This window comes from Choloepus didactylus, chromosome 10 (assembly GCF_015220235.1).
Source record: "Choloepus didactylus isolate mChoDid1 chromosome 10, mChoDid1.pri, whole genome shotgun sequence".
Classification (NCBI taxonomy): domain Eukaryota; kingdom Metazoa; phylum Chordata; class Mammalia; order Pilosa; family Megalonychidae; genus Choloepus; species Choloepus didactylus.
Window position 1 is genome coordinate 61,227,632 of NC_051316.1, and position 72,089 is coordinate 61,299,720.

Consider the following 72,089-nt stretch of genomic DNA (forward strand, 5'->3'; position numbering starts at 1 on the left):
GAGTCCACACTGTGAAAGTTAGAATGAATAATTTAGAATTGGGGCTGGAAGCAAAGGAGCAGGTTCTTAAGTTGATGAAAAGCATTTTTACAAAAACTAGTCAGGAACAGCATTATGTAAAGTAGATCAGAAAGGAAAACATCAAACAAGAAAAATCAGTTTAGATCCAATATGATAATGTAAACATTAGGTGACAAATCTGAACTACAACAGTATTACCAAAATAGAAAACTTTTTCTATTAAATAACAGAGTGGGGGTTGATGGGTAACTGAATGTAAGGTAAAAGAGACAGAGACATAATAAATGTTCCAAAACTTCTAAATGTAGAGAGATGCTGAGCTCACAAATTATGAATTAAAACAAGGAAGTATGGAAAATAATTGGTTTGAGAAAAATGATAATTTTGATTTTGGACATGATTTTATGTCATAGTGGGCAACTCAAATGAGGGATATACTATAGATTTTAGAAATAAAGGGATAGAAAAAGTGAAAATTTGGTAGAAAGGGCCCCATATTAGAGGTAAAATAAGCAAAACCACTAGCCATGTGCAAAGCATGGAGAAGGTACTTGAAATGTTTAATTATTTCTCTTCATTAAATCACTTAACATCTCTGTTAATTCCTGTCCTAATTACCACATTGCATATATAAGTAAAATGGTGATTATTCAAGTTCTTGGAAATTATCAAATCTTATATCAGTTCTATATCAGAAGCAGAGATGTCAATTTTTGCCTGATCCATATAAAAGTGGTTTATCCACTCTTTCTGTGATCTACAGAGGAATGTTATTCTCCCATAGCCACTTTCAAAAGGATGGAAGATAGCAAAACTGTACAGAACACAGAATTTATTTTCTATAAAAGAAATCCTAAGATCAGCTGGACTAACATTTATCAACCAAGTGCCTCTTTTTTCCTAACTATAAAATAAGAACAAGAGCATCTTCTGCCCATTTAACCGATCTTCTCTACAAACTTCAGCAAACACAAGGAGAGGATGGCTGATTAGGTAGGAAAAGGAGAAAGTGGTGTTGGGTGGCAAGAATATATGGCTCTCCTACTTAAGGGTGCTGGAGCATACCCAAAGTGACAATAGCAGATCTATAAAGAGCTAGAACCAAGCAGATAAAAGGGACCTGATCATGGGGATTTTTATTTAGAAAGGCAAGAAAGCATTCAATAATGATTAAGTGAATGGACTCTGAAATCAGACAGAGGGGAGTTTATTTTGAGATTAAATACAGCTCCTAGCTGTGTAGCCATGGGAAACTTAATTTTCTAATTGTAACATGGAAACAATAAGAAGACCAACCTCCTAGGGTTACCATGAAGATACAATGAGACACAGAGTAAGTACTCAATAACTGCTAGCTAACATCGTTAAAAGGTAACAGGTTAACTCGCCTTCAACCAGTGTGAGGACTCCAGTCATTTCTAACTGTACTCCTTTAAATATAGTAACAAAAAAGAGATAAAAGCAAAACAGAAAGAGATGGGGAAGAGGGAGGGAGGGTGGGAGGGACAGAGAGAAAGAAAGAGAAAGGAAGGAAGGAGGAAGTATGAAAGGGAGGGAAGAGGGAGGGAGGGAGGAAGGAAGAAAGGGAAAGAAAGACAACAGCATGGAGGGGTAAATAAAGGAGAAATGGAACAGAATTGGGGGAGGATGAGGGGGAAAGTTGACAAGAAGAAGTTGAAAGGAGCAATAGTAAAAGGGAACGAAAGGTTTCCTAAAGTTAATACATCTAGTTTAAAATTTTCATATATTGTTCCTTCCATCCAAGTAGAAGCAGAACAAAATGAAATATAATTCTGAATTACATAGGAAACAAATTTTAATGGAAAACTCATTAGAAAGTTCAGTTGGAAAGCAGAAGGGAAAGGGAAGAAAAGGCCTTGGTGTTGGACATATGGAAATTGAATGAAAGGCACAGTGAAATGTGAATTCCTTTCTATGTCTTCTTTTTCATATCATTAAAGCTATATAAAAATGTTTTTTAAAAATAATGTGCAATACCAGCCTTCTTAGGCAAATATGGTTTGGGCTTTATACACTATTTTAAACAAAGAATACATATAATTAGGAACGGTGCTATAATAGAAAGCAAAAATATTATATTACGCCAGGAAACTTAAGTTCTATAAAACAGAGGCTACATTCCAGCAAACTAGAAAATCTTTTTTTTTTTTAACCCTTATTCATACACAGTTCAGAATGATGTAATGCCAGGTTATATATCAACTAAACATTTCTTTTAATGAATCTCTGACCAAAATGCCTTAGGAATCCATCTGGAATTGGTAGCATGTTGAAGAAATGAATATATTCTGTGGCCTGGTTATCTACTGTATATTAATAAAGTTCCCAAACAAGAACCACAGATAATTCAAGACACTCATATTATATTTAGAAAATGAATATTAATAAACAATGCAAGCTCATTGAGTGAAGATGATGCAATTTTCTTTGAGTTAAGAAATCATTTATATAGACTGAGGTTTACAGATTTCATGATCAAGAAACTTTTGCAGACTTTTACCATGAACAACCTGTACATTCAGGATTGGCCACAAACAAAATTATGTAGCACCTGCAGTTATCTTTCATGGCCCATCCCCACTTAACTTCCACTCCCACCCATACAATCAAACACAGTTATACACAGATGCATTTAACTCCCTTTATGCAGGGCTACCAAACAACTTCCTAACACTGATTTTGGTTTTGACCCTTTCACGTAACACTGTTTTGCATCTCAATTTGCTACTCAACATGGAATATGACCAAAATAGGTTAAAGCATTCCTGAATGTTCACAGATCAATGGATTGGATTACTTTCTACTACCAGAACCCCACTGAAATAACCTGTAAGTCCATTCTATAAGCCAAACTAGCATAAATCCAGAGAAGCAGACCAAGGAACCAAGGTTAGTACTTTCACTGAAGAGATCTTTTCCAGAACCCTCATTACCCCTTTGAGTAGGAATTCAGGCTCAGGAAAGCAAGAAAAAGCAAATAAATGACTCTATTACAAATAATGAAGGCAGAGAGATTTGGCAGGGATTGTAACTAGGGGATAAGGGAGACTTAGATGCTGGTGACCTACTTTTAGTATTAGCTACTAAATCTCTCAGGAAAGTGTTTAGCTCTGATTTAAATATTAAATAGACTTTGGTCAAAGTACTATTTAAAGGGCATGTGCTCCTCAGGAAGAGAAATGTTGATAGGTAGGTAGACAGATGGATAAATAGATAGATAGATAGATAGATAGATGATAGATCGATAGGGCACACAAGTCGCTCAAGTTGATAATAAACTAGATTTTACCTTGTAAAGCACACCCAACTCAGCTATAAAATTACAGGTGAGTTAGATGATTCTATAAACAGGTGGGGTAAAACCTTGGTTGCTTTAGCAAATATAGAATGGCACCATATATGGATAGGCTCAACATTTAGCTTTGTTTTGACATCACCTTTGTTGATCACATGATCAGCTGAACAAAAATATGTATAGGAACAGCAGCTCTAGACATTTAAAATGAAGATTTAAATAACCTGATACCCATTAAATGGTTACTTCCTAAAATTCGTAAGTGTAATTTGAGGCTACTGTCTGCTTGCTATTGTTCTGCACTGCGGGGAGAGGAGTCTCAGGTTAGCCACTCTGCTCTATTCCTTGAACTCTGTGCCAGCAGGAGTTGGGAATGCTGCAGACTTTCAGTCAGTGCCAGAGAGAGGTGGAAGGCCTTTCTTCTTTTAACCACAATTCCAGCAGCAGACTAAGGAGTGGCATTACCCACATCACACAAAGTCTTTTATTGTAAGTACTGTATCTCATACCAGGAAGTGTTTTAAGTGTGGATTGTGTAAAGCCTGCATCACATCAGACTGTTTTTGTGACTGAAAAATTCTTTTAAAAGCTGTCATCTGAATCCAACAATGCTCCTATTTAACTAGCCACTAGGTGTTTCAATGATAAATAGATTCCCTTTTTTTTTTTCTCTGTGAACACAAACCAAGCGGAGAAGAAACTCAGTCTTTAAAGTTTTTCACAGTTTGACACCCTTTCTTAGATTCCTTATGCATCCTAATTAGAAAAGAAGACAAATCTAGCTCATACATAAGGCATTCACAAAAGTAAGCATATAATAATCTGGGTCTAAAAATTATACCACAGAAACAAACAATATAATAACTCTTTATAATTTTACTTTTCTGTATATTAGCCTTGGTGGAACACCACAAATTTTGGTTGTTACTGGCAGATGCTATTAATCAAAGAAACTAGAGGTGGTTGGAGACCAAAAGTAAGGACAGAGAGGGAATGCTGTTAAGACTGAGCAGCTCAGCTAAGAGTGAGGGGCTCAGAAAAATATAAAAAAGTGCCCTAAAGAGTTTTTTCCTCTTTCTTTCTCAGGTCTCCCTGGGTAACCTTTCCTACTTGTTGCTGACCTCACTCCTACCCTAAGACCCCATCTTTTTTTTTTTTTTGACAGCTTTTCCAGGTCTATTTTTTTTTTTTATTGAGATATATTCACATACCATGCAGTCATACAAAACAAATCGTACATTCGATTGTTCACAGTACCATTACATAGTTGTACATTCATCACCTAAATCAATCCCTGACACCTTCATTAGCACACACACAAAAATAACAAGAATAATAATTAAAGTGAAAAAGAGCAATTAAAGTAAAAAAGAACACTGGGTACCTTTGTCTGTTTGTTTCCTTCCCCTATTTTTCTACTCATCCATCCATAAACTAGACAAAGTGGAGTGTGGTCCTTATGGCTTTCCCAATCCCCTTGTCACCCCTCATAAGCTACATTTTTATACAACTGTCTTCGAGATTCATGGGTTCTGGGTTGTAGTTTAATAGTTTCAGGTATCCACCACCAGCTACCCCAATTCTTTAGAACCTAAAAAAGGTTGTCTAAAGTGTGCGTAAGAGTGCCCACCAGAGTGACCTCTCGGCTCGTTTTGGAATCTCTCTGCCACTGAAGCTTATTTCATTTCCTTTCACATCCCCCTTTTGGTCAAGAAGATGTTCTCCGTCCCACGATGCCGGGTCTACATTCCTCCCCGGGAGTCATATTCCACGTTGCCAGGGAGATTCACTCCCCTGGGTGTCTGATCCCACGTAGGGGGGAGGGCAGTGATTTCACCTTTCTGGCTTAGCCAGAGAGAGAGGGCCACATCTGAGCAACAAAGAGGCATTCGGGAGGAGGCTCTTAGGCACAACCATAGGGAGGCCTAGCCTCTCCTTTGCAGCAACCGTCTTCCCAAGGGTAAAACCTATGGTAGAGGGCTCAACCCATCAAACCACCAGTCCCCTATGCCTAAGACCCCATCTTAAACATATTACTGCAAGGTCTTGTCAATTAATTCTCAAAATCACAGCATGTAATTAACATATAAGGCTAACATTTAGCATTTTTTTTAAAAACTTCTAATACATTCTCTAAATCACAGAAGAATCTTGAAACCAAACAAAAATATATTCTCGATACCCAAAGTTGAAAGACTTATTGTTGATCATTTTGGGGAAGGATAAAGCTGTACTTGAAGGGTGAATACAATCTATTATAGATCAAACAAAAGTTTTGTGATTCTAATATTTTTTTAATTAGCTAAACTGGCATTCAAAATGTCTCTATTTTAAACTAAAATGTCATAAAGCATTAAATTGAGAAAATTTTAAAGGCATATCATAATTAAACTTTTCTGAAAAGTTTAAATTTGTTTTATATGGTACTTAAGAAAAGTAATACTTTACATGTAGGTCACAGTTTTTACTATCAGAGGATTTTTTTTTTTCTGTACACTTAGTTAAGCAGTGAAAAAAGCCTTTTTAGATTCAGAATTCTTATCATCAGCATCAAATACTAATTTTACTGTGTCTCACAATATAAGAGGGTGTTCCATTTTTGTACATTTATGTTAAGGATAATTTGACAATAAAATTGTTTTATTGACCATGTTCAAGCTATATAGCATATTTGTAAGCTGCACTTCTCAGCTATCTCTATGCTGAATGTTGTAAGGTTTTTATACTTAAAAACAAACAAAAAAACTTTTCTTAACTGAGAGGCAAGTCTGGCATAATTACATGTCACCATGCAATCCTCATCCAATAAGCTTGTGGTTTCCCAAATTTAGGGCTAAGCATGTAGTTTAGCAGTGAGCTGACATTTAGTCTTGTTCTTCTTTGAGCCCATAAATGGTGACTCCATCTTTGATGTGTGCCACTTAATTTACAACTATTTTCTTCAATTTTTTTAAAAGTTAGAAATAACATACACATTTTTGGTACGTTGACAAAGAATATCAGCAACTCTCCTCCTGACATGAAATATTTAATTCACGATATCCAGATGAGGATATGATTAAAACAAGCCCTGGGCTGTATCTGCCTAAGTGCTTACAAGTGTCAAACCTGAGTGATGTCTCTGACAATGGAGTCTAGGAAGGATCAAGAACACAAATATGTATTTGTCCCAGAAATAGAGTGGTCCATACTTTGATACAGTCCAGTGGGAACCAACATGTATAGTTTACTGGATTGAAAATAGCATCCTCCATCTCATTCAGTGGTAATGCAAATCTATGATCCATGTGGCTCATAGCCTCATAGCTGTTTTTGGGTTTTTTGTTTTTTGTTTTTTGTTTTGGTAGAAGGATATCAGGCCAATAGATTGCCTACTTTGGGTTTCTTCTAAATAGTTGAAAAACTATAGATAAATCATCAAAGAAGAAAACTTTTTCACTTATTATGCTCAATCTTTTTTCTTCCATAATTAAAGCAAAAGTATCTCAGCTACTGTCCCCTTTTGAAATGCCATTGTTATCTGAGTAGTCTGGTAAGCTCATCTGGCTACTTAATTCTTCACTGTGCTTTGCTATGACATCTTACAACATTTGCTAGGACAATTAATTTTGATTGTACATTTTCGTTGAACTTTTGGTGAAATCGTTTCCCTCTTTTTATAGCATAATTTTTTTTTTCTTTCTTTTTTTTTTTTTAAGAAAAAGCTTCTAAAGCTAGATTCTTTCCTTTCAGGAGCATAGGGGATGGGAAATGACAACAAATTTAAAACCGTTCTCCTGCATCTAATTTTTTTTTTAATTGTTTAAAAGTTTGTAACTACCAGGTGATTTCGCCCGGGAAAATGGAAAATCTAATACGCTTCTTAGGAAGTCTATGCCCAAGCAGGACGCTTAAACTCTGCTAACCCCAAGGTTGGGAAAATTCTTGTTGCTCTTCTTGCCGATGATATACGGTAGAAGGGTTGGCCCTCTTTGGTCCACCTGCCAGCAGAGTTTAAAGTTTCTGAGGCTCCGAGGAACACAACGCCTTGGATTAAAAAGCCTAAAAGGGAGGAAAGGCAGTTCTGCTGCATCAAGGAAGACGTTAAACTCCGGCTGAGCTAAATATCTTTCTTTTCCTGCTTCCATGCACACGACCGGCCTCTTCTTTCACTGACCAAAGATTGTTTCTGACAATCCAGGATATACAGAAAGCTTAGAGTCATATGGCTGGAAAATGAAACGAGCCAGGAGTGTGGCCACAGCATTATTTTGTAGTCGCGTGGTACCAGAAGGGCAGTCAGTGAACGGCGCACGGATGTGAACGGACAATTTTATAATGTGAATTTTTCCCCCACAAAGCTAGAACAGATTTCATGTACCTGCCTTTTCTTTTGGTCTTTTTTACTTGCCGTTTCTCTTTCTCTGCCATATCAATTAATTCAACTTTGCAGTGGGGTGGCCAAAAAGGAAGAGAAAGGCGATCTCGATAGTCTTGGCCAGTGTCCGAGGAGTCACGGCGCTCAGGGAGCTGCGGCTGCGACTCGCTGCTTCCAGTGCGGATTTCAGGGCTAGTATCGCGCAGGCTGTTATGGAGCGGACGGTGCCCTCCACCCGCCGAGGCTAGTGACCTGGGCGTCGGGAGCGGTCTGCTGATTTCGCTGCAGCCTTCAAGGCCGCTGCTGCCTCTCCTCTGCAGCGGTTTATCACCATTATCATCGTTCCAGAAAAGTCATGGAAGACGGCCCGCTGCCAGACCTCAGAGACATCGAGCTGAAGCTGGGGCGCAGAGTGCCGGAGAGCCTAGTGCGCTCGCTCCGTGGGGAGGAGCCGGTTCTCCGCGAAAGGGACAGGGACCCCTGCGGGGGGAGCTGCGGCGGCGGCAGCGGCGGCGGCTGCAGTAGTAGCAGCAGCTGCTGCAGTTTCCCTCCCTCATTGTCATCCTCCTCTTCTTCCTCCTCAGCCTCTGGTTCTCCACGACGAAGCCACTCCAGCACCCTGGAGAGGCTGGAAACCAAGCTTCACCTCCTCAGGCAAGAGATGGTGAGTGTGGGGCACCAGCCCCGGGAGAGGGATTCGGGATGAAAGATGTGGAGATCGGAGGATGGGGCTCAGGGGAGAGGGTGGCATGGGCTGCAGAACCGAGAGAGAAGTGCTGGATGCGTGGGAAATGCTGGATAGAGGAGCGCGCGGAGGGCGCACGTCAGGAGGCAGCTGCTGCGAGGCTTGTTTACCCCGGACTTTGCTCGGTCACGGTTTGCTATGACAGCAGAGCCTGTTCTGCTCTGAGTACTTTCTGATAGCATGGTCAGGCTGCGTCCGGCTCTGACCACTCAGGGGCCAGCCCTCAGCCACTCGGTCACTAGCCCGCCGACGGTTTGCAGTCACTGCACCCATATGGGGCCTGCTGCGCGCCGGTCACCCTTCCGATAGGTTCAAAAGGTGGCCCAGTTCATTGCACTAACAGCAAAGATACTTCCTGGTTTGCCGGGAGGTGGCGCGGCGGGGGCCCGGCAGCCCTACTTCCTCACTCCTCTTCCAGCAGACCCTCCCCTTCCCCGCCCCTTTAGTGCAGCAGCCACAGCTTTCCGAGGCCACTCTTGGACTGATTCTCCACATCTGGTTCTGAAAACAATGATCCACTCGTCCCTGATGTCGTTATGAATAGTTTGTTTCACTGTTTTGATCCAGGCGAACAGGTGATCCCGAGATGCAGGGATTCGTTAATGACCACCCTCTATCATTCCCCCTCAGTCCTCAGTCTGCAATTGTTTTCTCTGCTGTTTGAAAACGTTAGCTTAAACGTTAGCTTAAGACAATGGGACACTTACAGGATCTGAGAATCCTTGTTATTCCGGATGTACTTAGACTGAGATATTTATTTACTTGCCATGAGCTCTTAGGCAAACCACCTTACCCCTGTGGACCTCAGTTTATTTGTACAATGAGCTGATTGGAGGAAATGATCTCTTCCTAAATACTTTTAAGAAAATGACCACAAAACAACAGCATTTCTTACCAGCTGAGAGATTTAAGAAAGTTGAAACAGTTGACATAAGTCACCTAGAGGATGGTGAGGATTTTCTACATAAATGAACAGATGTACTGAGTATTTGCATTAAAACAAAATAACCAGAGGTGTTTACCTTGCTCCCCTCTTTTTGCTGTTGGAAGAGAGAATACGTTTCATTGCATAATGTGATCTTGGAAAATATATTAGGGCAAAATGTCAGTCAGAGGCCAAATTCCTGTGTGTGGAATTTTCACCCTACTCTACACAAAGACTCAAGGATGTCACTGTAAAAACTTCTAACAAGATTGTAAAGGTTGTTCTTCATAAGGAATTTAGTTTTTACCTTTCAAAATATCCATTTTCCTCCTGCATGGCATGTTACAGATGTTGAGAGCAAGAATTTATATGTACACAAACATACCATGTGTTATGCAAGTGATTTTATTATTGTATTCATTCTTCACTCTCTAAATACACACACATACACAGGTTATACATTTTAGTCATTCGACAAGTGTTTATTAAGCATTTTCTATATCCTGGTAATGAACTGGCTGCTCAAAATATAAAATGAAGACATAAAGGGGCCTGTTCATTAAGGTCTCTGAAATCCCTTATACCCGTTTGCCAGTTATTATTTGTAGTATCTAAAGCTAAGTGTGTTGGAGAACTCCATAGGATGGAGAAAAATATCCGGTATTTCCAACTAAGATACTTTCCAGGCTTATCTGTTATTCTTAATTAAAATTTCATGTAATTGACAAAAATCTGTTCCCCCAAACCAGATGTAGCTATGTTATAATGATCAGGGCATAATTAATTAAAGAAAACAAAAACAAAAAGCAGAAATACTCAGCAACATCTGCAGCAGCAAATTGTTAAACTGACTATTCATTATATTTTCTATCAATCAGAATCCATAAATTTGGGATAATTTTTGCCAAGGCAGATATTTACATGTTAAACTTTGCACTCTCCACTGGGCAAATGATAACATTGGCTATGGAACTTTAGAGGGAGGGGATTTAAAAACAGGTATATTCCCTTGCCAATGAGACTGTTTCCCCTACTTTACAGAATTCTTGTGGAAGCTAAAAACCCCCATTTCAGCACAAATGCAAAGCAACAGATTTGTTTTTATATAGACTTGGCAGTTTTGTTAAAAACATTGAACAGATGCAGTTCTGAAGTTCTTTCTGTCTCCTCCGAGCATCCCCATGTATAAAAGTTTGAGACTGGAGCTGAACTATGACCTATTAATCGTGATTTTCATGATCTCTTCTGCCCTATGCTAAGGATAATGTGATAACCACCTTGATATTATGCATAATCCATATTTCATGCTCATTATTTTGAGTTGTTTGCAGGTTTTCTTCTTACATGGCCTGGAATTATCAGGCTTTGGGTCTGCCCTCAGAAGTCCTTCCTAATAACCTCCTTAGCCATGTGCAGCCTTTATAGAGACCTCTAGGAATTAAGCCTCCCTTATTTTCCTTTTAGGATGGGTGTATGCACCCTTGACACAGAACTGCAGCATAGACTTGCAGGGAGATAATCTCAACATTTAAAGTTCATTACATACAAATTATTTCGTCATTGTTTCTTTCTTCTCCTTGTATACTTTTATGGATATAATTTCCTTCAGTCTTACCAGTGATTGTTGTAATCACTGATTTTACAGATCCTTGGGACCCAGCTGTAATGGAGACAAGTTGAAAAAATATTGAAGGGGAGGAAAATTCTATGACCAAATCTCTAAATGCAAAAACCCTTATTAAAAGCATAAATAGCACCATACCCAATAAAGAGTGTGGGTTTAAGGGAAAATATTGGGTAAGGAAATTTGCCCACATGAATTTGGTTCATTAAGCCAATTCAAGGTAACCATCAGGATATTTTGATGGAGAAAGGAGCAAATTTTCTGAATGGGAAGTGTTTTTATTTTGACTTTAAAGATGAGCAAATTTGATAATGAAATAAGCAAATGCAGAGATTCACACAAGAAATTTATGATGAAATTGGAAATAGGTATCAGTTTTTGCACAAATTCTGTGCAATAATATCTGTTCTCTACTTTTCCATTCAGAGTGTTTTAATATCTGTCTTATCATTTGAGCCTAAGATCAAATTGGGAAAGAGGAAGTATTTTCATCTACATTTTGCCAATGAGCTCATTGACAGTTGAGAAAGCAGGCAAAGTTTGCACAGTTAATTAGTGAACAGAATCACAACTTGAACTCACATCACCTTTGTCCTCATTCTAGTCTGTATCTTCAAAATATAGCACAGTTCTTATAAATCTGTGATACTCAGCTCCCCCTAAAGTGCTAAGGGACCACAAAAAAAGGCCCTCAGGGTATATGTTAGGGGTTGTTTCAGACACAGGTTCATTCAATAATCAACAAATGTTTATTGAGTTCCTACTATGGGCCAGACCCACTTCTAGATTTGGGATTATAGACAATAATATAAATAGATATTCACTGCTTTAAAAAGTCAATCTTCAGAGGTCATGTCCTAATGTGGAATTTTCACCCTGTAGTCTAAAAAAAAAGCTCTTTGCTAAAAATTTCTTGAGAATGGTACTTTAATTATTGGTTATCAAATGATATCCAACTCATTTTTCTAATAAATATAAGTAATCTGTTCAAACCCATATTTGACAGCCATTAATAAACTTTATATTGTACTTTTCTATTGTTAACTATTCAAAAAGTGTGTGCTGTCTCAGTATGTCCACATCATACTTCTCATTTGAAAGAGAAAATTATTTTCTTCAATTTACTCTGGAAGAAGTTTGAACTACATAAGATTATGAAGGCAATCATTGAAAAATATGAATTTGGAGTTAGAAGGGGCCTACTGCAACCTCTCAAGTTTGCTTTCTAGATAATTACTGTTCAGAAATTCAAAGTATACTTTGGAATGGACTATATACTGCCTGTTGAAAACACATTCTGGATTCTAGTTGATTCTATGCTATACAGGGATGGTTTACCAAACAGATTTGAAAATACTGTGTCCTGATTTCTACATTTCTGTTAATACTTGGCATAGCAGCTATGTAATAGTGAAACATAAATACCCTCAAGCCAATTCCTTATCCTTTCTTACTACTAAAACATTCAGATACATCACCTGATTCCTCGACCCTTGCTTTAATGAAATTTTTAGGGCAGTACCCAGGCCTAGACACAAACACACATATACACATACAAATATAGAAATAATAATCGAAGTGTATACCTCAAAATATTAAAAGTCTTTAGGTTGGTAGGTTTAATCTTGTTTTTTATTGATACTTTCTCTTATTGATCTTTTCCATGCTTTTCTCCTGTGGTAAATGATTTGCTTACTTTTGTTATAAAAACAAAATAAAAATTATTTTAAATTTACTCAAAAAAGATAATAATTCATGAAATTAACTTCATGATTTGCAATACTTTGAAATAGACTAGCAGATTTCTCCGGCGTTCCATCACATTTATTTTCCCTAAATTGGACAAGAATTAAGAAAAACGAAAACCCTTAGGTATATAATTGAGAAGATGTAAAGTGGAAGGCACCATCCTTGTTGAGTTCACAAGACAGCTGGAAGATAAGATGTGAATATCATTTGGCCAGAGGAAAATTACAGACTAGCATATAAGTGGGTGTGTAATGCTGTAGCAGAGATCATAAGTGTTGAGACTAATAGATAAAACTGAGGAGATTTCTGAAACGAAGTTTGTCTTGTAGAAGGAATTAAGAGTGCTGATTACTATGCAAATTAAGAGCTTAATATTAAGGATGAAGACGTCAAGGAAAAGAGTAGCTCTGATTCCTACCAGTGGCTTCTTCTGTCATTTTACCTATGAAATGCTACCATATTTACTTAATCTAATAAGAAAATCTTGTTCAAACATGTTTCCTTAAACCTGGTTCACCAACTGACAGCCAATACAGACCAAGGAAATAATGTTACTTTCTGAGAAAAAGATAGATACAATTTAGAGGATTTATAAATAACTTGAAATCAGAGACATTTCCAAATAATGATAAGCCCAGACTCCTCCTATGAATGTACGTTGGGATGACTGACACATAGGTAAGGAGCACTTTCTTACCTCAGACAACTTCCTTCTATACTATTCAGGTTTCACAGCCATACTGCCCCGATCTTGAGATACTACAAATTTATATTAAGGTATTAGTTTTTGAAGACATTATTTCTGAAACTGGGGATCATGGCTGGAGAATCAAAGTCCATGAGAATTTGTTCCTTTTCTTTGTTTTTGTTTTTTTTCTTTTAAATTTTATTTTGAAATAAATTCAGACTTACAGGAACAGTTGCAAAAACAATACAAACCACATACACAGAACTCCAGCATACCCCAATCCCCCTCCCCCGATACCCTGATCCACCAACTTTAACATCCTGTCACACCACCATTTCTTTCTTTTCCTCCCTCCCTCCCTCCTTCCCTCCCTATCTATCATCCATCATCTATGGCTCTGTCTTCTGAACATATGAAAACAGGCTGCACACATCCTTGAACAAACAATATAATTCACATATACATTTCCCATGAACAAGAACATTCTTTTATGCAATCCCATTAAGCACAGCTAAGAAGTTCAAGAAATTCAACACTGATACAAAGCTTACATTCTATATTTCCTTTTTTTTTTTCTTATGTCCCAACTGTGTCCCTTGGAGCCTCCTCTCCTCCATCCTCAGATCCCATCCAGGATCATCCTTGGCATTTAATTGTCATTGCCTATTTAGACTTTTTTTTTTTTTTTTCACTTGTGGAAACATATATACAGCCTAAATCTTCCCATTCCAACCCCTCCCTAGCCTTCCATTAGTGGGATTAATCACATTCAGAATGTTGCAATGCTATCATCTTCCCACCATCCATTGCTAGAAATTTCTGTTCATCCCAAACAGAAACCCTACACTCATTTCTTAACTCTCCATTGCCCCTTCCCCCACTTCTCATAACCCATACTCCACTTTTCATCTCTATGGTCATATTCTCTGATACTTTCTTTGTGTTTACCGTGGAGCTTAAATTTAACCTCTTAAGTCTATAACAATCTTGTTTTTCTTTGATACCAACTTAACTTCAATAGGACACATAAACTATGTTCCTATACTCCTCCATTCCTCCACCTTTATGTAGTTCTTGTCAAAAATTACATATTTTACATTGAGTCCAAACCACCGATTTATCATTACAGTTTATGTATTTTAGATCCTGTAGGAAGTAAATAGTGGAGTTACAAATCAAAAATACAGTGGCATTGGTATCTATATTTACCATGTAATCTTTACTAGAAATCTTTACTTCTTCATGTGGTTTCAGTCAATTGTTTAATGCCCCTTTCTTTCAGCCTGCTTAATTTCCTTTAGCATTTCTTATAGGATTGATCTACTGGTGATGAAGTCCCTCAGCTTTTGATTATACAGGAATGTTTTCATCTCCCCCTCATTTTTACCCTCCAAGTGTTTGTGAGTTTTCTGTCTCTGATGGTTATTGACTTGTGTTTGTATTCCACTGTGGTCAGAGAATGTGCTTTGAATATATTCAATTTTTTTTTTTTTTTTTTTTAATTTATTGAGGCTTGTTTTATGTCCCAACATATGGTCTATTCTGAAGAAAGATCTGTGATCACTAAAGAAAAATATGTGCCCTGGTGATTTGGGATGTAATATTTTATATATGTCTGTTAAATTTCTCTATATCTCTCTCTCCTTTCTTTGTTTCTCTGTTGGTAGGGCTCCCTTTAGTATCTGAAGTAGGGCAGGTCTTTTGTTAGCAAAATCTCTCAGCATTTGCTTGTCTGTGAAAAGTTTAAGCTCTCCCATAAAGTATTCTTGGTTGGAAATATTTCTCTCAGAATTTTAAATATGTCATGCCACTGCCTTTTTGCCTCCATAGTGGACACTGAGTAGTCACTACTTAGTCTTATGTTGTTTCCTTTGTATGTGGTGAATTGATTTTCTCTTCCTCCTTTCAGAACTTGCTCCTTCTCTTCAGTATTTGACAGTCTGATCAGAATATGCCTTGGAGTGGTTTATTTGGATTTATTCTATTTGGAGTTCGCTGGGCATTTATGCTTTGTGCATTTATATTACGTAGAAGGTTTGGGAAGTTTTCCCCAACAATTTCTTTGAATACTCTTTCTAGACCTTTATTCTTCTCTTCCCCTTCTGGGACACTAATGAGTCTTAAATTTGGACGTTTTATTTTATCTATCGTATCCCTGAGATCCATTTAGATTTTTTTGTTTTTTTCCCCCATTCTTTCTTTTGTTCTTTCACTTTCCATTCTGTGGTCCTCGAGGATGCTGAGTCATTGTTCAACTTTGTCTAATCTTGTATTATGAGTATCTGGTGTCTTTTTAATTTGGCCAACAGTTTTCTTAATTTCCATAAGGTCTTCTATTTTTTTATTTACTCTTGCAATATCTTCTTTATGCTCTTCTAGGGTCCTCTTTATATCCTTTATATCCTGTGCCATGCTCTTCTTCATGTCCTTTATATCCTGTGCCATGCTCTCATCATTTGACTTTAGTTCTTCGATTAATTTTGCCAAGTACTGTGTCTCTTCTGATCTTTTGATTTGGGTGTTTGGGTTTGGGTTCTCCATATTGTTTGGTTTTAACATATGCTTTAAGATTTTTTGTTGTTTTTGGCCTCTTGGCATTTGCTTTACTTGATAGGGTTCTTTCAGGGTTTATAAAATACCAGTCTCTAATTTGTCAGGTCTACAGCTTGGTGGTGTACACTTTCTCTAACTAATGAGCAGATGGTGTCTGCAAGTCATCTATTCCCCTCAAGTCAGTTCTCTCCAACTTAGTCTTTGTGGTGTGTGGGGGTCTAATTCTTGTGGGGCTCAATTGGTGCACTAACTTTGGGTGTGTTGTTGATGCTGTCTGCCCTGAATGTGGGGCATGTGTCTGAGTGGTTAGGGAGGCAGGGCAGCTTTAATAATCAAACATCCTAGGTGTTCCCAGAGATTTAAGGCTGTTGCTAGAGTGTAAGCCTTCACCTCAGTCCCGCCACAGTTCGTCTCTGCTGCTGACCCATAAGTACCTGGAATAGGCATAGCATCCCTGGGATTTCTGAGCGGGTCCCCCATCTCAGCCATGCTCTTCCAGGACCCCTGCCGAGGGAAGGCTGTGCCACATCACAAGTGTGCACCAGCCCTCCAGGGAAACCCTGGGCTGCCAGGCCGTGCAGGGGCATTCCCAGCCTGCTGTAAAGATTGGTTGAATGGGGCGTGTTAATTTACCCCCTCTTTGCACAGCTCCTCCTTCCCAGCTCCAGGACAATTGGCTGGGGATGCCCTAAAGGCTACTGTCCACAGCCAATATTGTGGCATGTGTGCGGTGCTGCAGGAAACATTACCTGTCACACTGGGTTTCTTGGCACGGCTCTGGGTGATGGGTCCAGGCCCGGGCAGGAGCATCCCCAGCCAGCCAGGGAGATGGTTGCAAGGGGCATTGTTTCTTTCTCCTTTTGGCTCCCCTCTGCCCCCCAACCCTGAGACAATCAGCATCGGGTGTGGGAAGGGCTATCCTCCATGCCGGACACTGAGGCGTTGGGACAGCCTGCTCCTGCCGTGCTTTACTGCACGGTTCTCACCATTGTATCCACAGTCGGTTCCAGGATTTTTTTTTTTTTTTTTTTTAAAAAGAACTAGTCCATCTCTAAACACCAACCCACAGTTTCCCCACACTGCAGTGCAGCAACAAGACTTTCAGCCGGCTCACTCATTCGTTTCACAATGCAGACTCCTGGTTTCATCAAATGCACAGTCTCTGTGGATTTAGCAGACCTTGTCCAGCTGGTGCATCGCTGAAACTGGTGTTCTGGGTCACTTTCTGGCTTTTATTCAGTATTTTTCACGGAGGTGTTTTTTTGCCCTGTCTTACTTAGCCTCCATCTTGGGTTCTCTCCTCTTTTTCTTTAAAGGGTGTTCCTTTGTTATTTCTTTAATGGTTGTTCATTCACTATTCAATGGGCCTCTGGTTTAGTGGGAATTTCATAGGCTTTGAAACCAGACAAGCTAGGATTCCAGTCAAGGCTAGAGCAGGTCAGGGTACAAATCAACAGGGCCCAGCAGGCTGCTAAGGCCCAGCACTCTGCCCCTGTGAGACTGTTATCCCATCTTTCTGATGGGAGGGTCTGTTCAGCTCCCATTGACCCTTATTTTAGTCTTGACTCTCTCACTGGTGACATTGAGCAAGTTATTTAGCCACTCTGGGGCTCAGGGATAAAATCATCTTTATTAAGACATTGTAAGAATTCAACTCCTGTAGCCCTCGATGGGCAATGTGTCTTTAGAACATGGGAGCTAGTAAGTCCAGGCTCCACAGGGTAGGCTGCAAACAGGAAACTCCAATAAAGGTGATGTTGAAGTCCTTAGTCCGAATTCCCCAGATGAAGCTGGTTGGCTGGAAATTCTGGAAAGAGCCAATTCTGAAGTTGAGGCAGAAATTCTTCTGACTCTGAAACCCTCAGTTCTGGTTTTTAAGACCTCAACATAATTGCATGAGATTCCCTACATTGCTGAAGGCAATCTCCTTTGTTGATTGTAGACAATGTGCTAATTATAGATGCAAATTCCTTTCTATGAAATACCCTCACAGTAATAAGCAGGCCAGTGCCTGACCAAACAACTGGACAGCATAACCAAACCAAGTTGATGTATGATTTGAACCATCACAAACATCTAGGGGCCTTCTCTACCAGCCAGACTCTATCATATAAATATGACTTATTCTGTCTTTCTCTCCCTCCCTCCCTCCCTCCCTTTCTCTCTCTCTCTCTCCCCCCCCTCTCTCTCTAGCATTTCCCCAGCTTTAGTACAACTGGAAATCTTGATTTTTGTTTTAGACTTAGCATTTATTACATACTTTGTACTGAGCATACTGCTCAGTATAGTAGCATATATTAAAAAATTGAAGAACCTATAGCCCAGGAAGTCTGACAAACTTAAGACTAGTATTTGACAACTTATAGTGAGACCTATTTATGTCCAAGGCACTGTATTAGGTAAATATTTCATATGCATTATCCCATTGAAATCTTTTACAATCTTTTAGTTAAATGTAATTTCCCCAACCATATTATTGATAAAGACTTGAGCTAAGGCTCAAGATTATCTAGAATTATTTAGAATACCTTGACTCTCATGTTGACACATAGGATCAAATGTATTGTGCAGTTTGGATGTATTATGTCCCCCAAAATGCCATGTTCTTTAATGCAATCTTGTGGGGGCAAAAACATTAGTGTTGATTAGGTTGGAATCTTTGGATTAGGTTGTTTCCATGGAGATGTGGCCCACTCAACTGTGGGTAACACCTTTGATTAGATTATTTCCATGGAGTTGCGGCCCCACCTATTCAGCATGGTCTTGATTAGTTTACTGGAGCCCTATAAAGAGGTCAGACAGAAGGAGCTCAGTGCTGCAGCTGAGAGAAACATTTTGGAGATGGCTGCTGAAAGCAGACTTTTGCTTTGGAGGTGCTAGCCCAGAGTTTGCTCCTAAAAAGCAAAGAGAGGACAAATGCCCCAAGAGCAGCATTTTCAAGAATGCACAGGAGCTGAAAGAGGAGCTGTAACACAACCCGAGATCAGCAAACGCCAGCCATGTGCCTTCCTAGCTAACAGAGGTTTTCTGGATACCATTGGCCTTCCTTTGGTAAAGGTATACTCATGTTGATGCCTTAATTTGGACATTTTCATGGTCTTCAGACTGTAAATTTCTAATTAAATAAACCTCCCTTTTAAAAGCCAAGCCATTTCTGGTAATTTGCATAATGGAAGCATTAGCAAACCTGAACAGATTTTGGTACCAGAGAAGTGGGGTGCTGCTGAGTTCACAAATACCAAACATGTTGGAACAGCTTTTTAAATGGATAAGGGGAAGATTCTGGAAGAATTATGAGGAGCTGGATCAAAAAGGCCTAGATGGCTTTGAAGAGACTGTTCTAGAAATACGAACTCTAGAGATAGCTCTGATGAGGCCTTGAACAGAAATGTTGAATGTGTCATTGCAAACTGGAAGAAAGGTGATCCTTGTTTTAAAGTGGCAGAGAACCTGGAAAAATTGAGCCCTAGTGTTGGATGGAAGGCAGAATTTGAAAGCAACAAGCTAGGATACTTAGCTGAAGAGATTTCAACAGTAAATATCAGAAGTGTGGCCTGGCTTCTCCTTGCAGCTTATAGTAAAATGTGAGAGGAGAGGGATAAGCTGAGAAATGAACACATAGGTAAAATGAAACCAGAAACTGATGGTCTGGAAAACTCTGGGCTTGCAGAAAGGGAAACCCCAAAGGCTACAGCCCCACGTGAGGATTTACTGAAACCTGGAAACAGTTAGCCATCTTAGTACAAGCCAGGATTAGAGATGGAGTTATCCAGAAAGGATTTGTGGAAACTCCTGTTGTCTGATGGTTTTGACTCCTGTGTGCTTCATGCCAAGCCAACAAATTTTTTTGTGAGATCTGTATAAACGGAGTCACTGCCAGTCTGGACTAGAGGGGATGGAGAAGGAATAAAGTGAAAGAAAAATGACTTCAGGGGCAGAACCATGGAAGCTAAGGTCTGAAGCCAAGAAATCTCAGGCAAGGAGACCAGAGAAGCCCATGCATGTGGAAAGGGTGAGTTTGCCCTGAAGGCAGAGGGTGGGCCTCCCTCTTCAATGCTCAGGAAGAGTGCTGCCACCCAGGCCTCTGAAAGGGTGGAGCACATTCCCTGGAGATTGGAGAGAGCCTGGCCAACCCCCCACTGTTCAGAGAGGGGAGAGCCTTTGCCCTGGAGAGGCAAAGTCTAGGTGGCAGCCCGATGCTTGAGGAGGGTGAGGCCAAGAAGAATATGTGTGGATATGTTGGAGCACTCATCCCGACATTTGGAGAGAAAAGGGCTGCCACGAAGGCCCTTGGAAACGGTTAGACTCCTTCTCTCTCAAGCCTCAAGGATACAGCATAATTTTATAAATGACTCTCAGACTTTGAAATCTAATGGAGTTTGTCCTATGGATTTTAACTGTTTTGGTCCTGTGAACCCTGTTTCCCTTTTGGTTTCTCATAGCAATGGGTATGTTTATCCTATGACTGTCCCTCCTTTGTATATTGGCAGGAGACAACTTGTTCTGAGTTTCATAGGTCCACAGCTAGAGGGGAATTTTGCCTTAGGACAGACCACGCCTGTAACTGATTTTGATGGGATCTTGTATTTACCTATCATTACTGAAATAATTTAAGTTTCTATGATATTGTGATGGGATGAATGCATTTTATTCATGGAAAGATCATGTCCTTTTGGGGTCCAGGGGGTGGAGTGTGCCAGTTTGGCTGTATTATGTCCCCCAAAATGGCATGTTCTTTAATGCAGTCTTGTGGGGGCAGATGCTTTAGTGTTGATTGGGTTGGAATCTTTGGATTAGGTTGTTTCCATGGAGATGTGACTCACCCAACTGTAGTAATACCTTTGATTAGATTATTTCCATGGAGGTGTGGTCCCACCCATTCAACATGGTCTTGATTAGTTTATTGGAGCCCTATAAACAGCTCAGACATGCAGTGCTGCTCAGTGCTGTAGCTGAGAGACACATTTTGGAGATGGCCACTGAAAGCAGACTTTTGCTGAAACTTTGGAGATGCTGCCCAGAGTTTGCTCTGGCGAAGCTAAGAGAGGACAGATGCCCCAAGAGCAACATTTTCAAGAATGCACAGGAGCAGGAACACAACCCAGGATCAGCAGATGCGAGCCATGTGCCTTCCCAGCTAACAGAGGTTTTCCAGATGCCATTGGCCTTCCTTTGGTGAAGGTATACTTGTGTTGATGCCTTAATTTAGACATTTTCATGGCCTTTGGACTGTAAATATGTAACCAAGTAAACCTACCTTTATAAAAGCCAGTCCATTTCTGGTATTTTGCATAGTGGCAGCATTAGCAAACTGGAACATGTATATATACACTCTTTTTCCAGAATTTCAAAATATTAAACATGTTAAGCTGTATGCATGTTTTCCATGATCCCACCAAGAAAGAACAATAACAGTCTCTGACTTGGGAACACTCTAGATATGGATAACCATATCCAAAAGTCAACACCAATCAGTTCCCAGCAATTGTAGTCTTCCTCTTTTACTATTATCCCCAGGATCTCCCTAAATACTCCCTTCTACCCCACAGGAACTGCTAGTGATCAAGGCTCAAAGCTCAATAGTGGAGCCCAATAGTGTTCAAGATTTAGGAGTTTCAACAACTTACCAATGGTAGCATTTTACTTCCTCAAGTGATTCTGTTCAGGGTAATGCTTGAGACCTTAGATAACTCACTAGAAAAGACAAGAAATTGAGAATCTTGATATCATCTTGTGTGCATTACAGCAGTACTTTCAAATTACTGTTTTTCTAACAAGAGCTTGATTATCCTATTTTTCTAAAATGATATCAATTACACAGCAGTATGGTAGGACTTCTCACATGTGTGGTCACAATACATTGCTCCAAATTGTGCCTCAGTGTAAAGTGAAGATATAGAATTCAAAAGAAAAAAAAGTCTATATTTTCAAATGTACATTTCTTAGACTTCAAAATATAACATGAATAATTTATTTTTTTAAAAGGAGTGAGATAGTATGATGGATTTTTATATGAAGTTAATGGTGTCTTCATCTTACACATAAGGAAACTATGGGTTGCAGAGGAGAAGTCTTTCACTAAATCATGTAAGTGGAGAACCTGTGATTCCCTGCAGTCATTCAAACAAAAGCCACTGCATACCTGGCTATATGCTGGATCCATATTACTCTGAAATCATACTATATCCATGCACGATGAGGCATGCGTGAATGAACATTTTTACTGTCATTTCTTCACACATCTGCCAATGGATCTTTTGCTATGCCTTTGAAAATACTTGTTTTCTTTTTTAAAATTAAATAAATGCTTCCTCATTTAAAAACTTCCAAACATGTGGACATAAATTGTAAAAGAAAAACTCTAAATCCCCCTTCAACAACTTCCGTGGCACACCTTACCATCTTACTCTAGCCTCCAAAAGAAACTGCTGCTGATCTTTTGAAGTGTATCCTTACAGATCACCTGTGTGTGTATGTAAATGCACAGATATACTTACATATTTTGGTGTATTTGGATTTTATTTTCCTTATTTTACATAAGCTTTATTAGTTTAGTGACTTAGTTTTCTGGGGCTGCTGTAACAAAGTGGCACAAACTGGATAACTTAAAACAATAGAAATTTATTGTCTCACAGTTCTGGAGGCTAGATGTCCAAAATCTATAGTGAGTTTTGCCGGAAATCCTTGGTCTTTCATCTCTGTTTGAGTTGACACATGGCTTCTCCAGTATAGTCTATGTCCAACTCTTTCTTTCTAAAAGGGACACTGGTCATATTGAATCAGGGCCCAACCAAATCCAGTTTGGCCTCACCTTACCTAAGAACATTTTCAAAGACTATTTCCAAATAAGGTCACACTCACAGGACCAGGGCTTAGGATTGGAACATATCTTTTTGGGGGACACAATTCAACCTATAACCATAACCTAACATTTACTGAATGATTATAATATGCCAATAAGCAATAAGCAATTTTCATGTATTGTGCTATTTCATTCTCACTCCTTACCTGCTTATTAGGTAGGCACTATTATTATCCCATTTTACTTAGTACAGGAGTGTTAGGTATTGTAAATAGATTTCTGATAGTGCTTAGTAAAATTTTAAGAAATGTTTAGTCAAATTTTATCTTACTCTGTCACTTCTTCTATATGAACTTCAACTAATTACTAATTAAAAATAGTTAATTACTTCACTGTTTATGTTAAGTGATTATCCAGACATTTAATAATTCTTTTGGGAAATAGTTTATGTTCATAGAGATCTCATTTAATCAGAGCATTTCATTCTTCAATTGAAGAAATATTAATGGTCTTCAAGTTGGAATGTACTTCTCTTCAATCATATATGGTTTTAATGTAATCTTCTCATTGAGGTTTTTTTTTTCTGATAATGATAATAATATCAATAAAACTTCTGAAAGGTGGACTAAAAGGCTGGCTTGGCACAAGCTAATACATGTCAGATGAAGAAACAGGATGGTCACCACAGAATTTAGTGTCTTCTGTCACACAGTTGTCATTCACAGGAATCAGATATAATCAGAACATTTGATTCTTCAATTGAAGAAATAATTAATATCCTTCAAATTGACTTATAAGAGAATGATGTGTAAAGCTAGAACAATAATATAATACTGATTAATGAGCCTTTTCTCTGAAGGCCCATTTCTTGGAAGGCTGAAAAGTTGGGGAAGCCTGAAATCAGAACTGTGAGAGTGAAATGCAAATTTGACCATCTCCGGGCACTATCAGGCCCAACACTTCATTTGGCAGATTCAAGACAATCTCCTCAACTGTCTTGGTTGGGCTGGCCAGAGTTTCCATGGCATTTCAGCCTATATTCTAATGAACATTTTTTTTTCCTTCAGAATATTAGTCCCATCAATCAGGAGTTGTCTTTAAGTGGTGAGTTTTCATTCTGGAGCTCTGATGCTTTATGAATTGAGTTCGGATTTTCAGAGCATAATTGATTTCCTCATTCCTAAATTCTAGAGGGCACATTATATTCATTTGCATGTACCCTCCACTCTTATCCACTCATTGCTTTTGTAGAATAATTTCTAAGTTTTAAAAAACATTTCCTGAATAATATGGTTATTTTTATGCTAAGTAAGAGGAAAAGAAGAAATTATTAGGATAATCTATTTGGAATTAAAATTATGGAATTTCCTTTTTTCTGCATATTTTGAATCACAACACCTGAAGTGAGCTTGAATGAAGTCTTCTGATTTTCCATATATTTGGTGAACAGAACAAAGTTGTTGCTATGTTAATATCCACATCAGTAAACTCAGAAAGATTTTGGCACCAGCATCCCATATCCCATACAGCAAGATGTGTCTATTACAACTTGGGGATCTCCAATACAGGCTGTTATTCTAAGAGTTCTCTTAGGGCTTTTTTTTTTTTTTTTTTTTTTTCAATGGTCTGTTAGCTAAACTTGACTACATCAATTTGTTGTTTTGGTGCCAAGCAAGCATAGCCTGAAACCAAAATTGATAAGGAAAGTCCTCACTTCATAATAAAGTTCAACATTCAAGGCTGCCCAACACAGAGAACTACTCGTAGTTCCTCTGATGAGAAGTTAATCATAAGAAGCTCATATTGGCTTTTTACTAGTGTGAAGTTAACTTCATTTCTAGTTTTCTCTTGTTTTCAAACATTTTTTAAATTACTATTGTTAAAATGGTACCTGCTGTTACTAAAACATGCCGACAGTATGAAAGGATCTAAAGCAGAAGATAAAAATAATATACTTTCTTTTCCCAATTTTCACTCCCTAGAGATAAGTATTATGAATAATATTTTACATATACTCCGAGAAACTTTCTGACATATGAAAGTGTATCTGTGGTTTCCTCTATATTTTAACTATATCTATGTATATGTACATGTAATTTTAAAATTGAGATTCTTATGAGCTCATGATGCAACTATTTTTCTAGATTCAGCAAACATTCCACTGTTGATTTTATGTATTTATTTTATATAAATATGTATGTACTTTGCTTCAAAGCACAGCTTTTAGTACTGCAAAGGACAGCAGTAACAGAGTCACTCCATTTGTATAAAATATTACTATTGATGAGGCAAAGAGGTAAAGTCAATAATTTCTAGAAATAGAAAGGAGCACCATAAAACTGTAGCATGAGAAGAAACCTTAGAAGACCTCTAGTCCCATCACCGCTAGCATCCTCATCAGTTTTCATCCATCCTTTCCTCTAGCTTCTTCATTGATGGTGATTTAACTGGCTCCCAAGACAGCCCATTCCATGTCCAAATACCTCTATTCATTATATTCATTAATTGACAGTTCCAGTTGTTCATCAAAAGACAAACTCCATAATTATTCACAATGGAAAAAAGAAATGTTTCCGCTTGTATGTTTGTAAGCCATTTATTTGTAACCTAAGATGGAAGTCTTTCAGTGTAAAGTATAAAGCTCAATGAAGTTCTTATGTTTTATATTTGTATGACTAAAAATGATGCAAAATGATAAAAGAACAGCGTTGCTCTGCATTGGCAAGGACAGGGAGAAATGGGCATTCTTCGGCACTGCTGCTGGAAGTGTATTTTGGAAGACTCATTTAGAGGAAAACTTGGTACTATATTAAAAAAAAAAAAAAATTACTCCTTGACCCAGCAATTCTGGTGCCAGTAATACTATAGAAGTATATCTTAAGGTGTTAATAATGAATTTGTGCAAAAATATTACTGTATGTATTTGGTATTATATATAATGGAAAATAGTGTAATAATATAAATGAGTAAAATGGTAGGTAGGTTATTTATGTACATATGATGGAAATTTTTGTAGTTATTAAAATTATGTTGTAAAAATTATTTATGGAACAGGGAGCAAGCTATGGATATATACATGCATGAAACAAAAAGCTGTAATGAACTATCCTATAATGTTAACAATGGCTGTCATTGCATGGTGGGATTAAGGGTGCCTTTTTTTTTTTTCTGTCGAGTTATTTTGCCATGTGTGTATAATAAAAATCCAAAAGCCTGGGCTTTTGAATGAGATAGACCTGAATTCAAAGAATCACACTCTGTCTCTTATTAGCCATAAGTCTTCAAACGAATAATAAGATTGATACATGTAATATAGCTGGGATTCTGCCTACGAAATACTAAGAACTCATTAAGCATTAGTTTTTTGTTTTTTTTTTTTGCCCTTGCCATTTGATTAGTATAACTCTTTGACACTTGCAGACAAATATAAGATTAGAATTTTTCTTGGCTTCATGTTTTCTTTCTTCTTTTTATATTATCTTTCATAGAAGGGGGTATGGGAATATGTAAGGTAACTTGTTTCCTTGTGCATACTAGATGTGAATCACTAAATTTTAGAGTGAGCATCCCTGCACAGAAGGAACATCAGGAATGATTAGTGCCCAAGTTAATTGGCAGTGCCAGTTGTTCATTGAGAATTAACCACTTCCACTGTGGAATCGTTTCTTTGTAGAATAAGGTGAATTAATAACCAAATGACCCCTAAGAATTTCAGTAATAGTGGCTAATGTTAATAATGGACAGGTCCACTCTAAGAAGTAATGGAGTTGATGGATACTCTCAGAAATATTTACAAAGCACTCCACAGTCTCTTCATATGACCTACTGGGAGCTTCATGCTTCTTGCCAGAAGTAGGTAAGTAGAAAATATTAAGACTCAGATAGATGTTCATATAGTGTTCATACAGGTTTTTTGAGAGAAAATCAGCCTTTGCCCAAAGAGTAGAAACGGATTAGAAATAAAATTTAGTTAAAACTATAGACAAAAGCTCTTTTGAGAATTATATAAAAACTACAATCAAGAATCTGAAACCATACTCTAGTTTTCTACCATATTAAAATCTGATGATAAAATTGTATTGCAAAGAAATAAGCCACAAAGAACCACCATAACTAAATTTTATCACTTAAACAAATCAGTGATTTTAGTCAAACTATAAAACTTAATGACTTATTGGCAGAGTAAATACTACGCATTGACAAAAATCTTTTTGCAGTAAAGGCATGTTATTATTTAAAAATATTTATGACTCTGAGGTTAATGGTTTCCACAGGGTGAAAGTATGACATAATTCTGTATATCATTTTCCTATTGTGCCAAAATTTTAGGCTGTATCTTCCAACTTGATTAATAATCTTTTCACTATCTCTCCCTTGAGATAAGCACACACAGGGCAGAGCTGTGACTAATATTTAATGCTTATATTTCTGTAATTCCTGGCCAAATAGCTACAGACTGATTATTTAATTTGTGAATTTAAGTACACCTTCGTCCTGGCTTCTCGTCTTTTTGTTTGGAATGCATTAGCAGCATTTCCTTTTAGGAGTAGAAAACAGAACCCCAACCTGTCCTCTGCCTCCCACCAGCCACTTCCCTAGTCACCTTCCTAAACTGAGGTTCCTAGTTGAGGAAAGACATCTGAAACATCCTTCCACTATCTGTTACTAAGATGATTGACTTAAAAACAAACAAAGCTTTTTTACCTGCTTCGAAGTGGTGCAGCAGAATTCTTTCTTGGTTGCAGGAACTACTGTTTCCTCAGATATTGTCAGTCTCAGGAACCATTGTTCCCAGGGGTAGTGGCAAAATATAGAAATGAATGGTAGTTGTTTTTGTTCTCCCATAAATGCCAAACAATATGCACATTTTAGTTTTGCCATCCTTTTTTCCTACTTTAGAATGAGGTTTCAGGGTGAAAAGAAAAGTTAAAAGAAAAAAGAACATTATTTATAGTATTGTATACTATATATCTTGATCTGTGGTATAGTCTGTGTGGTTTGGGTTGAAAATACATAATTGTTTAATTTGGCAGCCTAATTTAGTTTGTTCTTGTTTTATAATGTGGTATTTTTCCAGTTATTCCTTATTTAGAAGTTTTTAAAAATTAGTTTGGCAATGCCCGAATAAATATGTAAGAAGAAAGCAAGAAGAACTAAGCGATTTGTGGTTGTCTCTACATGTGTGTTTTTGCCAGTGTGGAAAATCTAGCTAGAATATGACAAGGACTAATTTGGTAGACATTGTATTCATGCTGTTATAATAAGGACAAAACTTAAATAAGGACTTAGAAGTGGATCTTGACATTTCCCCTACCCTGTCCCACCCCTTCCTTCCAATCACCATGTTTCTGTAGCTTGGAAAATGATATAAACTACCACCATGATTACCAATATGCATTCTGATTCAGGGTAATCTCATACTTATATGGATTCTTATAGGATAAGATCCAGATTTTGAGAGAGTCTTGATGGTCTTCGTGTTTTGTATCGTATGCTGTAAGTTTAAAGAACAGTTTTGAAGATACAATGAAAAATCTGTTTCAAATTGTGTTCTTTCAAATCATGGTCCAAAGCCATCTTTTTACGGAAACATAGCTTCATTTGGCTCTAGACCTGGAAAATTGTAGAAGGGGCACTTCCCCAATCTGGGTTCGTCGCTCAGCATGGCCAATAGAAGTCACACCGAACCAGGCTGAGAAGGAAAAGAGGGTTTATTTATGCTGGCAGGAGGACAGGGGAAGCTTTCCCAAATCAGTCTTCCCCCAAATGTTTCTTCGATTGGTTTTTATACCCATTGGAGACAAAGAGAGTTAATCATTTAATTATTTCCTATTTCCTTTAGGAACTAGGTGACACCTGTGAAAGGTATCCCTGGCTATCTAAGGAGACACGTGAAAAGGCTTTATTCATACCTGGGAAGACTAGGGACCATAGACGAAAGCTTATTTAGGTTTTAAGTGCAGACTTTACATTTACATCTTGCTCTTTTGTGAGACTAAAGGTTTTCACCCCCTGCCTATTTCCAGTTTTAAGATTACATTTAAAAGCTGCTTTAAGTTAGATTTTAAGGTTAACTTACAATTTCCTGCTTGCTTGTAGTTTTAAGGTTATATTTTAAAAGTCACTGTTACAAAACCAGCATTCTTCAAATGGTGATGCCGGCTCAAAATGGAACTGTCCAAACATTTTGATTTAATTAATGAATAATATGAGTTCATAATATGTCATTACCATTCACTATATAAATAACAAGGCTCAACTTACAAATGGATGCTACTTTCCATGTTGGAGGCCTTTAAATAATCATAACACAACCATCTCACCTTATTGGCATTAATAAACAAGTGGGTTGAAATGATTATTGTTAGAGTCTGTAGCACTGTTTTATTCAAAGCCACTAACCATTAATTAAGTCTCACAGGAGCATTATCAAATGTTGGAAATGGAGGTAGGCTGAGTGACTCACAGGAGATAAAGACCAGGATAGCTTTCTCACTTTCCAAAACTGGTTGTTTAGGGTGCCACAGAGCAGCCAACGTAAACAGGGGAAATGTATTTTCGTTTACACTTTAATCCCTCAAGTTCAGTCATCATTACTGGGAAGGCTCAGCAATTTCATAACATTGAGTGTTGGGTCACTTTTGTTTGCTTTCTGTCTTAAGACAAATTGATTCTATTTGAATTTCACCCAATTTTTAAAGGAGAAATATACTGTTACTTTTTTTTTATTTTAATACCATTGAGTTGATTTTTTGTCAGTAAGATATTGAAGAACTTATCTTCTACATGAAAATTCCCCAATGCCTTTATGCAAACAGAATTTGGAACTACTCAATTGTGCTAACTTTTCTGAGAACAAAAAATATGAGTTAAGTATATACTAAGAGAATGTCAGATTCATTCATACATTTGGAAATGAGTCTAACAAAGTTCTATCTCCCATCTATGTTAACTTACACTTGAAATTAATTTTGCCCCAGCCAAAAATCTTGGCTGTTCCAGTTAAACACTGATGATGCAAATTTATACTGAATATACAGATTTCCAAAACCTCATACTCTGTAAGGTCAAAAATACCAATAGAAACAGTCAACTGCATACCTTTTAACTGTATAAATACCCACCTCATACATTATTCCCTATCTCTGTTTTTAAAAATGGTTTTATTCTAGGCATCAAGTAAATACACTACACAATTTTTGGCACCAACTAACATCCCCATTTCTGTGATAAGCCCCAGAAGGAATATAAATGAAGTGGAAGATGTGGATTTCAGGTTACTTTTAAATCAGTCAGGTAGGTAAGGTATGGCATGATGCTTTACTAAAACAATAGAAATATTTAACCTCCATGGTATTGGAAAATTCTAGTCCAATTCCAAAGGTCCATGATGTGTAATAAAATGTAATTTTATAAGAAACAAATTATATTATAGCCATACAAAGCTGTGCCCAGATTTGGTTATTTGCATGTTAACTACAACTTCACCCCCAACTCAGTTCCTCAGATGTGTAGTGTGGTGTGCACTCTTGTCTTGGGAAATTTATTCATGATGTTCTCTTGCCTGTACCATTCTTCCTCTCCCACACTCATTCCTTCTAATTAATCACTAATTAACTTCTAATTAACACTAATTTCCTATCCTTCAGGTCATACCACTGATCATTTTATATATATTTTTCTCCACTTTATTCTGTCCATTACTAGACTATAAGTTCTCTCATAGCCAGAATCGTGTCTAACTTGTTTCATCTCTAAAACTTAGCAGAATGTAGGAGTTCAGTATTGGAACAATGAGTGAATAAAGTTATCTAGAAAGTGGCCTCAAAGAAGCAATTAGAGAGGAGGGTAACAGTAGACAATGATAATAGCATGGGCAAATTTGGGGGTAATGATAAGAGTGACTTGTCTAGAAAACTATAATGAGAATGATTAAAGAAGAGTAAAAGGTTACATTGAAGTTAATCAAAATGAGATTGAAAAGGTAAAATAAACCCAATTAATAAATAATACTAAATACCAAGCTAAGATGTTTGAATATGGTTTGATTGGCAATAAGGACCAATTATGGATGTTATTTTAAGGAAGTTATATAATGAAAGTTTCATTCTATTTTTGCATATTTATTTTTTTCTTACAATTCTCTTCTCGAGAACAAAATAATTTCCATGTATTTTATATTACAGGATACTTAAAGTATGTTGTACTTTTGAAATAGCCATGAATAAGAAAGCACACACTGTTGATTACTGAGGAACATTTAGGTTATTTCCTTAATAGTTCCCAAGCTTGGGAGATAAATGACATTCCTGTTACAACATAATATTCCAACTCTTGATTTATTTCTCCTTTATCAGTCTGAATATTCTATTAGCTTTTTCAAGAAAGGGAATGGATTCTGTGTTCTTCTGAGCTCTTGCATAGAAGAAAGGAAGCAGGTAAAGCACTTGGGCTTCAGAACCAGACAGATCCAGGTCTGAATCCTGGCTCTATCATTTTTTAGTTCTATGATTTGGGTGAGTTACCTGTCCTCCCTGAGTTGCCATTTGAAGATAATAACATCAACCATTTAGAGTTTTTATGAGGATTAGGAAAGAAAAACTATCTATGAAACATTAGTGCCTTATTAAAGGCTGCCTATTATTGTTTATGGTATAATTATTGCTGGACTTCTTAGCTGTCACTGTGGATGTCAACTAGGGTTAGTTAATTTCTGTGTGATATTACAAAACAAACAATAAGAAAAATCAAAACAACTCAACCACAAAATCCTATGCAACCTCTGAAATGCATCACTACTTAGGCTCTTCCTATTTCTGCCACCCACCAGCAGTTTTACTTATGGAAACTATTTCTCTGAATTCATTAGATCACCTCAAGATGTTCCCTACCCTACTTCCTGAGCGGTGAATTCTGATAATTGCAATTCCAGCCAAGAACGATGCTATTGCTACTGTTGATGCTTGGCAATGGAATCACACTCTGATTGTCTTAAAAAACACAGCACATATAAAGTGTTAGGGGGTACTGATGCCAATTTTTGGTTGGTTGCAAACATTGCATTGCTGAATTCAGGGGTGGAGAGTGGGGGAAGGAAAAACCAGGCTTCCTTACTACATTGAGAGGAACCTAGGTACAACACAGGTTGAATTTTTTTAAACTGCATCCACAAGGATTTTAATTAGTTAGAAAATCATTTCAAATTCTAGTGATAGTTAAGCAAGAGTTTGATTTTTCATTGATATAATTTTGTCATTTTCTGTATTACAGTTTAGGTTAAGCTTTTGGGTTAAGTTTGAACTACAGAAAATCCCTAAGGGTTTTATCTGAGTAAGAATTATATATTTGCTGTAATAGGAATATATCAAATCAGTATAAATAGAGCCTTATTTAGACAATTCACACCCAAAAGAAAGCATGTGATTTGGCATCATCTTTGCTAATTATATGACAATTATATCCCTCCCTCAAATCCAGCCATTATTTAGATGACATATGTGTGAATATAAATGTTTTTTTTTTTCTTTTGTATCTTCTGAGTTTATTAATTGCATTTATAGAAACAATTCCAAACGGAATATTCCTTTAAAATGTGGGGTAATTTAGATGCTAGTTCACAGGGCAAGTATCCCATCTTAGGGTATCTCTGCAGTATTTCATGGTCATTGAGTCAAAGTTTTAGCATAGGCATCATTATTATTTCTAATTTATAATGAAAGGAATGTGTAATTATAATACAAAATTATAAATGCTTCATAGCTGAAATTTTCAGTGTAATGTTAGGATAGGGCATCATCTGAGCAAGAACAGAAAAACTTGGTATTATTGTGAAGCTGGGTGTCTTAACATGTCCTAATGAATTCATCATGTGCCGTCTGCTCCAATAATTTTTGCCATCAGCAGCCATATTTTACCATGAGCATTATAGGAACCTGCCCAGAGTTGTTTGATTGTTTTCATTATGAATTTTTCTACCTACACTATGACAGGAAACTTATAATCAAACAAGAACTATATTTTAATAGGACACTTTAAAATTATTAGGAAAATTAGGACAATTAAGTCTGCATTGCCCTGATTGTCCCCTTTCTCCATCCTTTCATCTTTCATGATAATCACTGAGAAGGGTGAGCCATCCTATTCCCAGTAGCTCTTTCTAAATGCAGTGACCCATCTGTTGCCATATGCCAGCATCTGCTTTTCTCACCCTCATGGTCCTTCAACATAGAAGTAATGAATTAACATTGAATTCATGCTAATTTTTTAGTGCAGAAAACAGCTATTTGCAAAACGTTTAATCTGGCAGCAATAATTTTCAGATATAGGCAATAGAAGAGGCTAAGAATAGAAATTAGAAATGTATCTGTATTCCCAGCCACCTTTTTTGAATCAGTGTTTGACACTGAGGTAATTGTAACACATCCCTGACTCCATTTCTCAGTCAGAAAAATGTGAGGCATGAACCTTGCTTGTAAAATATCTGCTGAATTTATATCACAGTAAATATGAATATCATATATAATAAGGTAGAATTTTTCATTAATGCTTATTCAGTCTTTGCCTATTTAAACCAAATTGCAGATTTGTTTTCTTTCCTGAAAAAGATGATTCATTTTTATCCACTCCTAAACTCTCTTCAGCAAAATTGTGGTGGAAACTTGAAGGCTGATATGGTACTGATCAGATGATAAAAAAATATTTCTCAATTTTTTTTTTTTTTTGTATTGGAAGCAGGAGAGTAAGCCATTAGTCCTATTCCTAACACTTATTGGCGATGTAATTTGGGACAAGTCATTAAGTCTTGGATTCACATATCTCATAGAACTTGTTAGTCTGACTGGATTATTAGTTATGGTTTCTTTTAGCACTAGGAATCTGTGGTTCTCATGCCTATCTTTAGGGTATATTTTCATTGTTGCATGGAAGAAAAATCACCTATGCCTTTATCAACCCAGTTTTTCAATATATACATAGAATTCTTTTTTTTCCTTTTTTTAATTAAAAAACAAACAATAAACATTTCAAACAAAACCGAAACAAAGGAATAAGAAAAACAAATAACCTAAAACATATAATTCTTATGTACAATATTTACAGTATCAATATACTAGATGTTTAGAGCTTTAAATAGAATTGTCTGTGAAACTGAAAATTAAAATTACTTAAATAATGTGTATTGTGCAGATACTATGCTGAAACCAACATATTCTATGTAAATTTCCTGGTACAAGCAGATTTTTATAGGAAATAAATTCGGTCAGTTTCGTTGACCTACTTAATTGCATTGAATTTCAGCAGTGTCAAATATGGCAGGCATTTTTCAAATTCATGCCATTTTAAAAGTAAAGGTGATAACTAAATTTTATTGAGCACCATTAGACCAGGCACTGTGCTACATGCATACATTAATTCAAGCAGTTGTCCTGACCATAAAATTGGCATAAAGAAAATATTAAATAACATGTCCAACTGACCAAAATCAAAGATCTACTTAGTGGAAGAATCCCCATCCTTTGGAGATTCTATAGCCCAAGTTCTTTCTAGGGTACCAAACTGTCTGGGGTACCATTTTCTTACACTACCTGTGCTTGAAAGTTCACAAGAGCTTAGCAACGAAATGTCTGAATGTAATGAATGAGTCAAAAAGGAAAAAAAAAATCTATTGCTCCTTTGTTGAATTGAGAGAAAATTTTTAGGTAGATTCTTTCTGTAAAGTGGTATATCAATATCTGAGCAAGAATCTGCCAGATCATCTGAACGCCTGGTATCTTTTTAATTTCCACGATGGCAAAGAAATAGTGTCTGGATGGTAATCTCTCTTGACATGTTCAAACAGAAACTGAGTCCTCTAATAATGGCTTACTTTAATTTAGACTAAGCATGAAGTTAATTGTGATACCTAAGGTGTAGAAGCAATTGAAAATATTTAGGGCCTCTGCATAATGATAAAGATCAAAATTCTCATCCTTGGTATAAAAATATTTTCCCAGTGAGTTGCATAAACTGAGAATATAGTCTCCTAATTACAATAATCATAATATAGCACTGCATGTGACCTTTTGCCAAGAACATCTGACCACTCCACAAGCTATAACTAACTGAGTTAAGCTCCATCTCTCTGAAGTAGCATCAGCATACTATTTTAAACTGCTTAAGTTCAGAAATTTGCTCATGGTGAAGTTGTGAATTAGGTATTACTGGAAATAGATCTTAGGATGGTATCCATATTCCTTTGAATGGAGCACCAGGTTATTTACTTACTTTTTTCTAAAGGGAAACTTGGGGCTCAAATCATCCATCATTTTAAGTAGTTCTTTTTTTTTACTGCATTGATTTCATGAAAATGCTAGAAGGTTATAATTTTTAAAAGAAATCTTGCCTTAAGAATATTTTTTAGTGAACTAATTTAAAACATAAAGTGTGTTTAGGAATTAAAATCAGAAACAATGGGGTTTTTTTTAACTCGAATATCATGTGACAAACTCTTTTTGTGTTCATTAAAAAATAAAAGTCAGCATAAACAGACTTCAGAGAAAATGAAGAATATCCCCAAATAAGGCAGATGAGTCAAAACTCAAGAGGAAAAAGAATATATTTGTCATAAGAATTTTAAGAACAATAAGGCTGTATTCGTGGGGAGGAAATGGGAGATCAGAATAAGAATTTGGAGTCAAGCCCTTCGGGCCTTTCTGTGTCATATACTTGAAAAGCACTTTGCTCCCATCTTTGCCTCTGATTGAAAAATAGAAAACACACATGCTTCACATATACAAATGAGCCCCTTTTGAATTCCCAGGATTCAGGACAATTATATAGGAGGTTACTTACACTTAAGCAAAATGAGTCCTGGAAGAGTTGGTCTCCCTTAGAGATTTACATGATAAAGTTGAGCATGGTATCAGTCTAAGTGGTAGTCCTTATCTAACTTCCGACATAGCCAAATTATTTTTTCTTTAACATCCTTTGTTGTTATTATTAGGACATTTGTACCCACACTAAAGAATAGGCCTAAAATATTAATGAAACTCTCTTAAGCACTGCTGAGGGCAGCACAAAGTCAGTAGCCAGAGCCTAGCAGTGAGCTATACGCTCCGGTCCAGTTCTGTTTAGGACACTCTGGTGAGCGTTTCAATTGAATGGACTGTAACACCGTTTCTCAGAGTTATCCTTGTTCAACTTCAGCCCCTCCATGATATGTTTCCACATTATCTTTCCAACTTCATCTCCTACCTCTTTATGGATCCCCAGTCCCTCTGGTTGTCTTACCACTTTCCAAGCACAAATGAACTTTTATTTCTCTGGGCCTTTGCTTATTTTCCACATTCCAAGTTCAAATTTTAATGTCCTCCTTACCATAGGCAACCTACACCCATCTCTGTCAATCAAAATTCACCTTATTTTCTGTTACTCAACTGACAGATGTCTTCTTTTCCCAGAAATAATTATTCCATACTTACTCTCTGTTGTGTTACCACATACTACATATTCCTATTTTTCCTCTCTCCGTTTCTTCAGTCAGCATGCTTTTATTGATATACCACATACTATGTTAGACACTGGCAGTAGGATAGAAGACTGAATTGGAGGAGTTCATCTTTAACACCTCTTTGCCACTTGTCTTTGTATTTGATTGTCAACAATGCATTGGCTACTTCTATATCTTAAAAAAATTCTCTTAAGTTTTTTCAGAGAATTCTCTCAAGTTAAGGTTCCACTTTATTTTCCCATGTTCATGTGTTCATGTGTAAATCTCAATGCAGTCTTCTCTCAGAATTAAACTCTACCTCCTGGAGCATTCTGACAGTGCCCTATTTGACATGTTGTGGAGGCTTTTCTTTTCTTTACAAACTCTTATGAGTTGGCAATGAAAGTTAGCACTCTGTTAACGTGCTATATTAGAGAATCACGTCATCTTAGGGCTAGAAGAAACTTTAAAGATGACCTCCAATATTCACATCTAACAGCAAGAAAACAGAGGCATGGGAAGGTGATTTGCTGCAAGTTTCAGATTAAGTTACTGGCAGAAGCAAAACTAGAACCAAAGTTTTAGGTTTTCATTCCATTCCCATTAACCTATGCCATCAATGGGTAGAAGAGGCACATATCATCATAGGTATAAATGACAAATCATTCAACACCTCTGTTTTAAATTTCTTTGTATATTACTCTTGCTGGAAATAGATAAGTGTAAATAAAAACATGACAAAGAGCATCATATTCAAAAGAGAGCAAATGCTCACATGTCCAAGTGAAATTGTCTGCATTATTAAGTGAAATTCTAAGAGAATATTAAATTGGAAAAATGAATATAAGTGAAATTCTAAGAGAATATTAAATTGGAAAAATGAATATAATATTTTAGCCAATGTTATTTCAATGAACATAACTAATTTTATTTTAAATAAATCAAACACGTTAATTGTTCATAATGACAGGTGGGCAAAAGCACAGTTTGAACATTTTGATTTCTGTAATACTGAAGAAAGAAGCACATAAACTTGGTCATTGATAATCTGTGGTGTCAGAGATATCTGAAGCTATTTGTGGTGAATAAAATGTGTATGGCTGAGCAATATTATGAGCACTGCATCATTACAATACTTGGCATGTGCTCAATCACAGATAATCAGTTTTTAAGATAAAAGACATAAATCCAAAGAAAATAGCAAACAAATTCTTTCCTTCCTCCTGGATTTCACCTTGGCTCACACAGAAAAGACAAAGCTTATTTAGTTATATCTAAAGTATTAAATTCAATGTAATATGGGTGACTTTTCCCCTAATAAATAGGAGATACGTAGTGATTAAATAAAGGTAAACAGGATTTTAAGGCCTAGAGACGAACATTTAACTGACATTTGTCACAGCAGAGTCACATTTTTAACTTCCTTTGCATCTTCATTGTCTGTGGATCTGTGATTTGATTGTCTCAAAGTACCTTTTTCAAAAAAAAAAGTCAAAATCAGGACTCATACCAATATAAAACAAGCATATGCTAAATATTTATTTAACTTATTAATTAAGGAACCCTTCGGAATGGAAAAGGTGGAGGGGGAGAGGTCAAATGGGCCATGAGAAAAGACATACTGGATAGCATTCCCCTGGAAGTGCCTTTTTTTTTAAATTATATATAATCCTAGGCCCCAAATTCAACCTACCTCTTTGTAAAACACACCATGGCCGTTCATTTACATATCATCTATGGCAGATTCTAGCAGTTTTCTTGTAAGTGTTTGTCCTAGGAATCTTGGTGGAAACCCCAAGGATAGTTCGGGTATAAAAGACACCTTGATTTTTTTCCTCCTGAATTTAGGGTCTTGTTTTGGGAGGGCAAAATTAAAAGTGTTATCAAAGAACATCTGGTTACTTAATTAAGCCACTATCATGTGCCTGGAAACAAACAATGGTTAGAGTTTGGGTTGAGAATACAACACAATTTTAAGGAATCTTTGCTTTTTTTTTTTAAGAAGCAAGGCATGCCAAAGTCAGCAGAAAGCACAGAAAATTATTCAAGTTAGATAAGGAATCTACTCTCTGAATGGATTAAACAGGAGAATAGTTTACTGTCTCTTTTAAGAGCAAATTGAATTCTTCTATAATAAATATTTATTCCAACAAAGAAAGTAAGACATGCTAGTTTTGCATTAGTTTAATATTTGGCAGTAAATTATTTACAAGCTCCTTTTAAAATTATCTTTTTAAAATAGCCATCAAAACTGAGCAAATTTTACTAACATTTGTAAAACATTTGATTGTTCTTTTCAGACTCATTATTTGCAGCATTATAATTCAAAACAAATAAAGTTTGTTTTCATATTCAGTTTTCATATTCAGTTTTCTATTCAGTTTTCTATACCAATTCAAGTTCTGTTCTTCATCATCTTGCACATTTTGGAACAGACATTTTACTTGAGAACAAAACTGTTCTCCCTTTAGATAAACAAAATACATTTTAGTTATAATTCTTTGCCAAAGTTATTATTTGTGTAGTCTCAACGACCCATATAATCCATAATTTTTAGCCAAACACATGAATCTTTCACAGAGAAACTAGAAAGTGGGTGATTGATCACTGACTGTCACATATAAGCATTTTAGCAAGCCAGCGAAGCTTACACAAATACATTACAAGAACCCCACAACCAAAAACACCCCTTTCTCAGTTTTGTAGATGGCAAAATTACCATGTTCATTAAAGTGACTCAAAGGTATAACCACTTTATGGCCTCATAAAATAAAAAGATATCTGTAAGATTTCCATAAAAATTGGTGACCAATATTTCAAAATTCTGTCTTCATTAGAAATTATACAGATATCCATAGATTTTCATTTATTAACCTGATTTAGTATTGGTGCAAGGTCTTCAAATTAATAAAGGTCTTGCAAATTATGCTTAAGTTGAAGCAGTACAGAACATAATTACAGTTGAATTTACAAGGTTGTCATAATTCAATATAGTTGAAATACATAATTTTTTATTTTCTAATCCTAAACATTATATGGAATAAAGGTTAGCTTAGATAACAGTAAACAGTGTAAGAAATTGAAGAAGTTATGATTAATTAGTCTCTGTGAGAAATAAGTCCAAATCTTAAAAAATTAAATTAAATTTCACAATTAATCTCCATATTCATAAAATTAAGGGAAAGACATTCACTGTTTGTAAACTAAAATTACCAAAACAAACCTGATTTTTCTAAAAATTCACCTTGATTCATATTTAAAAATGATTCTGAGTTGCATTTTCTGTGAGAAATGCTCTTTTTTTCCTTAAAAGACCAACACATCCAGTGATTAGAGTGTAGTTTCTTTGTTTTCTCAGAATCCTGGGAATATTAAATTTATGCAAGTACATTTTAGTCTCTATAAACTAATTAGACAAGACTTCTTCAATTTAAGAGATTTTATAGTCTCATTAATGAGACTCTTTGGAAATAGGAAAATATTTCATATTGAGCCATAAGGGTTTTTCTCAATTAAATACAGTCTCATGCAGGATTTGCAGCTTCAGCTCTACAACCTCAGGCACATGGCACTAAAAAACATGGAATATGCAATTCATTGATTCAGATCTCAAAAGATAATTCTATTCAGTGGAAATGGAATATTTTCTTCATTTATTTGAGCAGACAGATACACAAGCAAACAATAAAGATCAATTAACCATAATAACAATAAAGACCAATTAACAAACAATAATTAACAAACAATAAAGACTGATTAGCAATAAAAACCAATTAATAGAGAATTGAGCTCCATCATCCCAACAGAGATAACCAAGTGGCCCATTGTGAAACCAGATTAACCACTGTTGCCACCCCAAATGGGGAATAATTTATTGACTATGTGGCCTTGTTTGGTCTAGTTGTTAAGTACCCATCAGTCCTGGGAATTGACTGTTTTACATACATGTTTTATACATGGAGGTTCTCTTGACCACATAATCAAGACCAGCCTAGGGCATCCAATATCTGTTTAAAGAAATGTATATGACCTAAACCATGAATTACACAAAATATGGACAGACTGGGCCAAGTGTCAGAAACAACAACAACATAACAAACAAAGACACCAAGTCAGAATAAGAAAACAGAGCCAGGGAAGGTAAAATTCTACTGCTTCTTGTGATTCACTCCAGAAGCAACTTCTTGGACAATCTATTTACCTGCCTCCAGAAGGTGAGCCCACTTGAGTATCTCAAACGCAAAATCCAAATCTGACAAAATGCAATTTTGAAAAGTGAAAACATGACTCATACAAATCAAATATAGAGCAAGCACATGCCAAAGTTTGATTAACTCATTTAATGAGGGAACAAGCAAGGTGGTAAACCTAGTTCAAAGGAGAATTAGAGGAACAGGTTATATTTAGGAAAGGCATATGAAATCATTTTTTAAGCTAGAGACAAAACTGTTTAATGTACAACAAAACAATAAAACTGTAACCTTAAGATTATCTTTTCTTCACTGTTCAGAAATCATTTGCACTGCTTCCAGACACAAATCTACTAATTCACTTGTAACTTATTAAGTCTGAGCCAAATCAGCAGTAAATATCAGGTACCACACAGATATATTTCTCTAAATAATTAAATAATCCTTCAGGAGGTGTACTGGTCTGTATGTATTATGTCCCCCAGAAAAGGCCATGTTCTTTGATGTAATCTTATGGGGGCAGACATCTTAGTGGAGATTAAGTTGGAACATTTAGATTAGGTTGTTTCTCTGGAAATGTGCCCCACCCAACTGTGGGTGATAACTCAGATTGGATAGTTTCCATGGAGGTGTTGCCCCAGCCATTCAGTATGAACCTTGATTAGTTTACTAAAGCACTATATAAGCTCAGACAGAAGGAGCAAGCTTGCTACAGCCAAGAGGGACACTTTGAAGAACCACAGAAGCTGAGAGAGTAGCTGCAGATGAGAGAGTTTGAAGACGGCCATTGAAAGCAGTCTTTTGCTCCGGAGAGGCTAAGAGAGGACAGATGCCCCAAGAGCAACTGAGAGTGACATTCTGGAAAGAAGCTGAAGCCTAGAGAGGAATGTCCTGGGAGAAAGCCATTTTGAAACCAGAACTCCGGAGCAGACACCAGCCACATGCCTTCCCAGCTAACAAAGGTTTTCTGAACACCATTAGCCATACTCCAGAGAAGGTACCCGATTGTTGATGCATTACCTTGGATGCTTTATGGCCTTAAGACTGTAACTGTGTAACCAAATAAACCCCCTTTATAATAGCCAATCCATTTCTGGTGTTTTGCAACAAGGCAGCTTTCGCAAACTAGAATAGTAGGTCCCCTAGATTTTGGTTCAGTATATTATTGAAGACACATACAATCTTTGCTTCATTTCCAAATGTCAGATAATTTTTAAAACTCTTATACTTCTATATTTTGTATAAATATTAGATATAGATACAGATATATAGAATATATAGAAATAGATATTCTCAAGAAATTTTGGAAAGTTTTGGAAAATGTGGGTCATCTTAATTTACTTTTTTATCTCTCTTGGTTGGCCTAGGAAAAAAAGAGAGCTTTGAGAATTTCATTCATCTCAAGACTTCAGTGACAACTGGAGAATTATACTATAATCATTACTTAGATACTGAAGGTCTTCATTTGGGATGCCAGTCAGTGCCATCTCTATGTCCTGCCAGGGTCTAGCAGAATGTCATGTATGTAGAGTCTCTCAGTAAGTGTAAATAGCCTTTTCTTGCTTCTCAGTCAGTCCTTTTGCTGCTTTTCTACCATATCACACTACTTCCCTGGACAACTATAGTCATTTAAAAACAAGAGTGAAAAGGACAATTGTCTATGTGAAGCTGATGTGTTACCAGTAAGTTTTGAAAGAGATCGACTATTTCTCATAGTATGGGGGTGAGGTTGGGGGGCATGCCTTTTCTAGGAAGTGCAGCTTAGGAGAAGGATTAGAGACCATGTAGTTAATTAAACTTCAGTCCAATTCTAGCTTTGCCACATAAAAGCTACAAGAATTTAGACAGGAGACCTTACCTCTCTAAGCCTCATTTTCCTGCCATCTGCATAATGAGAATAATAATCAGCTTCATCACAGATTTGTTGTGACAATTACATTAAATTAATTATATAAATTAATATTGAAAGCATCCAGTTCAGTTCATGACACATAGGAGGCCTTCAATAAATGGCAAATGGTTGTATTATAAGTTACTATTCTTAAAGATAATTTTTAAAAATGAGACTGAATACATCACTAGATTTATTGGATGTTGGCTTATGGTGGGTGTTTTTCATTGGCCACCCTTCAGGGTATTAGATCACTACACCCAACTAATGTCATCTGGAGAGTCCCACCCAAAGGTTACCACCTGAAAAAATTTAGTCATATATAGACATCATTTGAAAAACAAAACAAAACAAAACTGATCTTCATTATCATTAAAACAAAGCATTTCAAATATTGTCAAATTATTACAATGATAAAATGGTAAAAATGTATGTCTGTAATAAAATACCAGCGCAAACAGTCCTTCTCCAGGGGGTTCTTTCTAAAGAAAATGAGTTAACATAGGGAAAAATAAATTGGTTCATAGGAGGCACTTGATAAATATAACTTTTTTTCCCCATCGTAACCTCCTTACCCTCTTTTCCTATAGAGGACAAGTTAAAGGAAATCCTTCAAATTAAATGAAGAATTCTGAAAAGTACAATTAAAATATAGTAAATTTGTCAAAGCTGAAAATTCAATGATGTCAATCATGTCAATATACTCAGTGTATTTTGAAATCTTCAACTTATATCTGTATGGTATTATCTAAGATTGGCTTGTTTTATTGGTTTAAACTGTAGTTCTTGCCTCAAATTTTAGGAAACATTGTTTACAAATGAGCTCCATTTAAAGTATCATCTGTATCAGTGAATACTGAGCATATCATCTGTTACTTCTCCTTTAAAGCAATAAACCACTTTCATGTAGGGGAAAGAAAAGTTGTCCTGTGGGAGATAAGGATAGTCCCCACAATGTATACTTTGACTTTCCTTGAACATTTTTTGTTCTTATCAATAAACAGTTCACTACTTACATTCTGTGTTTACTTTTTTCAAACTATGAAACAATGTACCAGTAGTAACATTCCATAAACACAATGGCCCAGAATCTATCTCCCAAAATTTCTACAGGTAAAAAGATCTCTAGACTCTTGCTACTCACAGTGTGGTCCATATACTAGCAGTAGTAGTGTGTTAGTTAACAAATAGCCCCAAATTTAGCAACTTAAAACAATAAACATTTATTATCTAGCAACTTCTGTGAGTTGGGAATCTGGACACGGATTAGTTAAGTGCCTCTGGCTCAGGGTCTCTCATAAGGCAGTCTTTGGGGTGTTAGTTAGGACTGCAGTCATCTTAAGGTTCAATTCAGGGAGGATCTACTTTCAAGCTCACTCCTGTGGCTGTGAGCAGGCCTGCATCCTCACTGGCTGTTGTCTAGAGACATTGGTTTCTTGCCACGTGATCTCTCCATGCTACAGCTCACAGCGTGGCAGATGGTGTCCCTCAGAGCAGTAGAGATTGCCCAAAACAGAAGCCACAGTCTTAGTGTAGCATTTTCTCAGAAGTGACCTGCCATCTTTTTGTCATATTCTATTTGTTAAAACGAATCCCTAGGTCTAGCCACACTCCGGGGGAGGGAATTATGTAAGGATGTGAATTCCAGGAGCAGGGATCATTGGGAATTATCGTAGAGGCTGCCAACTACAACTAGCATCAGCTGGGAACTTGTTAGAAAGGCACAATCATGGAACTGGCGAACAGAATCCAAAGTTTAAGAAATTCTGAGGTGATACCTTGGTACCTGAAAGTTTGAGAAACAATGCTCTGAGAAGCAAGGCCCATGCTCTTTATTCTTTTGCAAAGGCTGTTTCCTCACTTAATTTTACTCACTTGTTGATGATACTTTCTGACAGGTGCAAATGATCACATTTTGTTGCAATTCAGGTCTCCTTTAACAACAAATAGGGAAAAAATTAAGATTTCTGAAGCACTCGTGGGCTGCATATATTAAGATTAGAACTAAAATTGTTGGAATGAGGAAGAAGAGGGTGCATAAGGACTGTGAGAAACAGAATGACAGCATGATGAAATGACTGAAAGAGAAGACTAAATATTTAGGAGGTTTGTGTCTAGGACAATAAGTAAAATGGGAATGCAGTCCTACTGTCTCAACAGCCCTATAGGGAATTGCTGAATAACTCTGCATTACAAAGCCTATTGTTTATAATGATGGCCCCTTTCTGCGTTCAGGTTACCAAAATAGAAAAGGTACAACATATTTTAGAGATATTTCCATCAAAACATATTGTAATACAAAAATGTAAATGCTCAAAAACATTTCAGATAATTTGAATATTTCCTTTCCCCATTATATTTTATGTATCAATGATGAAGGAAGAATAATCAAAATTCAGTTTTTGAAATCTTTCCATAAAAGACACTAATAACTTTTGTATAAATATTTTACATTTACCTCAAATTCTAATTAGTGGAAAAGATAACATGACATTCAACTTTTAATAATATATAGAAAAATAAAAACCCTATGAGGGGAAAATAAAAGTATTTTATACTGTACCTTCATTTGTGTACTGGAGCCAACTCCTACCAGGTTGTGTGCCCCCTTTCTTAAATTTTAGGGAATTTTGTGACCTAGTTGCTGATCACAGCCATAACTAAAACTTAAAGTATATACACTTGCAAGTTAAATTATATTTTTAAAAGTAAGAAATACTCAAAACTCATCACTTCCTAATTATTTTATTACATTTTAATATTACTTATGTTCTTGAGGTTATTTATAGCTCTTGTACCTCAAGAGCGAAAATACAATATAATAGTGTACTACAACTGTGTGCCTGTTACTCCACATTTGAGATATCACATATGACATCATATCGGTAGCTTGAAATAGGCCACTATAGGAGTATTTACACCACAGAAATTGGAAAGCACTATAAATCAGAATTTGATTTTTTATTTTGTTGATTGTCTAGATTTAAGAAAATGATGGAGAAAATGTTAATAATGCAGATTAAACTTAAAAATGTGTATGCCTCTGGTTGTTACATTGTTCTTAGTACAAAAAAGTATGAGAAAATATTCTTCAAGTGTCCAAAAACTATTCAGTTGCTAACATTGACGAACTAGTCAAATTCCTACTTAACTAATACCAACACTGAAAAAGATTTCAGTTTAATGAATACAATTCATACAAGAGTGAGAAATAATTTACCAATTGATCAAAAATCAGATTTAATTACAATGAATTCATTGGGAAACAAAGCATATTGGGACCAACTCTATTTGTCATATCATGGTTTTGCTTCTGTGGATATAAGAGTTCATCAAAAGTAAAAGCATTCTGTGAGAATTAATTGGCTATATGCAGTTTACAATAAAAGGTATTGTATATTTTATTTGTTAATTGTGTGCTACACATTTTTAAATAAGTATCATTTATATTAAACACACACACACACACACACACACACACACATTTTCCCAAGGGGGAGCCAGTTGTTAAACATTTACCAGCACAGAACCCTGCGCCCTCCTTCCCTTCCGGTGTCAGCACAGCCACCATACATCACCGAGGGACACATTACCATATCCTAGTCTTCATGTAAAATACTATTTTCTGTTCTAAATTGGAAAAACTGACATGCAAGAACCTTTATTATAAATGGGAACACTTCTCATCTGATCTGTGCATGTAAGCTTCTCTGCTACAGCCCATAGTAAGTACTGTGGGCACTCTTGAGGAAAGTCCATATTTTGTTAAATCACTGTTGATAAATCCACCTCAGGCAGTCTCTTCCATTAGGCAAAATTATACTTTGCATATGCATATTAAAAGCACTCAGGGAAACAATTTTCAGTGTTTTAGAATATGGAAAAGAAAGTGACATCATAGACATCTAAGTATCAGTTGGAGCCTGAGGGAATGAGACTGGGAAAGCTGCATGCTGTACTTTGGGGATCAGAATAACTCACCAGCAGAAACTGCACTGATCTCTTGAGCAAGCCTGGTGGCAGGAATTTATGTTTAAGATTCAGGGGAGTCACATGTGCCCCTTTCAAATAAACCAGATGCAGCTTTCTAATTTTTCAAAACAGCAATCAGTCAGCTGTGCTGATGACAGTGTTTTTATGTAAATAATTTAGCCTTTGGGGAAATTACTCTTCTATAAAGTTTTGGGAAAAGAGTGAACTCTTTTAGTTTTAGTTATTGTTCCATTCCACATATAAACAACATAAATGGAGGAAGACAAAGCTGACTGATATAAAAATGGAATCCTCTGTTGCTCAATTAGAAACAAATTTTGTTGTAAATTTTTAATTGGCTGAGAAAGTAGGGGAGAGCTTTGGTGTAACAGCACTGACTTGTAAATGACTGCCAGCTTTTCTCCTGAAATGTTCCAAACCAAAAACAGTCTGTGGAAATGTTGAACAATGTCTTCTCAGACTGCAAAGAGATGGTGTATCCTTATGGATCCTCCGGGAAAACAGTTAGAGGAGTACTTTATAAAATGCTGTTAATAAAACCACCTGAAATTTAAGAATGAGTAGGCCAAAAATTTTCTGTGATAATCAAATTGAGAATGTGGTAATTGGGACTCAAGGAGGTTATGCAAGGGGAACATGAAAACAAACTGTTGGAAAAACAATATTCCAAGGAACTTTATAAAAGCTCTTCAATTTAGTACATATGGATGCCCTTAAAATGTTTTAAGGTATATTTGAAATAAAAAGAGAGGCCTTGCCATAATTAAACTCTCTTCCAACAATTACAAATCTGCATAAATGCTGATTTTTTTTTCTAATTAAAAGCTATAGAAAAAGTAGTGCAGTGATGGGCAAGTCTAATCTATTTTCCTTCTTTTCCCCTTTCCTCATGTACATGTTTATACACTTGCAAAGTAGTTTTTCTCCCTTCTAATTCATATTTCAGCTTGCTGGACATTTGGGACTTATCTCATGGAGACTGTGGATTTTACAATAGGAATGCATAAGTAGGAGACGACCTGCCTTTATCTGTTTTGTAGATGGTCATAAATAAAAGGATAAAAATATTGGGCCCCCCAATAACTTTCTGAGATATATGAGTACACGGTTCTCTACAGGCTTCCAGTGTAACAAGACATAGTGAAAAATATCCCTGTTTGGAAAATACTTCAACAGCTTATGTGAACATTTCAGTAGCTATATAGGTGTATTAAACTTGATATTCATGTTTGTCTTGGAGCAGAACACAAATATGATTTTTATTTAAACCCAAATGATGAGAGCAAAAATTATTAATACCACACAATTTCTAAGGTAATTAAAATTCACAGAGAGCTCAATCTTCTGGCTTTTGCTGGAGCTATTGAGCAGCAAAATTGATTATACTCTCTCCCCTGTAGCCTGCATAATTATCACATAGAAGAAACAATTTAGCAATCTTATGATCACAGGAATAACAATGAATCAGTGAATACGTTAGAATGGAAGGAAATCATGAGATTATCTGATCTATAGCATCTTTTTACCAAATAACATCTTAAGCATAACCTCAGTACAAAAACAGACAGTGATAGGTGAGTTCATCATTTGGATTAACTCTTTGATATTGGACAGAAATTAGTCTTTGTTCACAGAACTGCTTTACTCTCTCCACTGAGTCCTAGGATCCACTGGAGAGCAGAATAAAGCCACATGATGTTTCTTTGTGTACAAGGAAACTGGAGTCCTGAGTGCTGACCCACTTGGTCCAAAGGTCACATAGGTAGATAGAAGCAGTGCAGACCAGAACCCTGTACAATGTTCCTCATACAACACCAGAGAAACTTGTTTAGTAACTCCCTGATTAATTGAAAATTCAACCAAAGTCCCGCCTTCTTGGATTTCATTGTACCAAATGATAACCTCCATATTCTTTCAATATTAAATTGAAAAATTCTGAAAGAAAATGTAGAGCTGGAAAATGTTATTATTTAGAATATTTTACCTTTCAAGATCCCTCATTCCAAGGTCTACCATAGACTCAGTTCATCATTTGTCAAAAAAAAAAAAAAAAAAAGATGCAATATTTCAGCATTCTACCCACCACAATCCTGAAGCACGAGAGACTTAGGTTACGTGTGAAGATGAACCACATAACAATAACTGTAAGAACCAGAATGGAAGGGAAGAAGAAAAGAGAAAGATATCCACATCTCTTTGAATCAGTCAGTCCAAACCTCACTTCTTTTGGAAAATGTCCTGTTTGTTTGTTCCCTTTGTTCAGTTTATTCCACCAACTGTTTACAGAACACCTGTGCTATGCTAGTACAGAGTTATCACCTCTGAATAAACAGAACAATGTTTGGAGTGTGACTCACACCTTGAAGTCCACTTCCTTTTAGAGATGCTATCTCATAATCTGTAAATTTAAGCTAGGAATAACCTTGTGTCAGTTACTCAGTGTTTGAATTCTGTGAGTGAATGGAAATGGAATTACCTGCTGGGAATGCATCAATATTGAAATGTTCTCTCTTGAAACTGCCTCTTCCTTTCCTTTCAAGTGACATATTGCCGATCTAAAGCAAAGCTCAAGAGACAGGTATTCCTGAAGGCTAGTTCAATACAAAGCAAAGTTGGTAATTTAGGTATTTGACCAATAATTATTGAGTACTTACTATGTGCCAGGTGCTCGTCTAGGTCTTAGGCATAGAGTTGTGAACAAGATAATAAGTAAACAAATAAGCAAGATGATTTCAAATAGTCAAAATATTATAAAGGAAAATAATGAAAATACAGCATAATACATGGGGATTGGATACAATGACTGATCAGGAAGGGCATTTCCAAAGAGGAGATATTTAATCTCAGACTACAAGGGAAGGTCTCCTAACTCTCCAGTATCCATGGAGAAAAGTCTTTGGACCTTATTACAGTATTACTTTCATGCTGGGGCAAAGTTAATCTCTGCTTAATTGATGGTTGGACTTCATGAAGACTGAAATGAGTAACAGTGAGGAAGGGTGGGGCAGCTACTGGAGACAGTAGCAACATTGTAATTTAGTTCTTTGGTGAATTGCTCATACTTTCAAGGTTCATCAGTAGTATAACCGCTCCTTAGTTCTCGGAGAAAACAGTGTGAGGTAGCCAGGCTGCCAAGAGCCCTCTGCAACACCCCCTTGGAGTTTTGGTCCAGTGCTCCCATTAATGGACTGGCAGCCGTGTGAACTGGCTGGTCCAGCGCTCCCACAGTGGGAAGCTGTTTACTCTGTCCCTGGGAGGACACAGGGTTAGATGTAGTTAAATCTGTAATCATTATCAGCCAGATCAGCATGTTCTGACTTGATTTCATCATTTTTTCTCCGATTGTGGTTCAATGGCCGTGAATGTTTTGCCTTCGGAAGAAAAAGATTTTTTTATTTAAATGAATCATTTCATGGTCAAAGGAAGCTTTGTTTACTAGATACATTTACTCCCCTTTTATTCTTTTTTTTTTTTCATTTTTATTGAGATTGTTCAGATACCATACAATTATCCAAAGATCCAAAGTGTACAATCACTTGCCCCTGGGTACCCTCATACAGCTGTACATCCATCACACTTAATTTTTGTTCAATTTTAAGAAACTTTTCATTATTCCAGACAAGAAATGAAGTGAAAGATGAAAAAAGAAAAAAAGAAAAGGAAACTCTAATCCTCCCCTATCCCTAACCAACCCCCCTCAATTGTTGACTCATAGTATTGATATAGTACATTTGTTACTGTTTATGAAAAAATGTTGAAATACTACTAACTGTAGTATATAGTTTGCAATAGATATATAGTTCTTCCCCATATGCCCCTCTGTTATTAACTTCTAATTGTATTGTCATACATTTGTTCTGGTTCATGGAAGCGATTTCACGTATTTGTACAGTTGGTCATGGACATTGCCCACCATAGGATTCAGTTTTACACATTCCCATCTTTTGACCTCCAACTTTCCTTCTGGTGACATGTATGACTCTGAGCTTCCCCTTTCCACCTCATTCACACACCATTCGGGGCTGTTAGTTATTCTCACATCTTGCTACCAACACCCCTGTTCATTTCCAAACATTTAAGTTCATCCTAATTGAACATTCTGCTCATAGTAAGCAACCACTCCCCATTCATAAGCCTCATGCTATATCTTGGTACCTTATATTTCATGTCTATGAATTTACATATTATAATTAGTTCCTATCAGTGACACCCTGCAATAATTGTCCTAATGTGTCTGGCTTATTTCACTCAGTATATTGCCCTCGAGGTTTTGTCATCAACCCATTTTTTTTTAATATGGTTTTGTTCACTCACCATACATTGCATCCCAAGTAAATAATCGATGGTTCTCTACATGGTCATACATTTATGTGTTCACCACCTTCACCACTATCTATATAAGGGCATCTACATTTCTTCCACAAGGCAGGAGGGAGAGTCAAAGAAGGTAGAGAGGCAAAAGAAAGAAGAAAAAAAATGACAGCTAGGAAGCAGCAAAAGGAAAAATAACCTTAGATCAAAGTAGAATAAAGAATCAGACAATACCACCAATGTCAAGTGTCTAACATGCCTCCCCTATCCCCCCCTCTTATCTGCATTTACCTTGGTATATCACCTTTGTTACATTAAAGGAAGCATAATACAATGTTTCTATTAGTTACAGTCTCTAGTTTATGCTGATTGCATCTCTCCCCCAATGCCTCCCCATTTTTAACACCTTGCAAGGTTGACATTTGCTTATTCTCCCTCATAAAAGAACATATTTGTACATTTTATCACAATTGTTGAATACTCTAGATTTCACCAAGTCACACAGTCCCAGTCTTTATCTTTCCTCCTTTCTTGTGGTGCCTCACATGCTCCCCACCTTCCTCTCTCAACCGTATTCATAGTTATCTTTGTTCAGTGTACTTACATTGTTGTGCTACCATCTCCCAAAATTGTGTTCCAAACCACGCACTCCTGTCTTCTATCACCCTGTAGTGCTCCCTTTCATATTTCCTGTAGGGCAGGTGTCTTGTTCACAAAGTCTCTCATTGTCTGTTTGTCAGAAAATATTTTGAGCTCTCCCTCATATTTGAAGGACAGCTTTGCTGGATATAGGATTCTTGGTTGGCGGTTTTTCTCTTTCAGTATCTTAAATATATCACACTACTTCCTTCTTGCCTCCATGGTTTCTCCTGAGAGATCCGTACATAGTCTTATTAAGCTTCCTTTGTATGTAATGGATTGCTTTTCTCTTGCTGCTTTCAGGATTCTCTTTTTGTCTTTGACATTTGATAATCTGATTATTAAGTGCCTTGGCATAGGCCTATTCATATCTTTTCTGTTTGGAGTACGCTGCGCTTCTTGGATCTGTAATTTTATGTCTTTCATAAGAGATGGGAAATTTTCATGAATTATTTCCTCTATTATTGCTTCTGCCCCCTTTCCCTTCTCTTCTCCTTCTGGGACACCAATGATACGTACATTACTGTACTTTGTTTCATCCTTGAGTTCCCGGAGACGTTGCTCATATTTTTTCATTCTTTTGTCCATCTGCTCCTTTGCATGTAGGCTTTCAGGTGTTTCGTTCTCCAGTTCCTGAGTGTTTTCTTCTGTCTCTTGAGAGCTGCTCTTGTATGGTTCCATTGTGTCTTTCATCTCTTGTGTTGTGCCTTTCATTTCCATAGATTCTACTAGTTGTTTTTTTGAACTTTTGATTTCTGCCATATATATGCCCAGTGCTTCCTTTACAGCCTCTATCTCTTTTGCAATATCTTCTCTAAACTTTTTGATTTGATTTAGCATTAGTTGTTTAAATTCCTCTATCTCAGTTGTAGTGTACGTTTGTTCCTTTGACTGGGCCATAACTTTGTTTTTCTTAGTGTAGGTTGTAATTTTCTGTTGTCTAGGCATGGTTTCCTTGGTTATCCAAATCAGGTTTTCCCAGACCAGAACAGGCTCAGGTCCCAGAGGGAAGAAATACTCAGTATCTGATTTCCCTGCGGGTGTGTCTTAGAAAATTGCTCCACCATTTGATTCCTCAAGACACTGTGCTTTTCTCTCCAGCAGGTGATGCCTGTTAGCCTATAACTCTTGACTGGTGTGAGGAGGTATGGCCGTGTTCCCCCAGGCTCTGGGGTCTGGTTCTGAATGGAAAGGGCCCCACCCCTTTCCTCCTAGAGAAGACAGACCCCCCAGGTGGAGGTCATTAGCCCCTTTTATTCTTATTGCTTAGTTCAGTTGAATAAATTCCATTAATACAGCCACTGTATAACTCAGAAAAAAATTGCTGACAAAAAATTTATTCTATGTATGTTTTAATCCTTAAGTGATGCAATTGCTGAGATCATTTATTATTACTGTCTTAAGAGCTGAATTTTCACTGATCCTAAAACTATGGCTTTTAAATAAGATATGGAGAAAATGTACAATGTGGTTTCTTTCTTTAAGGAACTTACAGTTTAGTTGAAGAAAAGCCTAAAAGACACAGTTAAGGTAGCAATGTAATACAGTACAAAATTAAGATGTATCGTGAGAGACAAACTGAAAGGAACATAGGTGTTAAGTGGTCCAGAGTTAAGTGGTCCAGAGGAGGCTGAGTCAACAAGTAGTGCTTAATGGAAGACGTAGGACTTGAAGAATGTAGAGGATTTGGAGAGGAAGAGAGTAAAGTATTTCAAGTGAGAATTACAATGGAACACGCCTAGAGCTGGGCAGTGGCAGGACTATCTTCATGGGATTGGATGTGGATGTGGGCACATTCAGCTGTGGCTCATTTTGGGGGTTGCTGGGAAATGGTCACATTGATATTGCACCATGCTTACAATGGGCACAGCAGATTTTATCAGCTACAGATGGATAACCAAAAAATTTCGCAAGACTTGGGCTCATAATGATTTTCTAGGCTTCTCAGTGGACCTAGGCAAATTGTTGGTGATTTGTATATACTTGCTCAGTTACTTGTAACTTGAAGAGTATCTTGATGGTTTGTGGGGTGTGTGGGTGAGTTTGAACTTACTGAGGGCCAGAAAGTCTCCTTCCTCAACACAAAGCCATTGCAAGGTCATTGAGATGATGCCACACATAGAGAAGCATCTCAGGACTTATTAAATTCACATCCTTCTGTTCATGTATTCCTCCTCAGAGAGAAATGAATTTCAGTTACCCTCTTTGCAATTTATTTTTGGTGGTTTTCTCAGAGACAATAAGGAAGTCGTCCAAGTTATTTTAATATCCTAATAAATCTCAAGGTTTTTAAATTGAACTTTATGCTTTTTATCTTTATATTTTTGAAACCTCTCATCTTATATCTACTGGAGTTGTTAGTAGAAATCCCATCTCTCCTAATGTTTGTTCATCATAAAGTTCACCTTCAGTTATGGATTAACTCCTAACCAGGAAACATTTTTACAATATGAATGCATTCTTTTGAAGACAATAGGCCCTTTTGAGTCTTTTGTTTGAGGTATTAAAGACTGAGTGCCTTTGGTAATTCTAGAAACCCACAAAGCTGAATTAGCCCTGGATTTTAAAGAGAGAATTAGCATGGCCTAGCCTCCAGGGCTAAGTCTCCACAGGAAACAGCAAGAACCCTTTTGCAAACCATAATGAATGTGACTAGGACTTCTAGTGTTCAAACATGTCCCTGACTCCCAGTCCAGGGACTAGAATATTTATAGAGGCACATCTCTTCAATGGTAAATAACAGGGGCAATCATAAGAGTTCTTGCCCACTCCACAGCCACCACCTGGATGTTAGCAAATGTTCCCATTGAGCTGCAGGACCTACAGAGAGATTCTAAACTGTGGCTGTGGAGACAGATTTCTTTGAGGTAACTTAGAGTTATCAGAAAGACCACATGCCTAAAAGGCACTTAGGGAAATTGTAGGACCTTCCCACAGTCTCATATCAAATTTTGACTGGAAGCGCCCCTGACATAACTGAAGCAAATAATTATATCTATACATGTCATCTTGTAAATTGGATCATCCTAGTGTATCAGCACCCTTTTGAACTCAGGGAGTGGTAGAAGGGCAAGGGGAATAATAGAGCAAATTGGTTCTTTTTTCTTAAAACTAAAAGCATTAGTCATCACTATGTCAACATAGTCAGTTGCAGGCCTTTTCTGTACACTTAACTCTTTTCTGTAGATTTCAGTTTGTTCATATGTAAAATGAGGATAAAATAATACCTATGGCATAGGACTGTTTTAGATTTTGTTAATGGATGTTGAGCTTTTATAATGATACCTGGCACATTATCAGTCAATAAACAGTAGCTGCTACAATGATGTTGATGATTATGGTGATGATGATGATTCCTTAATTTCTACATCTTCCACTTCTCCCCACCTCTCAGTATCCACATCCGTATTTCTAAGTAAATGTGCATAAACTATTAATCTGGCAGAGAACAACTAAGTTTTTTAGTAGAAAACTTGACATTCACTGTATTTCCAGGCTGCTTGTTTAGGGTCAGGGATGCAGTGGGAGATTTATCATCCCTTTTAAAGCCTGATGCGTGTGGAAGGAAATGAGTTTTGATTATGGTTTTCCATCCGTCAGCGATTTTCAAAAAGATTCAGAGATCAAGTGCACTCATATTTTATTCTGTGAACTTTAAATAATGTACTGCAGCAGACAGAATCCAGATGAATTTTGGGTCTTTCAAGAATGTTGACTAACTCTCTCCCTCTTCTCCATAGGTTAACCTCAGAGCCACAGATGTCAAGCTCATGCGCCAATTGCTCATCATCAATGAGAACATTGAATCCATCAAGTGGATGATTGAAGAAAAGGCCACCATTACCAGCCGAGGCAGCAGCCTCAGTGGCAGCCTATGCAGTTTACTAGAGAGTCAGAGCACATCCTTACGTGGCAGCTACAATAGCCTACACAATGGCAGTGATGGGCTGGATGGCATCTCTGTGGGGAGCTATCTGGACACTTTAGCAGATGATGTCCCAGGCCATCAAACCCCTTCAGACTTGGATCAATTCAGTGACAGCTCCATAATAGAAGACTCACAGGAACTGCACAAGCATCCTAAACTGGATTCTGAGTACTACTGCTTTGGTTAATCACCTAGTTTTTTGCATGGGACTGGTGTGCAATTAACTTGTATTTATCCTTCTTCTCTGCTGCTATATTTTTGGTGTGATTATATATATATATATATATATATATATATATGAAGCAACCTTTTAAAAGAAGCTTATTTTGAAACTGCTTAATGGTATTTCTGTTGGTCCTAATAATTCTCATCTGGACTGCTTTCTTTTTCTTTCCTACAGCCCTGTTTTTATTTATTATAATGATTTTTCTCCCTTCTTTCACAGTGGCACAAGTAAAGTAAGGGGGAAAGAATAAGCAATAATTAATGTTTTGCTTTTGTTTTCAGAGCAAGGGGTCAGGGATTACAAGAAAAACTTTGCTAACTTTTACAATAAACCAAAGTCTGATAAAAGTTAATTTTGTAGCTTGTATTCTTAAATAATTCAAAGTTTCTTCTTCCACAAGATATTGAGGCATATTACTGCTTGCATATTAGGTTGAACAAAATGCTTGAAGAAATTTAGGGGTCATTTCTAGGCCACAATTTCCTTGGGTATAATCAACACTACTGTTAGTCACCCACTTCTAACACAGAAGTCATTTGGAGGTCCCAATTACACTGTAAGCAATTTGTTCATCTCAACCCTGAGTTCATACGGTAGATCAGCATTTTGTCAGCAGTGATTCTAACCAAACTGTAGGTTTATTTGTGTGATAATACGAATGATTTTCCAAAATTTCAAATAACTGAAATTAGTGGTTAAAAGTGAAGATGTCATAAATTTATTTGTATTTTGAGATTTTGTTGATATTTACTTGCATGTATCTTGAAATTCTGATAGGATATATGTACATATATGCATATGGATGGATGGGTGGATGGATAGATTGATATCATAAATAGTGGAGGATCAGGATCCTTATTCATTTTTGAAGTACAATGTGATGTTCTTTCATCCTAAGGTGGATAAATAATCTCTTAGTCTTCTGAAATGACATAAAAACATTATAATTCATATAGTGAACAAACATTAGTTTTGACATGATATTAATCCTCCATGTTTCTTTTTTCTTAATAATTTTTAATGAGGGAATTTAATTAAGATTTCAAACTGTTCTTTGCAATGATAGATGTTTCTGCTCTAAATAGTTTAAAATATGAATCAAAAAGTCTTCCTATCTATATCTGACAAATGTCCATATTCAAGAAGTGAGTCCAAAATTTATTTTCTTATTACATACTTACTACACAGTTGTCGAATTAATTGTTTTCAGGACATACATTATTTAATTGGCAATTAAATTCTACCAAGGCCTATATTTTGCTTTTGTCCTCTTCCATAAATTGTTTGACTTAATCCTTATTAAAACAATCTCATGATGTGGTTGCCATTTTTTGGTTGAGGGAACAGAGGCCCTTAGAAAGTAGGTAGCTGGGTCACATCTCCCAGATAAGTATTGAGGCTGGGATTTCAACTTTGTCTGATTCCTAACAGTAACACTCAATAGCCCTTTTAGTACCATAATTAAATGTCAATGAGAAGGCAAATTTAAGACCATGACAAGAAAATGAAAATAGTAACCAAACATTTCCCCTCCAATCATTGAATACTGAGTTTACTGAGTCCTTTCTCCAGATCACATGTCTGGAGTCAGTTTTATGCCTCTAGGTGAAGGAAAGAGTTGGCTATACAATATTTCTAATATATTTCCCACTTTCTGCTTACTTTTACTTTCAACTTAGTAAAGATTGGCTTATTGGTTATTTTGTTTGGTTTTAAGCTGGAATTAAGCCAAGTAATTCTGTACCACAGAGAGTTTAACAGGTTAAAGTCCAGGGGCATGCATTATGACCTAGTAGAGAATACATCCTTACAACCAAGACTGATGAATTTCAAACAGAGGCTAATGAAATACATAAGTGTGTGTGTGTGTGTATATATATATATATATATATATATATATATATATATATATAAAATCTACAGCATTGCAAGGAGAATATCCCCGACAAGAGAGGATTGGGCAGATAGCAAGAGAATAGGAAAACTATAACTCTTCAAACCCAAATTTGCATAGAATGAGCCATTCATATGAAAAAATGATTTCTTAGATTGAAGTTTCAGGTAGTGAATTCAGGTTGTGCATTCAATCTGGTGCCATCTTTTACACCCCTCTTTTTAAAGCAGTCTCCCCTACATTTTGTCCATCCCATGCCCTCTACAAATTTCCAATCTGGATTTTACATGTAGAAAGGAAATGAAAATGCGTAAGTTGGGAGAGTTTGGGGGCTAGATCATACTTCTACATGGCATTTTAAGGAACCTTTAATGAACATTGGCAAAATATTTGAAGAAAATTTTTGTTGGCTCTATGAGTTTCTATTTGTTATATGCTTCACATTTATTCCAATTTTTTGCAAAATATAACAAAGATAGGTTCTATGATTTAAATATATGAAGTCACACATAAACCAACAGTGTTTCAGTAGTTGACTTTACAAAGAGAGGGGCAAAATGCAGTTAAACAATGCTCGTTTCTAACATATTCATTGGCCTCAAGAGAATGAATACATGTTTAGTGCCTCACTTTCAGCTAAAGAATCCCCATAACAAATCTCTGACCGGAAGCATTTGACTGATATTTGATCTCTGTCAGAACCATGAGGAAAAAAGGGTAAAAAGTTAAAGGAAAAATGTCCTTCAGATTAATTTTCCTGAGCTAAGTTGTGTTTTCCCACAGAAAATGGAATTTTCCTCAAATATATGAATCTCTCCATTTTTATGAACTCATTTGTTTTTTAATGGGAGGAAAATAATTTGAAGTAACAAATTTATACAAGTTATAGCTAGTGCAAACTTTTGTAGGGTTTGCGAATAAAGGAACTCTTAATGACCAATTGAGAAGTCTTAACTAGTTAAAGTTCAAGAAAATGCTACTATTTGTACTAGAAATCCGCCCCAAATTGTATAACATAAAGTTTTAAGTATTTGTCAGCATTTAGAAATGCAACAGGGATTCCTTACCACTGGGTAAATTATAAAGGCACTTGGATCCCCTCTTCCCCAAGTAACTTCAATCAGACATTTGTATCTACAACTTCAAAACACAATCACCTCCATGATGCCAAAATAAATGCTTATTTTGTGGTCCTCGTCATACTCGACAACTCTCCAGCAGCTGACACATTTGATCATGTCTTCCTTTCTGAAACACTGTCTTCACTAGGTTTCCAGGACACCACCCCCTTTTGGGTCCCCTCATTCCACACTGTCTTATCATTCTCAGACTCTGCTGCTGGTTTCTTCTCATATTTCTGACACCCAAACACAAGAGTGTCCATGGCTGAATTCTGGCACTACTTCTTTTCTAAAATGGCTCCCTTTGGGAATTTTACCATTTCACAAGTTTAAATGTCATCTATGTGCTGTTGGTTCCCAAATGGATATCTCTATCCCAGGTCACTTCCATGAGCTCCAGCCTCCCCTGTCCATCTGCCCTTATAGCATTTTTACTTGATGTCTGATAAGCCTCTCAATCCAAAATATCCAAACCTGAAATCTTGCTTTTCTTTTACAGTCTTCTCCATTTCAATAAATGGTACCTCTACTCTTCAAATTCTCAGGCCAAATCTTGAAGTCTTTCTTAATTGATTTCCTTCTCAATCCATCATGCAATTCATATGAGCTTCACCTTAGAAACAGTCCAGAATGCCAGAAATTCTCACCACCACCACTGCTACCACTCTAATTCAAGTCACCATCACTTCTCTCTGGGACTATTGTAATAGTCCTAATTTGTCTTCTTGTTTCCATCCTTACTTTCCCACAGTCAGTACTCAGAATAACAGAGGAATCTTTTAAAATACATCAGATTTTGTTAGCCTCTGTTTAAACCCTGTAATGGATGACCATCTCCTTCAAAAAATAATGCAGGAGAAGATCTAAGATGGCAGCATAGAGGGGAGTGGAAGCTAGTTAGTCCCCCTGGAACAACTAATAAACAACCAGGAACAACTAGTAAATAATCCAGAATAACTGGAGGGGGACAAACATGACCGTCCACTCATCATATACCAACCTGAATTGGGAGGAATGCCCGAGATCGCAGCATAAAATCTGTAAGTAGAAACTGCAGATCCAAGCAGGGACCCCCCTCCCCCACAGCCCGAGCTGCAAAGCCTCATGGTGCCAGAGAGAAGCTCTCTCCCAGCAAGTTAATAAAGCTCAGCTGAGCTCCAACTAGGGTTTTAATTAACAACTGTGGAACACTTGCTATGAGCTATGAATCCCCAACAAGCAGACAGAGGCTTTGGGTGATGACTGACCTTGGAGAGCCAGAGGGTGGCCTTGGGCTGGCCCTGAAGGGGGGATTTCTGTCCCTGTTTTGGCTCAGTGGAGAAAGCCTCAGCCATTTTCAGTTCACAGTGCTCTGACCTAGACAAGGGTGGAGAAAGCACAGGCAGAGAGTCTAATCAAATGCTAATAACCTCTCCCTAGGGGAGTTATCTTCCTTAAAAGAAAAGGGGTGTGGCCCAGCTCTACTACCCACCTTCCATTCAGAACCAGACCCCAGAGTCTGGGGGAAAACAGCTGCAGGCCACACTTACTTATACCAGTCTGGAGTTGCACGCTGACAGGCACCACCTGCTGGGCAGAAAAGCACAGTGACCTGAGGCCTCACAGGGTGTACCAATTTTCTAAGACACACCCTTAGGAAAGAAGATACTGAATATTTATTCCTTCTGGGACCAGAGCCCATTTTGGTCTCGGAAAACCTGATTGGGATAACCAAGGAAACCATGCCTAGACAACAAAAAACTAAACCTACACTAAGAAAAATGAAGTTATGGCCCAGTCAAAGGAACAAACTTACACTTCAACTGAGATATAGGAATTGAAACAACAAATAATAAATCAATTAAAAAAGTTTATGGGCGGGCAAGATGGCGGCATAGAGAGGAGTGGAAGCTAAGTAGTCCCCCTGGAACAACTACAAAAAACCAGAAACAACTAGTAAATAATCCAGAATAACTGCGGGGGGACAAACAAGACCATCCACTCATCATACACCAACCTGAATTGGGAGGAATGCCCGAGAACACAGCATAAAATCTGTAAGTAAAACCTGCGGAACCAAGTCGTGAGACCCCCTCCCCCATAGCCCGAGCTGCAAAGCCTCGTGGTGCCAGAGAGAAGCTCTCTCCCAGCAAGCAAATACAGCTCAGCTGAGCTCCAGCTGGGGTTTTAAGTAGTGAGTGTGAACTGCTCACTACAGGTACGCAGCCCCCAAAAACAGACAGAGGCTTTGGGTGATGACTGACCTGGGAGAGCCAGAGAGTCACCTTGGACTGGGTCTGAAGGGGACTATCTGTTTCTTTTTTGGCTCAGTGGAGAAAGCCCCAGTCATTTTCAGTTTCCAGGGCTGTGACTCTGGGAAGGGTGGAGGCAGGACAAGCAGAGAGCGAGACCACTGAAATGCTAATGCCCTCCACCTGAGGGGTCTGTCTTCTCTAGGAGGAAAGGGGTGGGGCCCTTTCCATTCAGAAACAGACCCCAGAGCCTGGGGGAACACGGCCATACCTCCTCACACCAGTCAAGAATTATAGGCTAACAGGCATCACCTGCTGGGCAGAAAAGCACAGTGACCCGAGGCATCACAGGGTGGAGCAATTTTCTAAGACACACCCACAGGGAAACCAGATACTGAATATTTCTTCCCTCTGGGACCTGAGCTTGTTCTGGTCAGGGAAAACCTGATTTGGATAACCAAGGAAACCATGGCTACACAACAGAAAATTACAACCTACACTAAGAAAAACAAAGTTATGGCCCAGTCAAAGGAACAAACGTACACTTCAACTGAGATACAGGAATTTAAACAACTAATGTTAAATCAATTCAAAAAGTTTAGAGAAGATATTGCAAAAGAGATAGAGGCTGTAAAGGAAGCACTGGGCACGTATACGGCAGAAATCAAAAGTTCAAAAAAACAACTAGTAGAATCTATGGAAATGAAAGGCACAACACAAGAGATGAAAGACACAATGGAACCATACAAGAGCAGCTCTCAAGAGACAGAAGAAAACACTCAGGAACTGGAGAACAAAACACCTGAAAGCCTACATGCAAAGGAGCAGATGGACAAAAGAATGAAAAAATATGAGCAAAGTCTCCGGGAACTCAAGGATGAAACAAAGTACAGTAATGTACATATCATTGGTGTCCCAGAAGGAGAAGAGAAGGGAAAGGGGGCAGAAGCAATAATAGAGGAAATAATTAATGAAAATTTCCCATCTCTTATGAAAGACATAAAATTACAGATCCAAGAAACACAGCGTACTCCAAACAGAAGACATACGAATAGGCCTACGCCAAGACACTTAATAATCAGATTACCAAATGTCAAAGACAAAGAGAGAATCCTGAAAGCACCCAGAGAAAAGCGATCCATTACATACAAAGGAAGCTTAATAAGACTACGTGCGGATCTCTCAGCAGAAACCATGGAGGCAAGAAGGAAGTGGTGTGATATATTTAAGATACTGAAAGAGAAAAACCACCAACCAAGAATCCTGTATCCAGCAAAGCTGTCCTTCAAATATGAGGGAGAGCTCAAAATATTTTCTGACAAACAGACAATGAGAGACTTTGTGAACAAGACACCTGTCCTACAGGAAATACTAAAAGGAGCACTACAGGGTGATAGAAGACAGGAGTGCGTGGTTTGGAACACAATTTTGGGAGATGGTAGCACAACAATGTAAGTACACTGAACAAAGGTAACTATGAATAGAGTTGAGAGAGGAAGGTGGGGAGCATGTGAGACACCACAAGAAAGGAGGAAAGATAAAGACTGGGACTGTGTAACTTGGTGAAATCTAGAGTATTCAACAATTGTGATAAAATGTACAAACATGTTCTTTTACGAGGGAGAACAAGCAAATGTCAACCTTGCAAGGTGTTAAAAATGGGGAGGCATTGGGGGAGGGATGCAATCAGCATAAACTAGAGACTGTAACTAATAGAAACATTGTATTATGCTTCCTTTAATGTAACAAAGGTGATATACCAAGGTGAATGCAGATAAGAGGGGGGGATAGGGGAGGCATGTTAGACACTTGTCATTGGTGGTATTGTCTGATTCTTTATTCTACTTTGATTTAAGGTTATTTTTCCTTTTGCTGCTTCCTAGCTGTCATTTTTTTTTCCTCTTTCTTTTGCCTGTCTACCTTCTTTGACTCTCCCTCCTGCCTTGTGGAAGAAATGTAGATGCTCTTATATAGATAGTGGTGAAGGTGGTGAACACATAAATGTATGACCATGCAGAAAACCATCGATTATTTACTTGGGATGGAATGTATGGTGAGTGAACAAAACCATATTAAAAAAAATGGATTGATGACAAAACCTCGAGGGCAATATACTGAGTGATATAAGCCAGACATATAAGGACAATTATTGCAGGGTGTCACTGATAGGAACTAATTATAATATGTAAACTCATAGACATGAAATATAAGGTACCAAGATATAGGATGAGGCTTATGAATGGGGAGTGGTTGCTTAGTATGAGCAGAATGTTCAATTAGGATGAACTTAAATGTTTGGAAATGAACAGGGGTGTTGGTAGCAAGATGTGAGAATAACTAACAGCGCCGAATGGTGTGTGAATGAGGTGGAAAGGGGAAGCTCAGAGTCATATATGTCACCAGAAGGAAAACTGGAGGTCAAAAGTTGGGAATGTATAAAACTGAATCCTATGGTGGGCAATGTCCATCATCATCTGTACAAATACTGGAAATCACTTCCATGAACCAGAACAAATGTATGACAATACAATTAGAAGTTAATAATAGAGGGGCATATAGGGAAGAACTATATATCTATTACAAACTATATACTACAGTTAGTAGTATTTCAGCATTTTTCCATAAACAGTAACAAATGTACTATATCGATACTACAAGTCAACTATTGAGGGGGGTTGGTTAGGGATAGGGGAGGATTAGAGTTTCCTTTTCTTTTTTTCTTTTTTCATCTTTCACTTTATTTCTTGTCTGGAGTAATGAAGAGTTTCTAAAAATTGAACCAAAATTAAGTGTGATGGATGCACAGCTGTATGAGGGTACCCAGGGGCAAGTGATTGTACACTTTGGATCTTTGGATAATTGTATGGTATCTGAACAATCTCAATAAAAATGAAAAAAAAAGTTTATGGAAGATATGGCAAAAGAGATGAACCGTATAATGAAAACACTGAGCGTACATAAGGCAGAAATTCAAAGTTCGAAAAACCAACTGACAGAATCTATGGAAATGAAAGGCACAACATAAGAGATAAAAGACTCAATGGAAATATACAACAGCAGATTTCAAGAGGCAGAAGAAAACACTCAGGAACTGGAGAACAAGGCACCTGAAAGCCTACACACAAAAGAACAGATAGAGAAAAGAATGGAAAAATACAAGCAATGTCTCCAGTTACTTAAGGACAAAATGAAAAGCAAGAATGTATATGTCATTGGTGTTCCAGAAGGAGAAGAGAAGGGAAAAGGAGCAGAAGCAATAATAGAGGAAATAATCAATGAAAATTTCCCATCTCTTGTGAAAGACATAAAATTATGATCCAAGAAGCACAGCGGACCCCAAACAGAATAGATTTGAATAGGCCTCTGCCAAAACACTTAATAATTGGATTATCAGATGTCAAAGATAAAGAGAGAATCCTGAAAGTAGCCAGAGAAAAGCGATTCATCACATACAAAGGAAGTTTGATAAGACTATGTGCGGATTTCTCAATAGAAACCATGTTGGCAAGAAGGAAGTGGTGTGATACATTTAAGATACTGAAAGAGAAAAACCACCAACCAAGAATCCTATATCTGGCAAAACCAGCCTTCAAATATGAGGGAGAGCTTAAAATATTCTCAGACAAACAGACAATGACAGAGTTTGTGAACAAGATACCTGCTCTACAGGAAACACTAAAAGAAACACTGCAGACAGAAAGGAAAAGACAGGAGTGAGAGGTTTGGAAAACAATTTTGGGAGATAGCATCACAGGAATGTAAGTACACTGAACAAAGGTGACTGTGAGTATGGTTGAAGGAGGAAGGCTGGGACCATATGGGACACCAGAACAAAGGACAAAGGATAAAGACTGGGACTGTGTAACTCAGGGAAACCTAGGGTGCTCAATGATTGTAATAAAAGGTACAAATATGTTTTTACATGAGGTAGAACAAATGAATGTCAACATTACAAGGTGTTAAAATTAGGGTGGAATTGGGGGGAAGTACAATCAATGCAAACTAGAGACTATAATTTATGGAAACATTGTATTATGCTGCCTTTAACATAACAAAGGCAGTATACCAAAGTTAAATGCATATGGGGGCAGGGGTGGAATAAGGAAAGGAAATGGGACTCCTGGCATTGGTGATGTTGTCTGACTTTTTATTCTACTTTAGGTTAATGCTATCTTTCCCTTTGTTACTTTCTGGCTATCAAGTTTTTTGTTCTGTTTTGTTTTTTTCTGTCTTTCTCTTTTCTTTCTCTTTTGTCTCTCTGCCTTCTTTGACTCTTCCTCCTTCTTTGTGGAAGAAATGGAGATGTCCTTATACAGATAGTGGTGATGGTGGCAAATACATAAATACATGACTATACAGGGAACCAACGATTGTTTACTTAGGATAGAATGTATGGTGTATGAACAAAACCATCTTAGAAGAAATGGGTTAATGAAGAAAACTTGAAGGCACTCTATTGAGTGAAATAAGACAGACACAAAGGCAAATATTGCAGGGTCTCACTGATATGAACTAGTTATAATATGTAAACTCATAGACATGAAATATAAGTTACCAGGATATAGAATGAGGCTAAAGAATGGGGAGCAGTTGCTTATTATGAGCAGAATGTTCAACTAGGGCAAACTTAAACTTATATATATAAAAAAATGAAAAAAAATAATCCAAGTTGTTACCATGGTCCAATGTAATCTGTCACCTTTCTGTTTGCCTGACCTCATCCTGTATCATTCTGTCACTCTCTCATTGTACAGCCTCACTTGCATCCTTGCTATTCCTCAAAAATTTCAAAATCCAAGCATGTTAATGCCTCAGAATTTTTGCACATAATTTTGCATCTCCTCTTCCTGGAATGCTCTTCTCTCAAATGTTCATAAGTCTTGATTTCCCTATTCTTCTTTGTCTCCAATCAAATGGCACCTTCTCTGAGATGTCTTCTTACCTAGTTGCCCTGGCACTCTCTATCTTCTTTATCACGCCTTATTTTTCTTCAGAGTCCTTATCATCATCTAATACATAATTTTTGTATGTACTCTGTGCTCCCTTATGCTAGAATGCTAAGTCTGTGAGAACAAGACCTTTGTTTTCTTCACTGCCCTATATCTCCAGCACCAAGAACGATGTCTGCCATATAGGACATGACAGTAACTATTTTTTAACTAAAGCAATTATTAAATATTTGCTGAGTGACATCTATGTGCCAGGCAATAATCGTGCTAGTTCTGGTGATGCAAAGATGAGTAAGGTATGATTCCTGCTCTCAGGGAACTCACTTGTCTAGTAGGTGCTCTGGTAGGCAGAATAATGCTTGTGTTCTAGTCCCCAGAACCTGTGACTATATTATCTTCAATGGTAAAAGGGACTTTATGGATGTGATTAAGTTAAGGATCTTGAGTGTGAAGACTATTTTGGATTATCTTGGTAGGGCCAATGTAATCACAAGGGTTCTTAAAATGAGCCAGACATAAAAAGATAAATATTGCATGATCTCACTGGTATGAAATAGTTAAAATTAGCAAATTCATGAGTCAGAAACTAGAATACCGGTTACTAGGGCCAGGATGGGGGTAGGAAGTGGGCAGTTAATTCTTGATTGGAGCAGAGTTTCTGTTTGGGGTGAGGGAAAAGTTTCGGTAATGTATGTGGTGATGGTAACATAACATTGTGTGTGTGACTAATAACACTGAATTATGTATCTGAACGTGATTTAAATAAAAGGTAAATTTTAGGTGATATAAATGCTGCTAGAAAAAAAATTAAAAAAAACAAACAAACAACCATGAGACTATACAACACAAATAGTGAACCCTAATGTAAATTATGGACTATATAGTTAATAGTACAAGTATAATAATATTCTCTCATCAATTGTAACAAAGGCAACATATTAACACAAAATGTTAAAAATGGGGGATTGGGAACCCTGGATTTTCATGATCTCTCTGTAAATCTACAAATTCTCTGATTAAAAAAAGAGAGAGAGGGCCAGGAGTGCCAGAGTAAGAGAGAGAGAGAGAGAGAGAGGGAGGGAGGGAGAGATTTATGGATGTTACATTGCCAGCTGTGAAGATGAACTAAGTTAACATGAACAATGGAATGTAAGAGGCTTCTAGAGGCTGAAAAAAGGCAAGGAAACAGATCTACCCTAGAAATTCCTTAAGGAACTAGCCTTGATGACACCTCAATTCTTGCCCAATAAACCCATTTTGAACTTCTGACCTGTAAGATAATAAATTTCTATTGTTTGAAGCCACTTAGTTTGTAGTAATTGTAGTAATTTTGTAGTACAACCAAGTATAGGTAATTTGTCACAACAGCAATAGGGAACTTACACAGATTTTCATATCTGAAAGTGGTGTTCTGCTGTAACAAATACCTAAAAATGTGGAAGTGGCTTTGAATTTGAGTAATGGGCTGGAGCAATGTTTTGGAGTTTAAGCAAAAAGCTTGAAAACACTTTTGGGAGAAGTCTGATTGTTAATGTGTCTGCTACAGAGAACTCAGAAGGAACTGAGGACCACAGTAGAGGAAACGTATACTGTCTTAGAGAATATTTAAGTCATCAAAAACTGCCTGCTGGTAGAAAGGACATTAAATACACTATTGATGAGAGTTCTGAAATAAATGAAGGAACAAGTTATGGGAAACTAGAAGAAAATTTAGCTGAATTCTGTCCTACAGTTATGTGAAAAGCAGAATTATAAGTGATTATACTTGTATACTTAACTGAGATTTCCAGGCAAATATTGAAGGTATAGCTTGGTTTTTTCTTACTGCTTGTAGTAAGATACAAGCAGAAAGAGATAAATTGAGGGAATAATTTAATCAAAAAGTAACCAGGACTTGATGAATTGGGGAATTCTTGGCCCACACAGATTGCAAAAGACACTAACATTAGGAGATTCAGTCAGAAAGCATGCTCTGGAAAGAAAGCCAAGACTGTGGTTTTATGACCTTTTCACCAATGCCTCAGAAGGCTCAAAAGTTTAGAATATTCAATCACAGAGAGCTCTCTTTGAAGAGATTAAGCATGTGACTCATGGATCACCTCAGCCATCTCAGCAGAAGCCAAAAATAGAGATGAGATTATCTAGGAAAGACCTATGGAGGAGCCTCTTGACTAATGGAGTGAATCCCTGTGACTGATGCAGGAGAGCCACAAGGTTCTTGAAAATTTCATACTAGCAGAAACATTGCCAGCTTGGATTGAAAGTGAGAGAGAGAAAGCAGTTAGAGTCCCAGAATTCTGCAGGCAGGAAACAGGCCAAAAAACTACTCAGCTGCAAATACACACCACCCTTCATGAAAAAGGTAGGATGACTCTGAGGATGGAGCCCCAAACCCCAGAGTGCAGATCATAAGCCCAGAGGGCAGAACTGAGAACCACATTGGATTATTCCCAGCTCTTGAAACCTAATGGAATTGGCCCTGTTGGATTTCAAAATTCTTTGGGGCTGGTGACTCCTTTTTCTTTTCCTTTTCTCCCTTTTTGAATGAGGATGCTTTTAATTGTTATCCTATGCTCCTCCCACCAATGTATTTTGGAAGCAGATAACTTGCTTTTTGAGTTTCACAGGTCCACAGATGGAGAGGAACTGTGCCTCAGAATGGATTATACCCAGATATCACCTACACCTGATTTAGATGATTCGAGCTAATGAGACTTTTGGACTTAGAGTTGATGCTGTAATGTGTGAAGATTTTGGAGATGTGGCAATGGGACAAATGCATTTTTCACATGAGATGGACGTGAATCTCTGGGGACCAGAGAGCAGACTGTGGTATGCAGGATAATGGTCTCCAGTGATGCCCCCCTCCTATCTCCTGAACCTATGAACATGTTGCCTCATGTTACTTTACTAATACAGTGCCTCTATCTGCATCATTCTCTGTTCTGATTCTGTGCATTTTTACTGTAAAAAGAGAAAGCTTTACAGACAAAAAGGAGTTGTGGACTAAATTACAGGAAAAAGAGTACATTAGGATTTAGGCCAGGTGCCCACAATTTTCACAAATCATGTTCTACAGCTACTCACGTGGAACCAAATTCTCATTCCTCATAACCTTGTAAATGAACTTGATGAATAGTATGAACACACCAGGGCTCCTAACAGTAAAGGGACACCACTAGAAGCCACTATGGAAGAAAGCCCTGAAACTTGTATCTTGCTGAAAAGCACACACCTTTAGCAGAGTGACATGCACCATATTACATAGACTGGTCAGGTGTGTGCTCCGTCATCTCCTCCCCAGCACACTGGATTAGAGGGAGCTCAGTTCTCCCTTGAAACTGGTTATTTTAGTTTCCACTAGGTAATAACTTTCCAGTATTTGCTTATGTCTTCACAAACTCTAATAGCTCACTCAGAGTTATGTCACCTTCAGTTGTTTACTACTTGATGGCCACTTGTTTGAAGAGCTGTTGAGTTTTAAATCCATCTTCTCTACCTCCAAAATGGATGTTACAAAAGTATTTACAATCAATAGTTTCAAAAAATACATTTTGTAACCAGTAACAATGCCTCCTTTTCTCCCTATTTTAAATACTACCTGAGCCACAGCCAGTAAAACAAAAATTTTCTAAAATATTTGTATTCATTGATACTGGAAAGGCATGGTTCTTACACACATGGAGTTTATAATCTAAGGAGAATGAAGACAAACAGGCGATTTCAGTGCAGTGTATTAGTTGCTGGATAAGAAGCATGGTCTAATGAGAAAAGAGTTCCAATTACTGCAAAATCAGTCAAATATATCATTGCAAAATTTTAAAAGCATGTTTAGGAAGACTTACTTTGTTCACTATTTCATTATTAACAGAGATATAGTGTAATTAAGTTACCTCTACCTAAATTTTTCTCACTGGCATTAAATTGTGTTTTAATCCTAGACCATTTGCCCAGAGAACTATTTAAGATATGCAAACAAAAAAGTTGCTTTAGGTTTGTCATTGGATCCCTTGTTAGCACAGCATTTATCAGTTTTCTGTTCCAAAGAGATGGATTTATTGAGCAGAAGCAGGGTAAATTCAACAGGAAATAAAAATATCTATAACTTTGATTAATACCAGATACTGAATACAAGATATTGCAGCACATGGAATTGAGAACAGCCTACTCTGCTGGGGAGGTCTGATAACCTTAGGTAGAGTAGAAAATCCATGCTAGGTAGGATTTACATCCTAGGTAAATCTCTCTTTCTCTTAATCATGTTTATAGGTTTTTGTTTGTTTTTTTTTTTAAGGTCAAACGGTAATATTTTTTCACATAATATCTTAACATGGAAGAAAAAAACAATGCTTGTCTCCCTTGTCTTGGATGAGCCTTTAAAAGTCTCCTGATGCACTCTCTCCCACATGATCTTTCAAACTTCTACTAACACCTCTGATCATTATCTGCTTGATCATCCCCAGGGCAGAGAACTTTTTTTTTAACATGTACAAGCAGTCTTTATTGTCTGGCCAAGAGAACTGTCTAAGTAAGTGATTATACATTGCTGGGACAAGTATATCAAGAAGAGGCAGCATGTAACTAATGAGATGATGACTTCATGGCTTTTAAATTCTCCTCTTTCCTTCTGTGGAGCTCTCTTCTTCCAGGAAGCTTGCTTCCCTGATATGCCCTTTTCTGCATGCACACACATAAACTCAACTTACAGCTTCTGTGGGCAGAAATGACTCTTCTATAAATTTAACATCCCTATGTGAGTCAGTACTAGGATTCTCAATGAACTCCAACTTCCTGTGTCAATACTCTGTAACTTTATACAAAATATATACTTAACTCTCTAATTAACTGAGGCAATGAAGAGTTGGTTACCCATGCCATTTTGATTCACTTATCCTCAATTCAGGACAATTTTCCATTGGAAAGATAAGAATTGAAGCGATTGCTCCTCTGTACCCAGGGATTTGATTACAGTCTTTGGATTATGCTCTAGGAAATTACTGTGGCTTATTCTTCTGACTATGCAATATGTAGTCTCTGGTTTCCAGGCAAACTTATCTTTTCACAATGCCATTAAAGGGAACCATTTTAGATCACTGAACAATCTAGCGCCCAAGTTGCTTTTTTGAGTAATTTTAATGCTTAACAATCATGTTATATATAAAAACATATTCCTTTTTTGAGTTAAAGGTGAGTCTATCATTAATTATAATGTGGAAAAAATAATCATGAAGAATACCTTTTGTTTCAAATTTGAATGGAACTTAAAATATTTGTAAATACCATTAACGATACACATAAAATTGTACTCACAAATATCTTAGGAATTTCCTTAGGAATTAAGATACAGTAGCTGTTATACTTCCTGTGTGTCACACATGCACCCAATTATTGGCTTTTCTAAAGATTTCAAGTAATATTTATAACAACATTGGGAGATAGAATTATAAGCTGATTTTTTTCTTTTTAATAAAGAAATTGAGGTTCAGGGTGTCTAAATAAATGACTCAAGTAATGGTCAGACATAAGATTCTAACTTAGGATTTTCAGACTTCAAAACTTCCACAGCATGAGGATTATAGCACAGAAATATTATACTTGACTAAAACTGCCTTTTCTAAGCCTAAATGTAGCAAGAGAAGATTCATCTGCATGTAGTTATGTCTATAGCCAACAGCCTTTTGCTAAGGCCCCATATCAAATTATCTAGTTTGGAAGGCTTAAATCCAGTTCTGCAAAGCAGTAGGAGGATTTCCCAAGGTAAGTGTGGAAATAAGAAAGACATATGATCCAGGATGAGAGGAGGAAATAGACAGGATTGGATTGACACAGGGCTTGAATTCCTTGCACAGCAGGATACAGTTTCTATTTCTTGACATGAATTTTATTGTCTAGTGCATCAGCCTTAGGCTATTTCTGTATTATCACAGTTATCATTGTTTAAAAGTTTATTAAAGCATTCCCATTAAATGCTAACCAACACTCTTTCTCAAATCTTCTCAGCTATCATAGTGGGTTATTTTTGTGTAACATGCTTAACCAAAGACCTAGTCAGGCAAACCAGTACAGGGATGGTACCATATCTACTTATATTTATGGGTGCTAGTTAAATTCCAAACATTGCCCAAAGTTGGCATTCCTTCAAGTCATTATCATTGTGTGCAGGGCCTGTTTGTTCAATGTGGGAGGAAGAATTTTCAGAGCCCACATTATTTCATTCTTTACTAATGAAGGATCATGTACCAATAGGGAAATTCATACATTCTTGATGATTTTAGATTATTCTCAGAGTAATTTACTGCAATTATTTTTACATCAGCCAAAACCACATATAAATCAAATATAGTTCTAGCTATCAACTCTGCATTTTTCCCCTCTCATGCAAAGGGATATATGTGAGGAGTCAGAAGATCCCTTACTCCTTAATTGCTGATGCATTCCAACTTCTTGTCATTTGCCTCCCCTCAAAGCATT

The 72,089-nt window shown here is 37.1% G+C and overlaps 1 protein-coding gene across 1 annotated transcript; it reads left to right on the forward strand.

Moving 5' to 3' along the window:
• Positions 1–7,330: 7,330 nt before the first annotated feature.
• Positions 7,331–56,648, forward strand: LURAP1L (leucine rich adaptor protein 1 like). The gene is made up of 2 exons (XM_037798558.1): positions 7,331–8,358; positions 55,010–56,648. The coding sequence occupies exons 1-2, from the start codon at positions 8,050–8,052 to the stop codon at positions 55,382–55,384; spliced, it is 684 nt and encodes a 227-aa protein (XP_037654486.1). The 5' UTR covers positions 7,331–8,049; the 3' UTR covers positions 55,385–56,648.
• Positions 56,649–72,089: the final 15,441 nt, after the last annotated feature.

Bases quoted from the DNA above. Each gene is read 5' to 3' on its own strand.
- LURAP1L (XM_037798558.1), top strand. From the start codon at position 8,050: ATGGAAGACGGCCCGCTGCCAGACCTCAGAGACATCGAGCTGAAGCTG. The intron at 8,359-55,009 runs GTGAGTGTGGGG...TCTTCTCCATAG, and splicing joins ACCTCCTCAGGCAAGAGATG to GTTAACCTCAGAGCCACAGA.